Source organism: Dermacentor andersoni, chromosome 8 (genome assembly GCF_023375885.2).
Source record: "Dermacentor andersoni chromosome 8, qqDerAnde1_hic_scaffold, whole genome shotgun sequence".
Lineage (NCBI taxonomy): Eukaryota > Metazoa > Arthropoda > Arachnida > Ixodida > Ixodidae > Dermacentor > Dermacentor andersoni.
Genome location: NC_092821.1, coordinates 141,427,286 through 141,491,958, shown reverse-complemented (window position 1 = coordinate 141,491,958; position 64,673 = coordinate 141,427,286). Strand labels below are relative to the sequence as shown.

Below are 64,673 nucleotides of genomic sequence, written 5' to 3'. Positions count from 1 at the left end.
GGCCTGTTATGCTCCCTACCACGTGACCAGGACGCGCTACGTCTGGACACACTGTCCACCCTTCCCTCCACTGTTCGCCGCCGTCCAGACGTCAGCAGACGGATTAAGACGGTCGCATTACGGTCGGCAGGAATTTCCTTTCGTTCGATTTCTTTAAGTTCCAATAAACAACCGATTACTACTATTCTTGCATTCAGTTCACTCGCGACATCTTCTTTTATACGGTTTAAAACTCGCATCAACTATTGAGCCCCCGCAATTATAGCTCAAACACACGAATCTCGACGATTGCGCCTCAACTTGCGCGTTCGATCATCACCTGTCTCCAAGGGCCGAGCAGAGGAAGCAGCCGACCAGCATGCCGGTCATAATACTGCTCTGCACCAGGGAGCGCATCCATGCACGTTCGCACACCAGGTCCCACTGCGTTAGGGAAGCGGCGGATGCGAGTCTCTGAGGCAAAGCTTGGCCGGAACCAACATGAGTAGATAATTTCAAACACCCTGTACTCCAGTGTCTATACTCCGTTTACGGAGTGTACGGAGTATGTACGGAGTATATACTCCATTTACGGATTTTACGGAGTATATACTCCGTTTACGGATTGTACGGAGTACATACTCCGTTTACGGATTGTACGGAGTATACACTCTGTTTACGTAATGTAGGAAGTATATACTCCATTTACGGAATGTACGGAGTATATACTCCGTACCGTGCTCAACAGGCAACGCTACAAAGGCGTGACTGCACGCAATCCTGATCGAAAAAAACAAACACTACGTCTCATACAATATAAAGGTATAGGCATGCATCATATATAACCGCTGGACCGATTTGAACGATATTTGTAGCATTTGAGAGAGAAAGTTAAATTCTGATGGCTCTAGGAAGAATGCTTTTCTTTTAATTATGCATCTGGAATAATTTGCGAAAAATCCCGAAAGTTCGTGCTTGGAAAAAAAATGAAGCACTAATTTTATACATCCGTAACACTGCACGAAAAACAGTTATCGCAGTTGTGTAAATTGCAACTATCAGAGAATCTAAAGCGGACAAATTTGATACACGAGCTCAAAGCTTACGTCAAATTTTACAGCGTCTACAAGAGTTTAGCAAAAGTACCACTGACATATTAGTCGTATATTAGAGAGCTGTGTACAATAAATCAGTTTTCTTTGCATTACATGTAATTGCGATGTATTTTATTCCTGAGTTGTAGAGTTGTAAACATGATAACTTACATTGTGCAATTTCGCAATTTTTAACAGTTCTTCTAAAAAGATTAATGACCTAAACAAATATCTTCTTCGTGCAGTCACTCAAATTTAAGTTTATATTCTTGAAGTGCAACAGACCTCATCAAAATTGGGGCCCTGTTTATCGATAAATATAATTTTTCTTTGCCACGTATCTATAGGTACGAGCTCACTAGGTAAAAGTTCCTCTTAAGGAATATATTGTTATAATAAATCTGATGAGGTTGGGAAAACCAAATACAGTCGACTCCCGTTAATTCAGCCTCGGTTATTTCGAGTTTTTGTTTAATTCGAACACATCGGAAAGTCCCGGCAAGTAACCGCATATTACTATGCAAGGAAAACTCGTTTAGTTTGAACGCGATAACGTACCGCTTCGGTTAATTCGGCCTCCATCGGGTCCCCATCATGCACGTACCGGTCACTAAAAACTTGGAAACGCTAAAAATTCCGCAGACGGTCCTACTGCTTCTCCAGACGCCGAGAGTGACGCTAGCAACGTCTCCTGTAGTGATGATGACGTGTTTCGCTGTGTCCTGGGCGATGTCTCTTTTGAACATCTCGTCAGCGCCGACGACAGTGTGGAGGTCTGTGAGCCACTGGTCAACGTTGACATGTATAGTTGCTGTTACACTGCATCGAAGTTGTCTGTCGACAATGACGGACTACTTGAAGCAATAAAAGCAATTTAAATTCGTTCATTTTGTAATCCTTTGTTTATTCGACCTTACGGATAATTCGGCCATATGTGTCTGTCCCACAAAGGTCGAATTAACGAGAGTCGACTGTACCTTCCCGTGGTGAGGATGGCTGGGAATAAGAAAAAGCGTCCTTAACAGCTGTAACGCTAGCGGCGCAATGAACGTTCGAAATAATGAAACGGGATGCGCACCATAGAGTTTTCTATAAAATTACTAGTGGAAACTTTCGTGCTAGTGTCTACGGGAAAGATGCAGGTATGGCTCTTCAGCGCATGATGGCCTTGTACATGTATTTGCCTAAACTTCGCCCTGGTTGCTTCAAACGACTTTGTGACTTCGCAAGCTGACCACTTTCAACAACGTGTGGCGCTATCAATGCAACAATTCGTAATGATTGCAAATGTGCGCAGAAACTGTCTTGTTTTTTTTTTTTTTTTCTAGAAGACTACTAGTGCTTGTAAACTTAGAAAGATAAAGCATAATCGATGAAGTCACAACTACGTTTGAAGCCACAGGTACGAAGATGAGGCAAGTCCATGAAATAACTACCGTTCCCGTTGTACCTAAACAATCGCAGTGCCGGGATTCCTTCTAGCAATATTTGTAGAAAATTTTACGTGATGCACGGTTTCGGGCCGCCTCTAAGTCTGCTGTGCGATTGACGTACACTCATGGTTGCAGGAAAAAGCAGTTCGCCTACCTCTTGAACCAGCGTGTGGCCCGAGAAGCTGTTCCCGTAGTTCCACGTTTCGCACGAGACAAAGGCGCCTTCGGTGGCGACCAGCCGGCCACCAGTGACCGTCGTCGGCCGCCTCAAGCAGGCGCTGCCTCCCAAGCCATCACCTTCCTCCGGATACCGAGAGTCACGTGACTGGTTCGAGGAGCTCCAGGAGTCCATCGTCGTCGCATTGCCGGTCGAGGCCACGTGGTCGGGATCAGCGCACCAGTGGTCGATGTCTGGCGCAATGAAGCTGGACACGACGAGGTGAAAACCCATGAAGGTGCCTCGAATAAGGCCGAACCAGAAGATGTTCTTCTGGAACTTGCCGTAGTCCCCGATGACGCCGCAGATGTCCATCTTGTGCAAAACCTGTAGCGCACCTCCCTGAGGTTGTCGCGGGTGTAAAACAGTTATACCAAACCCGTGTCCGCCAATGTGCACACTTTACTACAAGATCGCTTCGGCTTTCCCGAGTTCTCGTTCCTCGACTCTCTCGCGCTGTCATTAACTGAGATTCTCCCCTTGTATTCTGCTGGCCACTTGCGCCGTGTCACTCCAGTCGGTTTGCACATCGATTCGTTCACGCTCATGTTAGTCACGTCAGGTTAGACTCCGCATGTAAAGCCGGTAAACACACATACCTCAGCTTGAAGTTCTCGGGTAGCTATAGCTTCAGCGTGTCACGCTGTCTGCCCGCTTCTAGGCCTGAAAACTGGTTGCATACACTTGCCTCTTGTGTTGCAGCCCATACTAAGCCTAGCTAACAGCATCGTTGAGCTATTCTTTAATGATTCACCTTACACAAAAGCAAGATGTGCACATGATGGTAATGCTGGGAATCTGTCAGTACGGTGTTCACCTTAACCGGTTTCGCCAAAAAAAAAAAAAATGGGAATACCCGAATCCATTACCTGGTTTCATAAACAGTCTTGAACTCGAGTCACGGAATGCTTCGTGTCGTTGGGCTTTAGAACCGCCGCCGCTGAACCAGGCTTTTGGAAGAGTCTTTCGGGTCTCTTGTGAGAATGAGAAGAACAGAGAGTTGTGCGTATACACGCAAGGTTACGTCTTTTGTCGCGCTCCAACCTGTCACGAATAAGTTATCGCTCACGCTGGTGTAAACGCATTGTTTTTTCTAGTTGCCCTGACTCCCGCCCCCATTGGTTTAACGTTTGCGGGCCATTGTTCAATAGCTCCCCGGTGCCAAAAACGCGTCGCGACAACCCGAAAGAGACCTTCCCTGTGCATCAGGAAGGAGTGTGTCTCTTTCATTTTATACATTCAACGTCGGCGTCGCTTCTGAATTTTGCCACGGGCATACGTAGGCGTCATCCAGAATGTTCTATAGCGAGATCTGTGAAGCTATCACTCATGTTAGATCGCGGTGGTTTTGTACGGATACAGCTAAGTATAAGGCACACGCCAAAGTTTTGATGATCGCCATTTCTTCTCCGGGAATTGTTCGCGGTCCCGTTCCCGCTTTGAGCTATAAAGTGACGGTTACACCTGTGGCGGCAGATCTACTCCCACTTTTCGACAGCCACTCCCCGTCCGCCGCTGACAAACTCTCTTGACGAGCGAAGTCGGCGAAGCAATGAGCGTCTACATATCCTAGTCTGTTAGCGTATGCGTTAATTCGCGCCGGTGGTTTCAACAGCCGACGGTTGCGAAATGTGTTACGCGTTGGTTAGGGGCTATATAAATGCGCCGTGCACGCCGACGGACGCGCCACTGGTGGCGGCCTTGCGCAGAACACGCGGGAGAGAAGCCTGGCGCGCGCCGTAGTTTGTTGTGTCGTTGATCGTGCTTCTCTGTCTTATTCACGTTTTCAGAGCAAGATAGGCAACACTATTCGCACGTGTGGGGTGGCCAAAGCTTCAGGGAATGTCGAAGAAGAATTGTTGCAGGATTGGGGGCTCAAATACCGGTGAAAACGTGCGGCGATACGGTTCTAATCATTCCCGGCAAAGCCTCATCAGCGAGAGCAACGGTAGCAAAAATGGATCGTCGCTTCGAAGGGAAATTTCTTGTTCTCATCCTTTCCTTTGTCTGGTCGGTGTCTTTTTGCACTCGATCATAGTTAGACGCGTGAGCAACGAAGTTCGTCTGCAGTGCAGCATGAGGTTTAAAGGCATTTCGCTAAAGTTCGGAAAGCTGTTTGCCGCTTATACTGTTTTCCGCTTCTTTACCGCGTTGCGCTAGCTAGGCAGCACGACTGCACGAGCGCATTGCGTTGTATGTTAAAGCTACTGAAGTTTGCAAGAACTGAAATTGTTGGTTTCATGTGGCGCGGTAAATCCTCGCGGCAGCTGTCGCGCGCTTCATGTTTTTACATCTATCTTATGCGTGGCTTCACACATGTTTAACTGTTGCTAGTTGCTCCATGCATAACTCTTGTCGATTCTTTTGAGCTGCGAAGTTTTCACCCTGCCTTGTTTGTAAAGGGTATAAATCACGCTGTGTCTTATCGGAATGATACCAAGGAAGTGCTTCTTTAACAGCTTTATTCTTTTCGCCCGAGGGCATCTTAGATATTGTTTGCGTTTTTGGAAATGTGTTTAGAAAATAGGTAGTTCAGGGCGAGAATTGCTAATAGCTGCTGCATATAGTATTTTTGTTCCATTTCTCGCTGAAAAGTTCGCGTTCCGTTTGGGAAGTCATCACACCTCCATGCCGCCTGGGCAAACTTAACACGCCGAGTTTGTTTGTTTCACAACGTAGTCCCTTCTTGCATGTGAGTTTTGTACTCAACTGAATTCTTTCTTATACTTACGCTGCAGACAACTATACCGGGCCTTGCCGCCAGCGCTCATCTACTTAGACTGGCGCTGCTCTGCCTTTAAATATATCATGTGGCACCTCTCTAGTAATATAAAAAAGTACTGAAAAGTTAGTCAGTCTTTAGCTTTGTACGTTTCCAAGCAGCTCCCTTGGGGAATTTAACATTGCACAAACTGCAGCGGGAACGGTAGTTCATCGGCGTATGCAGCAGAATTACATCGGCGGTACAGCACTAACACGCGCTTTTATTAGCCCGTGTGTTTGGTGACTTCGTTGGCTAGTGTACGCGTTTCCATCAATAAATTGGCAATTACTCTTCTTGAGGCGACTTCGACTGCACTTATTCGGCGATGTCACATGTATTCATCGGCAGAAAAATCACAACGGCATATGCAGATTGCACCGTGCAGATTTGTTTGCTATAAGTCTGCACTAACGACGGGTGCTTATTATTCAGGTACAGAAGCAGCACTGCGGCAAGGGTAGAATAAAAAAAAACCATCGAGAGATCGCATCACTCAACAAAATTTATCGGCTAGTGAACATGAGCTCCACGTCATGTAAATGGGGTTCATGGCGTTTGTCTGCGGGACACACCTTGCACGTATGTGGACCATGTTGTCCCAAACACCGGTAACATCGTGTTCATACCCGCTCGCACAGAGGTCAGCATCTTCCCTACAGCTGTCACCGCAGAAGAAGCAGCCTGGTGCCCGAACAAAGGAGAAATCGCAGCCGCGAACTTCAGCCACCCTTGCTGCAAAGGGTTGTCGTCTGCTACTGCTCCCGCGTGTACTGTTGGAAGCGTCCACTAGGTGGCTTTCAGTGGCGCCTCTATAGGCGGTGCACGAGGCGTATAGTTAATTCTGCCCTCGAAAACAGCGCCAAAGGCACTAACGTCGTCTCGAAGATGGACTGATGCTTTGGCTTGTGTGGCATTCTTAGCAGTATATATAGAGCAACAAGACGGTAGAATTAAAGACCTGAATGCGCCGCAGCTACAACTTAAAACTGTCTCGTGATCGATGCCTCCGTTCTATAACAGGAAGGAAGAGGCGCGAAGAATACAAACAAGCAGACCGTGTGTCACAGGCCACTACTGAAAAAGAAACATTTTTTTTTTATGCAAGGTTTTCTTTGGAGACTTTAGATCAATTTGGGGTTTGTGGGATCTGGGTATCTGGCCAGTTTCGTTTCGTCAAATGAGACGTTTGAAGCCTTCTAGCGCACGCACGGCCACGACAATAGACGCGCTGAGTTAGCATAGAGCACTGAGCTATTATGTACGCAGCAATAACAATCCGTAATTGGAGCAAGAAAGGACAAAATTATATCGGGATGCTCTAGTTCTCATTGCACGCGCCTTGAACTGGAACCGGAAGTGTGGCTTCACTCAACGAAAAAAATATGGGCCGATCCCGCAGCTAGCGCAGTCTAAATATGTGGGATGATCCCGACGGTAGTTCAGTCTAAATAACAAATCACATGACGCACGAGTGCGTCAAAGAAGACCTTGTCTTTCTTCAATGTTAACCGCGGTTGACTCACGTTTTGTTTTTGTTTTTTTTTAATTTCAAACAAGGGAACAGACGGACAGAAGGCGCAAATCTCATTTCTGCTATTCTGCTTCAGCGGCTTGTCCAGCTTCTCTAATCGACGCGAACGCGCAAGCAGACGACAGAGCGTCTTCTGGGCCGCTTTCAACTTGTATATGCAACGGGTGCGTTGCCGCGCGGTGTTGCACAATTTTAGCGGTATGGCCAGTCCAGACTGGCGTGCGTGTGATGCCATGAGTAGAGATATATACGCTAGGGCCGCTTGTCACTGCCAACCTAGTTTAGGCACAACCCGAAATGTCAAAGAAAAACGGGGGTCAACCCACCCCTTTCGACAGCGCGAACCCATCGAGGTCTCCGAAGGATAAACCTCCACGCACGAATGCCCCGCCCCCCCACCCCAAACACACGAGCGGGAACAGAAGAATCCAAAGATGACATTGAGACGTCGTCGCTTCACGCTCGTGTTTTTCCGGCAATCAGACGTGGAAAAGGAAAAAAAAAAGAAAAAAGAGGGACCTTGCTTCGCAGCTTAGATGAACAGGAAAGAACGTCTACACCTGCCGATTGCCTTCCTTCGAGACACTCTGTTGATCAACGTTTAGTGAAACGTGCGTGGCATCAACGTATGTGAGATGCTCGGGCGAAACAGTTGCCGGCCTACTTGGAGGAAGGAACTAACGTATATGGGAGCGAGCGTTAATTGCACCGCGCAGCCAACCTTGCAAGCCAACCCTTCGCGAAGCCACCCCCCCCCCCCCCCCTTCGCTTTTTCTCTCTCAAAAAGGGGTGGACTTGACCTCGTGCTATACCCGGTAGATTTTAATCGACGCGCACTTGTTCGGGTGCTAGCCTTGCTTGTGTCCAGCGGTGCGCAGAGTTGAGGTCACGGTCACGAAGTAAAAATATACGGGAGCGCCGAGCCGCCTATCTTGCAGTGTATTCGGCGCGGCCAACTAATATGTCCCAGCGATAACAGGCGCCCGGCATTCCACCGTGCGCTCTGCCTCGGCTCCCCCCCCCCCCCTTTCTTCTTCGTGGCTTTCCAAGGTTCCCCCCTCCCTTTCCTCCTTCCTTCCCGTGACGTTGACATAAAATATTCGCGCTATACGGCAGTCAAGTTGAGAATCGAATGTATTGAGATATACCTCAATAAGATGAAATAATGAGTGGCTGGATGACGCGCTTTCAATGTGATCGCCGCTTGAAACGGTATATCACTGAAATTTTGTGAATGTGTTCTGCGATCGGCGCTTCATTTCAAAAGCTGCGTTCTTGACGCTACCGGATATTGTTATAGAATCCTTTTTTTCCCTATATATATCTTTGCTTTCAAAGTGTGGATCATTTTTTTTATTGTGACTATAATGTCTTCCTGTATTTTATATCGTACACATTGCAGTAAAGCTTGACCTTTTCTATCCCCCTCCCTCCCTCCCTATATGATGCCCTAAAGTGTCCTTTGGGTATTCAAATAAATTATTTCGAACTAGAAATTGCATTTTGCGGCCGCGCATGTTGTCGTCGATCCCGCCGCTACAAGGCCGCGAGCGTCGACCACAGTGCGGTCGACGCTCGCGCGATATTCAAATAATAGGCGACGGTGTGCATCCCTTCGGTCACTTGTTGCAATGTATGCATTTACTGGCCTTTTTATCTCCCTCCCTCCCTATATGGTGCCCTAACGTGTCCTTTGGGTACTCAAATAAATAATTTCGCACTAGAAATCGCATTGCGCGGCCGCGCATGTTGTCCTCGATCCCGCCGCTATACAAGGCCGCGAGCGTCGACCGCAGTGCGGTCGACGCTCACTCGATATTAAGATAACATGCAAGGATGTGCATCCCTTCGGTCATTCGTTGCAATGTATGCATTTATCCCCTTCGTTGTAACGTGCGAGCGCGCCAGCCGTCTGTTGCCGTCTGTCGCACCCATTGTCTTTCGGGAAAAGTGTTACCTGCGTGCGGCTATATGCAGTGGAAGGCAGTAAAACTTGCACCGCGACTTGATCGCGTGTTGGGCCGACTTTTCCTGGCCTTCAATTGACTTTCACGTAATTCCCCCTACTATATAGCTCGTTCCTTGCTCCAGGCCGGCCAAGCACGCCAAGATAACCTCGCCTGTCACTCCGCCACAACGATATAGACCGTTTTTCTTTTTCCCCGTTTCCGACAATTAAACACCTGTCGTTGGTGTGTCATGGCGCCAGTACAGATTTACAAGCAGGCATGGTAACGCTACTTAACGTTAGCATTGTGCTCAATGGGGCTGGTTGGTTCATCTTCAGAGTAAAAACAGGAACAGCGCAACGCAGGACAGACCGCTGTCCTGTGCTCTTTGCTCGCGTGTCCTGTGTTGCGCTGTTCTTGTTTTTATTCTTCCTAACGTATTTCATCCTCGTATTTCATCTACATATTCTTTGCGGGCCTCTATAGCTAGACCTCTTGCATAATGCCGACAACTCTGCGAGCGCATTGGGTTTCCGCCACCATTATGCTTGCTCTCCACGATGGATGGCATCTATAGAAGTGCGGGCGAGCGCAGGGAGTAGGGAGTGTGCAGGAAGTCTAGGGAAGCGCGTAGGGAGTATTTGGGCCACACGGGCTCTGCTATAGGCTGTGCCGGCCGTTCGCTCGTTTACTTCCCGCCAATTGTAGCAGTTAAGTACAGCTAAAAGTAATGTGTATACAGTGCACACATGGCTATCTAGTTATCCGCTTTTCATAGTTGTGAGCTACAACGGCGTCGCGGGCTGCTACAAAGTCGTGTATATATATATATATATATATATATATACATATATATATATATATAGGCGACGGCAGTCGCGTTTCCTGAGCCAACAATGACATGACCGGCAGCGGTGGCTGCAACAATACAAGCTGAACATGTGCACGATCGTGTGGGCGAATACTTGGCGCCTGCAAGGCCACTTCGGCCGTGCTGTATAGATGATGGCGCTGGGTTGCTACGCAACAGTATACTACGTAAGATATTGCCGCACGTCGGGCTTCCTGTTTCGTGTAAGTTGCTCTGATGGAATCAGGAATCACTTAATCAGAAACGACTTAAGACTGGGCAAAAGTTGAAGGGCGGATGTGCGGTTAGCCCGCACGTCCTTATTAAACACTTATTATTAGGGGCTTTCGAACAGTAAAATTTTGTCGAATTGCCTACTCGTGACCTGACACCAACTCCATGATCAAGGCACTCATGCAGGACCTTACAATGGCTTACAAAGCCCACTATGACAACATTCACAGACGTCTACATATGATTGACCCAGACGGTAAATTCTGTTTGCCCCCGAAGCTTACACGGAGCAAAACATCATATACACAGGATTCGGCTCGGCGTTGCTTTCACCCGTCGCTACGCACACCTCATCGGCCAATCGAACAGCCCTGATTGTGAACACTGCCAGATGCCCGAAACACTGCAACACGTACTGTGCGACTGCCCAGCATATATGATGGAGCGAAGGACGTTAGACAGTTTCCTAGCCAGCGTTGGCAGACAACTACTGTCGGAGAAAGCTATCCTCGGCCCATGGCCTGACACTGCAATTTCAATGCGTGCAACAAAAGTATTGTTGAAGTTTCTGCAGGACACCAAGCTCGACGAGCGGCTCTAGCGAGACAACTGTCTCATGTACATAAGCACTCACCACTTCTCTTAGCATCATCATCCACCCCAAGTACTTTCACTCCCTTTCCCTCTTCCCCAGTGCAGAGTAGCAGACTAGAGCGCACTAGCTCAGGTCGACCTTTCTGTCTTTCCTATCAATAAATTCTATTCATTCAATTGTCGAATCGAATGCAATGCAAATGCAGTTTTCTTTTTTAGCGCTCACAGTCATCAGACGCTAGCCTAATCAAACCTATCATCATGCTGTTGAATGTCTGAGACTTACCGCGAGGAATACCGCCGGTGTAGCGCGGAGGTTGTCCTTCCCAGGGAGCTCGAAAGCAGCGCACGCATCGGTCGGAGCCACACGGAAGCTATGCCCACTTTGCCCCCCCGTAAACAGAGCCGGAGACTTGGCGGGGCCTAAGACCGCGCCGGCTGGTATAAGGGCGCCCTTCGGCCGAACGCCGCAAGTGGAAACCGCACCGGAAGCAGCCCGGAAGTTCCTCTCAGTGGCTGCCGTGGGAGCACAAAAGGACGCATGCGGCGATCGACTCTTCACGCAGCGTTCTGCTGCATTGGCGACGGCCAACCGACGCGATCCTCATCAAACCTACATTATACGTGTTGTGTTGCATCAATTCGCGCTCTTTCTTTCTCTGCGCTTTTCGTTGTTGCTGCTGCTACTACCACACTGCTGCTGTCATCTTATTCAGTTCATTTCGTGTGTGTATGTGTGTCTGTGTGCTTTGTTGGCTTGGTGTTCGGGCTCGTGTAGCAGAGCGGGAGGGCCGTGAACGCGCAAGACTCGATAAGACGGCCTGGCGCGGCGACGGTGGCTTGGCTGCGGATATGACGCAATCAGCGCAAGCGACGCGTATAAAAAATAGTAAGCGCGCGCAGTTAATTGCTCGTCCCGCGAGCGGTGCCTGCGGGTAGGCGCAGACTCGGGAGAGCGAAGCTGCTCCCTGCGCTTTACTTTTTTGTTGTTGTTGTTGTTGTTTGTTTTTGAGTAATCGGAGAGCGGTCGACGCGCGGCCGTCGACCGAGCGGCTTGCCCCCGATACGAGACGCTGTGGAAGTGGAACTGTTTACGTTCCTGGGCCGGAGAGGGCGAGACCGCGGAAGAGTCCACGCGAGCAAGGGGTGGCCGGCGCTGGCGTTCCTTACACACAGAGGGTGTTCCAGCGAACACTTTAATTTTTTTTTTTAAATTGCCTCTGCCAAATAGCACAATTATTCTAGTCCATGAGCGGGTCTACTAGAAGGGGCGGGCATTGCTTGAGCAAAAAAAAAAGAGAAAACGTTGAAATGCATAATCGACTATAATTCACGAAAATTCTCTAATTAAGTTTCTAACCAATTGCGTTATGGCACATATTTCAATTTACAAATTCCAGCGGGTCAGACTACGAGGTATGTCCATTGAAAATAATTGTGTGGATGACACCATCTACGAGATACGCGCCGTCAAACTTGCGGTAAGAATGCACAGTCGTTCCACTTACTTTCTTATCAAAACGCCGTTTTATGCAATGAAGCTCAAAATTAACTGGAACGCCAATGCATTTCTCCGCAAAGTTCGGGAATTACTATCTCGAAACTGGTGTCATCCTCATAATTTGTTCCAAGTAGATCCACCTTGCGAACTCGCCCGCTAGAATTTGTATGTCGCAATGTGTGCCATAAGGTGATAAGTTAAAAACTTACTGAGTGAATTTTTGTTAATCAGTCGGTTATGCATTTCAGTTTGTTGTGTAACTTATGTCCGCATGTTCGAGTAGATCGGCTGCTCATGGACTAGAATTGTGCTCTCTGCCACAGGCAATATTTAAGTATTTTTGAACTGTTCGCTGAAACACTCAGTATAGTATACGTGTATATGAAAGAGAAGAAGGGAAACTGGGGGTTTTTCTGTTAACCACAACCGTATGAAGATAAGGAAAGCACAGAAGATATTATCTCTAGTTTTTAATTGAAAAGTAGAAAAGGAAACAGCTGCGGATGAAAGACAACTTGCGGCCGGTGGTGTGTATATATATATATATATATATATATATATATATATATATATCGTGCAGCGTTGTTCAGCGTCAGCCCGGCTGCTGTGGCATGTGGTCTCCGAAGCCAGTTTCCCCCCAACTGGGAGGGAAAGAAATCCCACAGATTTCCGAAAAAAAAAAAAAAAAGCGGTTGTTTAGTTCGCAAGCATGATTTTGCTAAAAATATGTTTTCTTTGTTTGCTAAGGAAAAATAGACTGCAATAATTTTATAGCTTCAGCTTGTTATTTCTGCGCCAGTTTTGAAACATCCAGAACACGAAGGCACTAAACTCAAGCTAAGAGCACAGCAAGTTGTTCTGTCAAGCAGTGTACTACTACACAAAAGAGAAGAAGGCATCAGAAGGCAAACTAAGGGAGGTGTTAATTAAAGAAGGCAAGTGCTCGTGCTTATAGCAGGCCTCTCCGAAAGGTTCAGGTATAAGATACTTGACTGTTTTCGAACTTCGTAGTGTTGGCCATTTCACAAGCTGCTAGCAAGCGCCCCCTACCTTGTACACCACGATCTGCGGCCGAGACGCGTCAAGTGGCGGTGGGATCATATGGCGGGACTCGTTCCTGTGCGACGTACTTGAGCCCCTGCGTTGCTCCCGGTGAGCGTTCTTCATTTTGTTGTTGTTGTTGTTGTTGTTCGCTTAATAAATCAAGTTGCATTCAATCAAACCACTGTGACCTGTGGATTGCTACTATCTTCAACAATAGGGCAGCCAACCTGGCACGTCCTTAATTGGTTAACCTCCCGACCTTTCCCTCTTCGTTTCTCTCTCTCTCTCTCTCTCATATGCATGCAACTCCACGCTGAGACTCGTTTTGCAGTATATCACAAATAGCACACCACTATATGTGGGCATTAACGTTCTTTATTTTTCTCCTTTCAGAAGCTAAATACGCATATTGCGGTCACTGACAGAGGCCGAAAATTGTAAAGTTACCTGGTCAGTGGCTGTTACGAGAAAAGCAAATGAGAGCTACACTTTTATTTTATTTTTACTTATCTTTTGTGAGTATGGGTGTGCACCTCTCTCTCTCTCTCTCTCTCTTTCGTTCGCCGATCCGCGTGACAAGGCCATCTTTAGAAAATGAAGCAGGTCACTGACCTTAGTTAGTGACCTGATTCGTTTTCTAGCAATGCTTTTACCTCCACACCAGACTGCATTCCGCCAAACTCTGAACTATACATAAGGTCATCTGCGTCCGGGGGGATGACTGGTGCTTGTTCGTTTTTGTTGCATGCGTCGTGCTCGAAGCAGAGCACGGGCTATAGGAAAACAGCAATGCAGGCGCCCGCCGCACCGTGAAGGGTCTCGAACCTCCGTGAAACGCGAGAACCCGAAAAAGTGAATGACAACCAAATCGGACCAAATTGCGATTCTTTCGACAGTGAACTAGGGTGGTTGCTTGGGCTAGTTGGTAATTCATGATAAAAAAAATGGCTGTGGCTTAGCTAAGGTTAAGCCCAGGATGCGAAGCATACTAGCCTTTATTTTAGTTGTTGAACCACTGTTTAGCCTGGTGAACTGCTGTTGCTTGGCTATATTTGGTTCGACTAGACGAAGAAACAACTCATGCGTTACTCTGCTTATTCCTTTATTTTCAAACCAATAAATACGCTGTGGTGATCAGTAAAGGCCGTTTCCGTGGCTCTTTGTAACTTGCGCTTTGCGGTCTGACGAGCGGCCCTTTCCTTTCCCGCCATCGCGCTATACAACTGGCCTCGACGAGAGCGCGCCGCTCTTTTATACAGCTGTTATATAACCCCAGTGCCCTAGGGAGGAACGGGAGTTAGGCCGCAGCACCGGCTGTGCGACCGCAGGCGAGCGCAAGAGTTGAGCCCGGCTTGCAGCTGTTGTGACGTCAGTGCCCTAGCGGGAGGAGCGGGAGTTAGGCCGCAGTACCATCTGTGCGACCGCAGGCGAGCGCACGAGTTGAGCCTCCGCTTTTGCAGCTGTTATGATATCATATGGTAGCGCTACGCGGCCGCGCGCGGCGCAGCAAGGAAGAGCGTGGCTGTGCGGCTAGTATGCTTCGCATAAAAAGAAAAAAAGAATGACGTACAGCGCGAAGGACAAAGACTGCGACAGACGACATACACTGCGCTGAATGTCGTCGCAGTAAATGTCGTCTGTCGCAGTCCTTGTCCTTCGCGCTGTACGTCATTTTTTTTTTTTTATCTTACGACAGGTTTCCGAAATTTACCGGTGGTTTATTTCGAGCAAAGTAATTTTGGTATTAGCGTATAACGAGGTGTCTGACTTTTGAAGCAAACTGAACCAGTTGTAACGCTATTTATAGCTGCGCGGCGCACCTATTGGGAAAGCAAGCCAGCGGACCGGTGCGCAGGTCGAATATGCCAAGCTGGAACGAGCGCCGAGCCTTGCTGTTGCTCCTCAATTTCTTGCGAGCACATCAACGGACAACTCACCGCGTTGAATGAGAAAATCAGCCTTTTTCTGTTTACGCCGCAGAACTATTTAAAGCGCGTCATGAAATTTACATATCGCCTTGCGGCGTAACGTATGTCATGATCTATACTTCAGACTTTCCGAGCTGTACCCATCGTCCCTGCCCTACCAAGCCTGCAGGCAACAGTGCGTTAGCGAGGACATCCCTGCTGCTTAATTAAAGCATCGTAGTAACACTATAAGGCAGGCACGTACCCAGGATTTTTTTCCGGGGGGGGGGGGGGGGGGGGGCCCAACCCAAGGTAACTTTTCTGTGCAAATGAGGGGGGGGGGTGTACCTTTACTAGTACAATATGAATAGCGTCCAGCATTTGCCATAAAAACGCGTAAACCCACAAAAGAGAAATGAAATAGGGTGTACTTTACAGGTACGCCTGTGCTATACGCCTCTCCCTTGCTTGGCAAACAAAGAACCACGTCAAATGGACTCGCGCAGGAAAGAAGCGCAGGAATAACACTGCGAAGAACAAGTACAGAAGCGAACGTGTAACATAAATACTCCTTTAGTAGAACAAAACTTTAAGAAACAGTAGTTGACAACAAAGGCACACGGACTACGCGGAGTTGTGTTACTCCGCCAGCCAATCACAGAAGCAAACAACATTGTCGTCATGCGGCCTTTTCAAAATGGCGTCGTACTTGATACCTCCGGAGCGTCTGCTATTCTTCAAGAGTCTTTTCATCGGCGGAAGCAATGAGGTGTGCAACAAACATGGACAAAATGGATGCCGTTTACAGAACTGCGATATCTGTTCTTGATGCAGAGCTATGGATTTGTGGACTTCTTGCTTCTATTTTTTTCAAACTGTCGAATATTTGAAAATCTTTTTAACAAAATTCAGGCCCTAAATGGAAATTCCGCTTCTGACAGTCACTATAGTTTAGCTCTCTCTCTCAAATCCAACAAACTTTATTAAAATCGGTCCAGGGGCTATCTCAGAAAGACGTTTGAATATCTCAGAAAGACGTGTATTTGAATAAGCCACGTCGGAGTTGGGCTCGAGCTAAAGCTTCCTCTTAAGTTGTATCCGACTATAGTAGCGCTTTTTGAATTAGCTCTGGAAGAAATATACAAAAATATACATTTGCGGAACAATCACAGTTGTTTTGGATCCCTTGTTCACTGCTGTAACAAGTGCCACAACCGACTCGTATTGTTATTTGGGAAGCTACGTAACGATGCGTGCCAGCGAGCCGCGTACAACCGTGCATGGCGCAGGAAGCTGCGATTCTACACGTACTGCGCCCACCGCGGAAGGTTAGAAAAACATCTACATAAGCACAGGAGAGAAATGGCAATGTTAAGCGGCTCTAATGATAACTGTAGAAGCGTCATTCAGAACACACGGAATTGTCCTCCATTTCCGGCGGTGTTTTCTCTACTTCCTTCTTAAATAAAAAGATGTTGATCCATAAATGTTTTCATAAACAACGGTTACAATTGTTAATTTTCGCTTTTCCTTCCTGTTTGGCTGTTGCCTTGGCTATCTTTCTCTCTTAGGAGATCGCCTAATTTCTCAAATCCTTGCGACTATTGTTTTAACGGGTGACTGTCATATTGCCTAAGAGTTTAAGGGTTATTGCAGGGATTGATGATGGATGCTGTCTCGCATCATTTTATTTTCCACCTTATCTAACCCATATCACGGGTATCGTTCCGAGGATCTGTCAGCGTCGCGGCGAGCCGTCACTCGAGGAAATAATGGAACAAAAAGAAAAGTTAAAGGCAATTGGTATTTTCTTTGGCCGCAACTCGCTCCACGTGCACACAGACCAGCTGACCACGAACTGAATCCCTTTCCTGGCCTCTGGATCAGTCTAAACGAGGAAGGTTGAATATACGAAGCAACAACAATGGGCTTGACCTTTGAATAGACGGTGACAACTAAATACATCTCGAGTTATTCGCGCGGGCACCGAATTGATGAGGAAACTGGCCATAACATCCCAGGAGACGCCGATAACTGCCGCCATCCAAAAGGAGTGTGAAAGGCAGCAAAATGTGGACCGCTGAATAGCTGTCAAGCCTCAACACTGATTTGGCGGCGCTTTAAGAATGTGTATGAGCAATGGTGGCGTGGGGGGGGAGGGGGGGGTATGCGTCTTAATTTCGGGGGGGGGGGCCCGGGCCCCCCCGGGCCCCCCCTTGGGTACGTGCCTGCTATAAGGCTCGGACAGCAGAGTAAACTAATACGGGTGTCACACAGCGCACTTTTGATCGCGATCAAGCCCAATCCGGATCGAACTTCTCGGTCGTGATTGGCTCCTTTGCACAAAATGCGCGAGAGAGCCAATCGCAGTCGCGAATTTCGATCCGGATCGGTCCCTATCGCGATCAGAAGTGTACGTGTGACACCGGCATCACAAAACAAAGCTTAAGCGCTCATCCCTCTAATTTATTATTATTATTATTTATTAAAGCGCCTGCTTAAACGAAAGTATACTCTCCGCGATTTGAATCGCATGCATAAAAGGAAAACAATGGTCTACTCACCGGGAAAGAAAGAAAGAACTCGTCGCGATCGAAGTGTTTCTAACAAACCGCCATACAGTATCGGTCAACTTTTTTCCCAATGCGCAGGTCTCTTATCCATGTCGCCCTCCGATGCGCGTCGTCTGCTGCACTCGGCAGACGATGGAACGATACGTTGCCAGCTTTCCACCGCGATTGCAGGCGTAATGCTACACAGCAAAAGCGTTTCGACATCTGTTTTCGGGCTTGGGCGCGGCGGCATCGCCGCTATTTCAAAACCACGAGGCAACTTTGCAGCGCGCGCCGTAATGCGAGAACCTCTTTCGCTTCAAGGCTGAACGCGGATTGGCTGTTGCTGGACGCCGCCGCTAGGCGGCGAGCGATAACGCGGAATCGTGGTGAGGATGGAGAGGGCGCTAGAAGGAAGTAACATCGTGTTTACTCTCTCATACAAACAGGCGGGTACAGTAGTAGAGCAGTAGCTTCCAGGTTTATTTTAGGCAGACGACATTGTGTTGCTAGCTAACAAGCAAACTGATTTGCAACGTCTGGCTAATATCTGTAGACATGAAGGCGAGAATTTAGGTTTGAAATTTAGCGTTAGAAAATCAGGTGTTATGGTATTCAATGAAAACAGTGAACAGACAGTGGCAATACAGGGCCAGGAAATACCTCGGGGAAGAGAACATAAATACCTTGTTATATGGATAAACGAACGCGATAGGTATATTAAAACACAGGAAAGAAGAATAACAGTAAAGGGGACGAGAAATGCAGCCATAATGAAGCGCAGAGCGCTATGGGGATACAATAGGTACGAGCTGCTTCGATGTATGTTGAAAGGTGTAATGGTTCCAGGACTTACTTTTGGAAATGCAGTTGGTTGCTTTCAATCGGGGATGCAATCAGGACTCGAAGGGAACCAAAGGTCAGCGGGAGGCCTCGCATTGGGCGCTCATGGGAAGACTACAAATGCAGCTGTGTAGGGTGATATGGGCTGCACTAGTTTCGAAGTGAGGGAAGCTCACAGTAAAATTGATTATGAAGAACGACTGAGGAATATGGAAGAAAGTAAACGACGTTGGAGAGTGTTCAGGTATCTGTACAGGAAAAACATTGATTCACGGTGTAGGAAAAGAACTAGGAAGCTTGCAAGCAAGTATGCGGCCTGTAGGGTTGGCAACACAACAACAAAGAACGTCAAGCGGGAAGTCAGAGAGGCTGAAATAATCTCATGGGTGGCGGCAATGGAAACGAAATCTGCCATGAATAACTGCTTAAGAGGAAAGAACGAAATCAGGAAGGATACAACTTATGATAGCTCAAAGGAAAGCAGATTTAGGTGCACGTTAAAGAACCCCAGGTGGTCGAAATTCCCGGAGTCCTCCACTACGGCGTGCCTCATAATCAGAAAGTGGTTTTGGCACGTAAAACCCCATAATCTATCAAAGGAAAGCTCATTACTTTTCGAAGCGAGATCGGGATGCCTTAGAACATGCACCTATAAAGCGAGATGTAAGAAGGAAGAAGAAGCATGTGCTTGCTGCGGTAAAGCTTGGGAAACGATGGAGCATGTTTTATCAGAATGTGAAGACATCTGCCCAGCGGTCGATTTAGGCACCACTGGCCTCCTTGAAGCCCTTGGTTTCAGCGAGGGCAGGGGAAAAGTAAACATGTCCGCAATAGAGATTAGCAAGAGGCGATTGGAAGATTGGTGGAAGAAAAGTAGGGAAACGACAAAAGACTGAGACGTACAAAAGCAAAGTTCGCAATAGGGGGTCAGAAAATTTTAGTTGTGGGAGTTCATATAGGTTTCTTTTTCTTTCTTTTTCTTTTTTAACCTAGGTAGGACATTAAGCAGTATAATAGCAAGAGCTTGGTGGCGCAACCCACCACCGCGTTCCAAAAGGGACGCTCATGACATCCATCCATCCATCGTACGGAATCGCGATTCTGCTAGCTGTCAGCAGATGCATGGGGCGTTTGTAGAGCACACATCAAATTTTAAAGAAAAAATGCGACGTCGTTCATTGAGGGTACGTTAACAGGCTAGCCTATTAAAGCAAATAGTTTGTGCCGGCCGCAGAGGCCGAAATAATTGACAGCATAAAGGTGGCCGGGTAGCTTAGGCAAGCTCAACCATCCGTGTTGAATAGCATACATACAGAGATTGGATTGGATTGGAGACAACTTTATTTATGCCTGCAGTTGACGAGGGCCTACGTCATCCTCGAAGTCGCCGTTACTCGGCGCGGGTCTCCGCTCGCCGTTGCCGGCTCGCTGGGTCCGTGCCTTTCGAGCGCCTCGAGGACTTGCTGGACGGCCCAGAGCTGATCGTCTCGGTCGTAGCTCTTCGCGGCTGCCTCGAGCCGCGGTGGGAGTGTTCTTGATTTTGAATCTTCTGGATATTTGACGCAGTTCGACAAGATGAGCGTGTAGTCTGCAGTCTCCCTCCGGCAGACTCTGCACATATATGTCGGATATGTCTCGGGGTACATACGATTCATCAGTCTCGGGCTCGGTAGCGATCCGGTCTGGAGTACTATCTGGATCCGGTCTGGATCCGGTCTCAGTACTACCGCCTCCGCTCGACTCAGTCTCGGGTGCGGGGGTGAGAGAGTCCTGCGAGCCAGGCGGTAGGCCTTCGTGATTTCACTGTAAAAATCCGTCATGCGGTATTTGGTTCCGAACCACGTCGGACGGTCTGTCGCCGGGGCGCGGCTGGTTAGCGCTCGTGCCGTCTCATTATGGTTCTCATTGCGTCCCGACGCGTCGCCCGCGTGCGCCGGGAACCACTTGAGTCGTACTTTTCGTTCTTTTAGTTTGACCGCTCGCAGTACGCGCTCAGCCTCCCTGCAGATTTGGCCTTTGGCAAAGTTTCGCACCGCCTGTCTTGAGTCGCTCAGCACCGTGTGGCAGTCTGCGTTGGCGATGGCCAGGGCGATGGCTACCTCCTCCGCTTGTTCCGCTCCGGCGCTTCTCACGCTCGCTGCCGTCCTCGTGGCGCCGGTTGACGCCTCTATGACGACCGCTGCGAAGGCGTTCCGTTGGTATTCGGCCGCGTCCACGTACCGCGCGTGTTCGTCGTTGGCATGCTGGTCAATGAGAGCCTTGGCCCTCGCCGCTCTTCTTCCCTTGTTGAACTCGGGATTCATGTTCTTCGGTATGGGGTCGATTCTGGTCTGGCGTCGGACCTCTTCGGGGACGGGGAGCTTCATCTCCACCTCGTTCGAGCGTCTAATTCCCAGATCGTTCAGTATCTTCCTCCCAGCTTTGGTCATGGACAGCCGCTCCAGTTGAGAAGTCCGTTGCGCTTCGGCTATTTCTTCGAGCGTATTGTGTAATCCGAGTTGTAACAAGCGGGTTGTGCTCGTGGACTCGAACAGGCTCAGCGCCGTCTTGTACGCTCTTCTAATGAGCACGTTATTTTGTTTCGTTCGTGTTGCAGCCATCTGTGGTAGGCGGCAACGTACGCGACGTGGCTGATGACGAAGGATTGGACGAGCCTAAGTAGGCTCTCCTCTCTCATGCCAGCCTTTCGGTAAGTGACTCGTTTTAGGAGTCGAATCGCGTTGGCTGCTTTTGCCCTGAGACGGGTGATAGTTTCGCCGTTTCTTCCGTGCTTTTCGATGACCATGCCTAGGATCCTAATTTTGCCGACCTCGGGGATCACGTTGCCGGATTTGGTGACGATTCTGATTTTTTCGTTTTCGCGTTGTCTGGTCTTGCTTCTGCTGTATTTGGTAGGTGGGAGTATGAGAAGCTCCGATTTGCTCGGCGAACATCTAAGTCCGGTGCCTTTTAGCTGGTCTTCTATTGCGTCGACGGCGGCTTGCAGCGCACCCTCGATGTGGGCGTCGCTGCCACCGGTCACCCACAGCGTGATATCGTCCGCGTAGGTGGTGTGCCTGACGTCTTCGATGTGCCCGAGCTTCTCGGCCACTCCGATCATTACCAGGTTGAACAGCATCGGCGAAATGACCGATCCCTGCGGTGTGCCGGTGCTCCCGAGCTTCTCTTGAGTCTGTAGGTCGCCTGCTCGTAGCTCGACGGTCCTGTCCGTGAGGAAGTCCTTGATATAGTTGTAGGATCTTTCGCCCATGTTGAGCTTGGAGACTTGGGACAGAATCGCCGAGTGTTTCACTTTATCGAAGGCGCTCTGCAGGTCGAGCCCTAGGATTGTTGTGTTGTCGCGGGTGCTGCCGCCATCATCGATGATTCGGTATTTGAGCTGCAGCATCGCGTCCTGCGTGCTGAGGTGCTGTCTGAAGCCGATCAAAGTGGCCGGGTACAGCCCTTCTCGTTCCAGGTAGTCTTGCCACCTGTTGAGCAGGACGTGCTCCAGCACCTTGCCCACGCAGGACGTGAGCGAGATGGGCCGGAGGTTATCCGTGTCCGGCAGCTTCCCCGGCTTGGGGATCAAGATGGTCTTGGCTGTCTTCCACAGCTTTGGCAGCGCGCCCGCTCTCCAGCACTTGTTGTAGTATTTTGCGAGCTTTTCAATCGAGCCGTCATCGAGGTTCTTGAGCGCCTTGTTCGTGACGAGGTCCGGGCCGGCTGCCGACCGGCTGTTGAGGTCGTGCAGGGCCGCGCGAACCTCCTCGACGTCGATGTCACGATCGAGCTTCGCGTTAGGCAGGCCGCTGTTCGGCGCGCGCTGTTCGGTAGGTGTAGTCGGCAGGTATTTGTCGTTAATGCGCCTGGTGACTTCGTCGACGCCGTGTGCTGAGACCCCCTGATGTATGAGCCTGGCGAGTCTGTCCCTTTGGTGCGACTTGGTCTTGGTTTCGTCGAGCAGGTGCCGCAGCAGGTTCCACGTCTTCCCGCTGTGCATCTGCCCGTCTGCCGCGTTGCAGATCTCGTTCCACAGTTGCGTGCAGAGAGCGCGGCAGTGATCCTCGATCGCTCGGTTTAGCTCCGCCACCTTCTTTCTCAGTCTGCGGTTAAGACGTTGTTTCTTCCAGCGATTGAGTATCGACTGTTTGGCTTCGATGAGATGCGCAAGCCGGCTGTCTACTTTGTCGGTCTCCGCGCCCGTTTCAATCTCTTTAGTCGCGTCGCGTACGCTCTTGGTGATTTCGGCCGTCCACGAGTCGATGTCTTTGATCTCGTCGTCACTGTCGCTCTTCTGGCTTCTGGCGTCTCGAAAAGCATCCCAGTCTATCCATCTGTGTTTTGATGCTGGTGTCGTTGTGTTCCGGTATGCCGATTTCGACGATGGTGTGGTCGCTACCTAGGTCGGTCCCCGTGTTTCTCCAGGTGATCGCGCCCCGGATGTCGTTCTTGACGAACGTGAGGTCCGGAGTGGTGTCCCGAGGCACAGAGTTACCAATTCTCGTCGGATGTGTCGGGTCCGTGATGAGGGTGAAGTCGAGTTCCGTGGCGTCTTGGTACAGGTCGCGGCCCTTTGCTGTGTACTTGTTGTAGCCCCAGGCAGGGTTCATCGCGTTCAAGTCTCCGCACGCGATCAACGTGTTGCGGCCCGCTGCGGTGCTGGCTCTGTGCAGTAATGTGTTGAATCTCTGTTTTCTCTGCGATGGGTTGCTGTAGACGTTGAGCAGAAATATGCTTCCTTTTCTCTTCTTGCCCGGGATGATTTCGGTGAGTGTGTGCTCGATCTTGATATTGCTGTGCAGCTCGTGTTCGACGAACGCGAGTCCCTTCCTGACCAGGGTGCACAGGCCTCTGCCGTCGGGCGGTCCCTTGTGCACTCTGTAGCCGGGGAGGGACGGTGCGTCGGTTAGTGTTTCTTTTAGTAGTATAACGTCTGGCTTGCGCGCGGCATGTACGATGTGCTGTTGGATGACTGCCTTCTTCGTTGCGAAGCCGCGACAGTTCCACTGCCACGCGGTTACACCTGCTGCTGCTGGTGTTGCGTTGGCGGCCATGATTGCGTTGGCGTGTACGGGGCTCCCTGGTTGGGTGGATGTTGCGCGAAGAGGGGCGCGAACGTCGGGTGGCTTACCATCAGCTGTAGGGTCCTTTCGATGTAGGCGAATCTGTTCGTGTTCTCGGCTTGGTAGGTCTCCATTGTTTGTTTCAGTGCTGTCACTGCTGCGATGTTTGTCGCGATTAGCTGTTCGAGTTTGCTGAATGTCGCTTCGAATTTCGCTTCGAGGCTGTCGATGCGATCGTTTTCTGTTTGCGTGCGCGTGGCCTCGATGTCTCGCTTCTTCGGTGCCGGTTCCTCTATGGCTTTCTCCTGGATGTTCGTTGTCGTTTCCTCGGTCTTGCTTGTGCTTGGCGTGGGTCTCTGTAGAGGCTCGTTGTTGCATAGCAGCAACTGACGGATCTCGGCGATCTCTTTCGTGAGGTTGTTGATGGTCGCTCGCAACGCCGCGTTTTCTTGTCTTAGGAGCTCATTTGCCTCCCGCACCTTATTCATATCTTCTTTCTTCGTGGTTTCGGTGATTTTCTGCGCGTTCCTTATGTTGTTTCCTTTCGCTGCGTCGACACAGCTCACTCGCTCACGTGATGGTGACGTTTTACTGCTGAGGCTTCTCTTGCAGCAACTGCTGTCTCTGGATTTGGGCGCGCGGTTTTCAGATGGGGTCCTTGACTTTCGCGCAGCTGGCGGCTTGTCGAGTGGCGGGAAATCGCTCTCCGACAGCAGCTGGCGTTCGGCCTGTCGGCGCTCCCATTGTCGCTTGCGCACTACGTAGGGGATCTTGTATTTCGCCTTGCACGTTCGGTGTCCCGTCGGGTGTTCGTCTCCGCACAACTTACATTTTGGAGTACAGCGATGGTCTTCTGTAGGGTTCTCGAGTCCGCAGGCCAGGCACGTCTTGATTGTGGGGGTCGGGCACACGTCCTTGCGGTGTCCCACTCGGCCGCACTGCTGGCAGACGTCGATCTGTTTCTTGTAGAGGCGGCACGGTATCAGGGTGACTCCGTATCGGACGAAGTTATTGATTTCGGTACATGTATCGCTGCGTATTGGGGAAATGACATCTATAAGCACAACATGCAGATTTACGCAATGGGCATAGCTCTCGTGTCGTTTTTCGGGATTCTTGCTAGCATGTCTACTCAGTTGCGTTCGTGAAACCCCCCATCATAATTACATCTAGAAAAGGAAAGAAAAATATATGCACATGCCATGCACTGCAGGAATAGATGTAAGCGAACCTTTTTGTGCTGTTTGCGCTCGTTCACGGTATTTGGCGATGATCTTACGGCATACGACAGTCGTTATGCGATGTTAAGTGTTACCTTGCCTGCTCCACTTGTGTTTGTCCACGCAGTACACAGAACACAGAGAGGCGTGTCATTCCTTCACTTATTCCGTTAATGAAGAGAGCCCAAGTGAGCAATGCTTTCTGACAATGCATTTTCTTTCTCCCGTTCCACGTTAGTTGAACTGCCACGAGTGCAGAGGGGTAAGGTTGAAGGATGGAAACACCTTTATTGAAAATCCGGCAAAGTTTCGCAACGACCCGGGCTCAGGTCTCCCACGAGGGGACTTCGAGGCCTTGCCTCGTCCCCAAGCTCGCGGGCCCACTGGACTGCCGACTCTTGTGCCTCGAGGTTGGAACTGCGCAGAGCGGCGGCCCACTTCGACGCAAGAGCCTCCGGAGCTACCGCCATTTTAGCTGCTGTAACAGATCACTCCGTTTTCTGACTACGTCGGCGCGGTACGGGATCCACTTGTATCCATTCCCTGCCTCCTCTCTCTCTCTCTCTGCTACCTCTCTAACATTTTCTCTACCTCCTCGCTGGATTATCGTTGCTGTTGCGCGTGAGCGCGGAGGCAAGCGCGGCAGCTCCTGCAGCTAAAGCCCCTTAAACTTCGTAAAGTAGTGCCATGCTTTGAAGAATGCCGCCTGCTCCACGCACGCCCTCTGACCGAGGCCGACGCCGCGTCGCTATTGGCCTAATAGCATCACGTGGGCCCTCGCGCCGTGCATCCGCGCCATTTTTGCTCGAGAAGCGTCTACGGTATAGCGAACGGTATAGGAGCGCATGTGGGCGCCGTTGCTACGCTCGAGCAGTGTAGGCGGCGCCGCGGTCGACAAGGGAGCGTGAAAGAGAGAAGAAACGAGGAGGAGTGAAGGCGGAGTAGGAGAGTGTCACTACTTTACGAAGTTTAAGGGGTTTTACCTGCAGCTTCTGCGTACGGTGCGGCCGCGCGGGTTCCATCTTGAACGCGATCTGTGATGGGGACAAAGTCTAGGCGTCTGTAGGCGCGCTGAGGGCCGATAGCTTCGTGCGCTCTGTGTTCTCGCCGCTTATAGTTGTTGTTGAGGCGAGAGGCAACACAAAGGTCAATTCGCTCGCTCCTGCTGCCGCGCTTCCTCACTGCAGCCTTTTGACAGCGAGTTTCCGCGGTCATTGAATGAGATGTCCATGTTGGCTTGTGTGCGCGTGACACCATTCTTGTTAATTTAGTTAGTAAGCTAATGTTTACAAGTTTATGCGGCCGATAAAGCTACTATCCATAATTCGTATAGCTGTCTACTAATTTGCTATCGCAATCGATGCTTCGCCTTTCGGGCGAAACTGCCACTTTTGGCAGCTTTTACGTATATCCGCTCTAGTTAAGTTCAAATAAAAACTATACCTAACAGCAGACAAAGCTCAACAGTGTAGGTTCGAAGATTAATGGGCAGAAGATTACAACAGTATTTACTAGCTTGCCAAGGTAACGAGAATGTGATTGGCAGCCTGCCTCTAGGATAGGCGCAAGAATACGTTTGTCTAATCCAATTAGTCACAGCCAGAGGACTCGGATCATGAGAAGATAACGTGCAGAAGAATCAAAACTGGTTGGAACGCATACGGCGGGCATATCCAAGTAGTGACAACCGGCAGACTACCGTTATCCTTGAAAAAGTCTGCAATCATTCTACTGCTACTCCCAGATGTTGTAGGAACTTTGAGATCAACAAAGAAGCTTGAAAATAAGTGCCGCATGATGATGGCAGGATATACAACTAGGAGGTGAGATGAAACTGAGAAATTTACGGGCGTAAGATTCCAACGGCGAGCGCAATACGGGGGTAATTGCAAATCGAGGGGAGAAGCATTGGTCCTGCAGTGGACATAAATATAGGCGCAAGTTGATGACACTGCATACTAAACAACATAACGTTAGTATAGTTACTATAGTTCTCCCAGAACTAATTATGGAAAATTCGCCGCTAATTTCGCCTCAACTTCACTATACGGAACATCTTACCCACTAACCTTAAGTGAAATTCTACTATTAGTTTATATAAATTCGAGATACGCGCGTTGTTGGAACATACGTAAAATTAATTTAGTATATATATATATATATATATATATATATATATATATATATATATATCATCATATATATATATATATATATATATATATATATATATATATATATATATATATATATATATATATATATATATATATATATATATATATATATATATATATATATATATATATATATATATATATAGTGCACGTGCGTTTATTTCGGCCTCTAGCGACGCAAGCTACGCAGCTCGCGTCGCTGCGACGCGACCGGCGTCGCTGCGAGGCAAGCGGCGTCGCTTGACGCTTTTCGATCATGGACGCGAAGCGTATAAATACGTGACCACCGCCTGCGCTGGCTCAGTCCGACGAACGCCCCAGACGCGCTTGCTGCTTTCGCCGTCACCGCGTTGTTCGCTTGATTTCGGGCACAAGTTCGCCCATTAAACTCTCTTTAAGTCTACCGCCGACGCAGTGTCCCTTTCTGTCTGCCTGCGTGCCAGGTAGCTCACTGTCACCTACGTGACAATATATATATTGTCATGGAACATGCACATTAATGCTATTTGTTCTGCTTTCCACAAACTCTGTTTCCTAAGACACAAACGGAAAGATGCCCCTCCTAATGTGAAATTACTGTGTTATGTTACATTTATTAGACCAAAGTTAGAGTAAGCATGTGAACGGTATAGGAGCACATGTGGGCGCCGTTGCTACGCTCGAGCAGTGTAGGCGGCGCCACGGTCGAGAAGGGAGCATGAAAGAGAGAAGAAAGGAGGAGGAGTGAAGGCGGAGTAGGAGAGTGTCGCTACTTTACGAATGGGATCCTTACACTAAATCAAATATCGTGCGTCTTGAAAAAATACAAAGAAAGGCAGGTTTATATTTAATAAATTCGCAAGACTGAACTCTCCCTCTAAATTTATGACAGAAAATTTCATACCCATTCTTGAATAACGCCGAAAGCTGCTAAGGCTTGAATTCCTTTCCCTTCTTCACAACAAGCTTGAAACTAAACCATCGACTTACATAACGCCTGCAATAACACGGCACACAAGACAGCATCATCCGACTCACTAACATCCTATTATGCTCTAAGTGACACGTTTAAATTTTATTTTTTTCCCCAGAACAATATCAGACTGGAACGACAGTTTACAGACACAGTGCAACTAAATATTGTATAAATTTGTATTTGCTTGTTCCTAATTTGTTCTCTTTTGTTTGTATGCATTCTATTGCCCCTCTGCTTGGACCGAAAGTTCTGCAGTATGCACTAAGTAAATAAATTTTATATATATATATATATATATATAAGCGAGAAGAAAGGGGGTTAACCGAGGGACCCGATATTTATTAGTCATATAATGAGAAGCCAACAAACACTGACACCAAGGACAACATAGGGGAAATTGCATGTGCTTACTAAATGAAGTAAAGTGACGATAGATTAATGGAAATTAAAGTGGATGAAGAAACAACTTGCCGCAGGTGGGAACCAGGCTCAGATAATTCAATTACCCTGACAAATCCTTTGAGATCTTTACAAAACAACGCAACTCGTCTTGTTCTTTAATGAAAATTAATTTAAATTCTGGGGTTTCATTTGCGTGCCAGAACCGCGATCTGATTATGAGGCACGCCCAAGTGCGGGGCTCCGGATTAATTTTGGCAACCTGGGTCTCTTTGATGTGCACCCAGTGCACACTACACTGGTACTTTGGTACTGCGGCCATACTCGCTGCGGCCAAGATCACGAGCGAGGAAAGCGCCGCGGACACCATCTGCCCCAACAAACCACAGAACATCATGGTCGTAAGTACACCGAACGAAGACAACGCGGCAAGGTACGCTGAAATCCAGGAAATATCAATTCAAGGCAAACCCTGCGAGGTCAGCGCATATCGCACGGCACCTCACGACACCATAAAGGGCGTCATCAGAGGCATCCCCATCAACGCGAGCGCCGAAGAGCTAGATAGAAACATCGTCAACGAGAGGAACCCGCTAGCAGTGGCCGCAAAAAGGATTGGAGGCACGACCACTGCGATTGTGGTGTTCCAGGGACCCAAGGTACCGAACTTCGTCCGATACGGAGTCACCCTGATACCGTGCCGCCTCTACAAGAAACAGATCGACGTCTGCCAGCAGTGCATGCGGCCGAGTGGGACACCGCAAGGACGTGTGCCCGACCCCCACAATCAAGACGTGCCTGGCCTGCGGACTCGAGAACCCTACAGAAGACCATCGCTGTACCCCAAAATGTAAGTTGTGCGGAGACGAACACCCGACGGGACACCGAACGTGCAAGGCGAAATACAAGATCCCCTACGTAGTGCGCAAGCGACAATGGGAGCGCCGACAGGCCGAACGCCAGCTGCTGTCGGAGAGCGATTTCCCGCCACTCGACAAGCCGCCAGCTGCGCGAAAGTCAAGGACCCCAACGGAAAACCGCGCGCCCAAATCCAGAGACAGCAGTTGCTGCAAGAGAAGCCTCAGCAGGAAAACGTCACCATCACGTGAGCGAGTGAGCTGGGTCGACGCAGCGAAAGGAAACAACATAAGGAACGCGCAGAAAATCACCGAAACCACGAAGAAAGAAGATATGAATAAGGTGCGGGAGGCAAATGAGCTCGTAAGACAAGAAAACGCGGCGTTGCGAGCGACCATCAACAACCTCACGAAAGAGATCGCCGAGATCCGTCAGTTGCTGCTATGCAACAACGAGCCTCTACAGAGACCCACGCCAAGCACAAGCAAGACCGAGGAAACGACAACGAACATCCAGGAGAAAGCCATAGAGGAACCGGCACCGAAGAAGCGAGACATCGAGGCCACGCGCACGCAAACAGAAAACGATCGCATCGACAGCCTCGAAGCGAAATTCGAAGCGACATTCAGCAAACTCGAACAGCTAATCACGACAAACATCGCAGCAGTGACAGCACTGAAACAAACAATGGAGACCTACCAAGCCGAGAGCACGAACAGATTCGCCTACATCGAAAGGACCCTACAGCCGATGGTAAGCCACCCGACGTTCGCGCCCCTCTTCGCGCAACATCCACCCAAACAGGGAGCCCCGTACACGCCAACGCAATCATGGCCGCCAACGCAACACCAGGAGCAGCAGGTGTAACCGCGTGACAGTGGAACTGTCGCGGCTTCGCAACGAAGAAGGCAGTCATCCAACAGCACATCGTACATGCCGCGCGCAAGCCAGACGTTATACTACTAAAAGAAACACTAACCGACGCACCGTCCCTCCCCGGCTACAGAGTGCACAAGGGACCGCCCGACGGCAGAGGCCTGTGCACCCTGGTCAGGAAGGGACTCGCGTTCGTCGAACACGAGCTGCACAGCACTATCAAGATCGAGCACACACTCACCGAAATCATCCCGGGCAAGAAGAGAAAAGGAAGCATATTTCTGCTCAACGTCTACAGCAACCCATCGCAGAGAAAACAGAGATTCAACACATTACTGCACAGAGCCAGCACCGCAGCGGGCCGCAACACGTTGATCGCGTGCGGAGACTTGAACGCGATGAACCCTGCCTGGGGCTACAACAAGTACACAGCAAAGGGCCGCGACCTGTACCAAGACGCCACGGAACTCGACTTCACTCTCATCACGGACCCGACACATCCGACGAGAATTGGTAACTCCGTGCCTCGGGACACCACTCCGGATCTCACGTTCGTCAAGAACGACATCCGGGGCGCGATCACCTGGAGAAACACGGGGACCGACCTAGGTAGCGACCACACCATCGCCGAAATCGGCATACCGGAACACAACGACACCAGCATCAAAACACACAGATGGATAGACTGGGATGCTTTTCGAGACGCCAGAAGCCAGAAGAGCGACGGTGGCGACGAGATCAGACATCGACTCGTGGACGGCCGAAATCACCAAGAGCGTACGCGACGCGACTAAAGAGATTGAAACGGGCGCGGAGATCGACAAAGTAGACAGCCGGCTTGCGCATCTCATCGAAGCCAAACAGTCGATACTCAATCGCTGGAAGAAACAACGTCTTAACCGCAGACTGAGAAAGAAGGGGGCGGAGCTGAACCGAGCGATCGAGGATCACTGCCGCGCTCTCTGCACGCAACAGTGGAACGAGATCTGCAACGCGACAGACGGGCAGATGCACAGCGGGAAGACGTGGAACCTGCTGCGGCACCTGCTCGACGAAACCAAGACCAAGTCGCACCAAAGGGACAGACTCCCCAGGCTCATACATCAGGCGGTCTTAGCACACGGTGTCGACGAACTCAGCAGGCGCATTAACGACAAATACCTGCCGACTACACCTACCGAACAGCACGCGCCGTACAGCGGCCTGCCTAACGCGAAGCTCGATCGTGACATCGACGTCGAGGAGGTACACGCGGCCCTGCACGACCTCAACAGCCGGTCGGCAGCCGGCCCGGACCTCGTCACGAACAAGGCGCTCAAGAACCTCGATGACGGCTCGATTGAAAAGCTCGCAAAATACTACAAGTGCTGGAGAGCGGGCGCGCTACCAAAGCTGTGGAAGACAGCCAAGACTATCCTGATCCCCAAGCCGGGGAAGCCGCCGGACACGGATAACCTCCGGCCCATCTCGCTCACGTCCTGCGTGGGCAAGGTGCTGGAGCACGTCCTGCTCAACAGGTGGCAAGACTACCTGGAACGAGAAGGGCTGTACCCGGCCACCTTGATCGGCTTCAGACAGCACCTAAGCACGCAGGACGCGATGCTGCAGCTCAAATACCAAATCATTGATGATGGCGGCAGCACCCGCGACAACAAAGCAATCCTAGGGCTCGACCTGTAGAGCGCCTTCGATAAAGTGAAACACTCGGCGATTGTGTCCCAAGTCTCCAAGCTCAACATGGGCGAAAGATCCTACAACTATATCAAGGACTTCCTCACGGACAGGACCGTCGAGCTACGAGCAGGCGACCTACAGACTCAAGAGAAGAAGCTCGGGAGTACCTGCACACCGCAGGGATCGGTCATTTCGCCGATGCTGTTCAACCTGGTAATGATCGGAGTGGCCAAGAAGCTCGGGCACATCGAAAACGTCAGGCACACCATCTACGCGGGCGATATCACGCTATGGGTGACCGGTGGCAGCGACGCCCACATCGAGGGTGCGCTGCAAACCACCGTCGACGCAATAGAAGACCAGCTGGAAGGCACCGGACTGAGATGCTCGCCGAGCAAATCGGAGCTTCTCATACTCCCACCTACCAAAAACAGCAGAAGCAAGACCAGACAACGCGAAAACGAAAAAATCAGAATCGTCACATATCCGGCAACGTGATACCCGAGGTCGGCAAAATTAGGATCCTAGGCATGGTCATCGAAAAGCACGGAAGAAATGGCGAAACTATCACCCATCTCAGGGCAAAAGCAGCCGACGCGATTCGACTCCTAAAACGAGTCACTTCCCGAAAGACTGGCATGAGAGAGGAGAGCCTACTTAGGCTCGTCCAATCCTTCGTCATCAGCCACGTCGCGTACGTTGCAGCCTACCACAGATGGCTGCAACACGAACGTAACAAAATCAACGTGCTCATCAGAAGAGCATACAAGACGGCGCTGGGCCTGTTCGTGTCCACGAGCACGACCCGCTTGTTGCAACTCGGATTACACAATACGCTCGATCGAAGAAATAGCCGAAACGCAACGGACTTCTCAACTGGAGCGACTGTCCATGACCAAAGCCGGGAGGAAGATACTGGACGATCTGGTAATTAGACGCTCGAACGAGGTGGAGATGAAGCTCCCCGTCCCCGAAGAGGTCCGACGCCAGACCAGAGTCGACCCCATACCGAAGAACATGAATCCCGAGTTCAACAAGGGAAGAAGAGCGGCGAGGGCCAAGGCTCTCATTGACCAGCATGCCAACGACGAACACGCGCGGTACGTGGACGCGGCCGAATACCAACGGAACGCCTTCGCAGCGGTCGTCATAGAGGCGTCAACCGGCGCCACGAGGACGGCAGCGAGCGTGAGAAGCACCGGAGTGGAGCAAGCGGAGGAGGTAGCCATCGCCCTGGCCATCGCCGACGCAGACTGCCACACGGTGCTGAGCGACTCAAGACAGGCGGTGCGAAACTTCGCCAAAGGCCAAATCTGCACGGAGGCTGAGCGCGTACTGCGAGCGGTCAAACTAAAAGAACGAAAAGTACGACTCAAGTGGTTCCCGGCGCACGCGGGCGACGCGTCGGGACGCAATGAGAACCATAATGAGACGGCACGAGCGCTAACCAACCGCGCCCCGGCGACAGACCATCCGACGTGGTTCGGAACCAAGGACTGCATGAAGGATTTTTACAGTGAAATCACGAAGGCCTACCGCCTGGCTCGCAGGACTCTCCCACCCCCGCACCCGAGACTGAGTCGAGCGGAGGCGGTAGTACTGAGACAGCTCCAGACCGGATCGCTAGCGAGCCCGAGACTGATGAATTGTATGTACCCCGAGACATATCCGACAGATATGTGCAGAGTCTGCCGGAGGGAGACTGCAGACTACACGCACATCTTGTGGGACTGCGTCAAATATCCAGAAGATTCAAAATCAAGAACACTCCCACCGCGGCTCGAGGCAGCCGCGAAGAGCTACGACCGAGACGATCAGCTCTGGGCCGTCCAGCAGGTCCTCGAGGCGCTCGAAAGGCACGGACCCAGCGAGCCGGCAACGGCGAGCGGAGACCCGCGCCGAGTAAAAGGCGACTTCGAGGATGACGTAGGCCCTCGTCGGGGCGCGCGAGCGCCCAACTGCAGGCATAAATAAGGTTGTCTCCAATCCAATCCAATCTTGGCTAATGGTGATGTTTGTGTCAGCAGACCTGACCGCCGGAGTGTCCACCGAAGCGTCATCACGCCATATGAAGACAGATTAAAGCATGAAAAATGATTGATAGTGACAGTTAGTGAATAATAAAGTTATAATAGAGGTTGGTAGAGGTTGATGATGCATGTAATGACTATAGTGACTACTAATGACTTGTAATGACTACTAATGACTACGAAATGACCAATATGTCTAACGACAACTTGTAACGACTACAATTGAATAGACATGACTAAAAATGCTTAGTAATGACCAGCAATGACTAATAATGACTGAAATGACTTGCAACGACTACTGATGACTATGATATGACCAATATGTCTAACGACGGCTCGTAATGACCACAACTGATTACAAATGAATAAAGATGCTTAGTAGTGAGCAGTAATGACTAATAATGACTGAAATGACTTGTAATGACTAGGAAATTACCAATATGTCTAACGACAACTTGTAACAATTACAATTCATTAGAAATGAGTAAAAATGCTTAGTAATGACCAGCAATGACTAATAATGACTGAAATGACTTGCAACGACTACTGATGACTATGACATGACCAATATGTCTAACGACGTCTCGTAATGACCACAACTGATTACAAATGAATAAAGATGCTTAGTAGTGATCAGCAATGACTAATAATGACTGAAATGATTTGGAAATTACCAATATGTCTAACGACAACTTGTAACAATTACAATTCATTAGAAATAAGTAAAAATGCTTAGTAATGACCAGCAATGACTAATAATGACTGTAATGACTTGTAATGACTACTAATGACTATGATATGACCAACATGCCTAACGACGGCTTGTAATGGCCACAATTGATTACAAATGACTAAAAATGCTTAGTAGTGAGCAGTAATGACTAAAAGAAAGAAGAGAAAAAGGAGAAGCAAAGAGAAAGAGGCGAATGATACGAGAAGGAATAGTAGGCTTTCACCGTTCACCTCTTAAGAGAGATCTTAAGACACTCTGTAATTTTTTCTTTCCTCTTACATTGGGCAAGGCAGTGTATTCTAAAGAAGGCTCTCTACAAAGTTTTGCTGATAGGTACTGTCTTCATTCTTTCATGGTATTACACAATCTCCTCTAATAAAGTTACTGCTGCTTACCGCCAACCATGTCTGCCAGAAGGGACAACTCTTGAAAAAATGTTTTTCTTTTCTGCTGTGTGTTTGACGTAGTACGAGCATCCATGTCTTTTGACATTTGTGCATCTGCAGAACTAGCGTACTTACTACGCCTTATCATGCTTATTTGTGCAAGGTTGTTGAACGCTGAATATTGACGCAACGAATGTCTTCCCTACTCGAAGTATCGGAAAGGTGTCTGTTTTACGATTGTGGCCCTTTTCTTTCACTTGGTGTTAGTATTGCTTGTTATATTTTTCATACGCATGCCCCCCTTATGCCTTTGGAAGTTCAATGAATGATGATGAACTAAATCTAAGTGCAAAGGCTTTTTTTTTTACACCTGTGAACCCCATCGAAATGGGACTGTCACGCCTGGCAATTCAGCCCGTCACCTAGTGTTAGCAGCACAGTGTCACAGCCACAATGGCAAGTGAACAAATTGAACAGTTTCGTTGTCGACATATCTGTGTTTCTTCCTTGCCTGTATGTAGTAAAAAAAATGCAATAAATTCGAATTTGCATTTTTTTTAATTTGAATTTATTCACCTTGAAGAAAAATACAAGGAAGGAGTCGCCACAAAACGCTACTGAGATCAGTAGCTTGGCGGGGTGGCTGCCCTTTTATAAAGCAGCAGCAGTTTACGAACACTTTTCGTGCAAATGACTGCTTTTACACACATGTACACAGACTGATTTCACAGGGGACCATGATCATTTTGAAAAATGCAAAGAAAAGCTTCTTACAATAAATACAAGAAAACAAGTGAATAAATACAACATAACTCACAGAAACTGATCTCGCATTGTTTGTTCTGGACAACTGTGGCACATCTACAGATTTGATGGCAAGATTATTTAGCAAAGCTGGAAGGGTAAAAGTCATTGACTGTTTCGCTTAGTTGCTTTGAGGAGTAGGTGTATGCCAAATATTGTAGCGAGGTCAATGTATACGACAATATTTTCTCTTAATTCTGAAATCTCGCTGTAAAAAGGATTGTTTTTTTTTTTTTTGTCGCCAAGCAGTATGACTGGAGTAAACGATAATTATAATAATTATTCACATTTATAACCTTAAATTGTTCAAAGAGTTGCTGCGCGTGAAAATCATATGGGACAGTTGGCAATTATTCTCATAAACTCCTTCTGAATTGGGAACACTCGGCTTAGATTTGTTTTCGTTCTTGTGATCCTCATACTACGTGTGCGTAGGTTAACTGAGAAAGGGCTAACGAGTTATATAGTAGTTTTATACATTGAGGCATGATATCTGTACATTTGTTTAGCATACCCGCAGTATTGCACAATTTTTTTTACGAGTTTCGCGAACATGGTCATCCCAAGATAAAGTACTTGAAGAATATACGCCCAGCAGTTTCAGGCATTCTACAATTCTATTTCGATCACATTATCACCGAGTGTAATCATCGGCAAGTTTACAGCCTTATTTTTTGGTCTGACGAGTATTGCTTTTTTGTGTGTGTGGTATAAATAAGTAAGGAATTGCACTTTGTCCATTCTAATAACACCGGCATTGTTTCATCAGATATCCTTTGTATATCGTCAGGTGTTTTACCTGCGATTAATAACGTAGTGTCATCAGCATAGGAAATTGGTGTTACATGTGAATTTAAGGTAAAAGAGTGTAGGTCATTAACGTAAACAGAAAATATAAGTGGCCCCAATATGCTGCCCTGAGGTACTGACACCTTTATGGATTTAATATCTAAAGGAAATAACACCTACTTACATGTATATGCCTTACGATACGTCAAGTAAGAAGCTATGCGCAACGTCGTGTATACCGCACGACTGCTATTTATCAAATAGTATTTCATGCTGTAAAGAATCAAAAAGCTTTGTATAAATCTGCGTATACTTCTAGTGGTAAATTATGATTTGCGATTTTTTGAAAGATTGTTTCCTTTTGTTTTAGCAGCGTAGTTGCCGTCAAACAATGCTGACCAAATGCATGCGGAGAATTAGGCAGCAATGACTGCTTAGACAATCTCATACACAAGCGCTTTTCTATCGCTTTGGAAAAGATGGGCAAAATCAATATCGGTCTATAGTTCTTCAATGCCCTTTCTCCACCACCCTTAAAAGTTAAAGTTACTTTCGCAGTCTGCATGTTTTTGTTTCTTTGTTTTTTGGAAGTACACCAGTGGCGACGATAAATGAGTGTGTCATTTAAAAAGTATATAGCCGTTTGTGGCCATTGAATAAACCGCGTATTGTGTATGCTTGAGATGCAGAGAGAGACGAAGCAAGGAGAGGAACGGCAGGGAAGTCAAGCAGACGCAGGAATTTCTTTGAAAATCCCAGGGTGAAATGATATTACAAGTATAGCATGGCACTCCATTACTTATAAAGGTATAGCTAATGACAGAGAGTATACTCTTATACCGGTTTACGCTCTAATAATTGTGATCACGAACTTATTAGAAACATGTTAGGCATGGATATTTCTGCACATGCACTTTATTAGCTATGGACGTGCAAGAAACGTTCACACTTGAATGATGCAATCATTCACAGGAAGGGATGCAACTGGCTGACTTCACTGCACAGTTTTGATTTGCTTTTCTTTAATGTGTCGTCTTTTACTGTTTCATCGACATAAGGATTGACTGTTTGCCTATTTTTAGCATTGTTTCGTGAGTTTTACATGGCGGGTGCAGGAGGGTGCGTTCTCACTTTATGCCACTATAGCAAGCAAATACTGTTATTTAACTGTATAGTTAATTACCGTTCAAACCAAAGGTTAACACATATACTGTAAGGTTACAAAGTCCGCAACATATTCTACATTTATTGGTTTCTGTGCAGGAAAAACAAACAAGAAGAAAGATTGCCCATCAGGCAAGTGATACAACTTAACGTGCCTGAAATATTTGAAAACAAATTGACGGCGCTATTTAGTCAAGCCACGGAGTTAAATATGTTATCGTAGAAAATTCATTGCAATAGCCTGCACGGTTGGCATGTCAAATTTATTAAGCAGGTGAGCTAAGATAACCTTTCAAGAGGCGTCGGGAAATTTAAGTGTGACAAGAAAACCGATCGGAAAAGAGTGCAACTAAACGGTCGCGCGTTCATCGCAACTTTGAAACTTTCGGATACTTTGCGGTCTTCTCATTTGCCCTTGCCGAGGTTACAATTACTTAAGCTGCTCCGTACGCGCGATTTTTTGCATGCTGCTCAACAATTAAAAGAAAATGGTGACGACCCCAAAAAGGCAATTTCGTCTCGTGGGGATCGACCAACCGCGGCATTTGGTCGCAGCCGAAAAGGGGAGGGGTCGGCACTGCGACTGCGATTCCGCACTTCCGGTGCGGTGAAACACCTACACTTTACAAAGCCTCCAACCAGAACGTGTCGCTCGTTTGGCGACATTCAACGGCGTGGCATTGTCTGCGATCACGAACGCGATCGGGCCATCTCGCTTAGCGGAAATGATCTGTTTGAAGCGGTTGTCATTATTCAATGCTTGGTGTGGCACGCCAGCGCCATTTAAAAATATTCCCCGCTATAGAACTGGTTTCCCTTCGTTCTCGCGCCCAGTAGCACGTTTGCTGTTTTATACGGCAACGAGTTCTGTTCAACTCGTATTGCACTTGTCGCACGTGACACATGGTTTTTATTGTTTCCATTTGCGTGTGGTGACAGCGACTCTGCGAGCTGCACACAATATTCGGTCAAGCTACAGTCATTGACGCTTCGAATCGACTGATCGCTATGGTCGTGGCACTGCTGAAGTTTTACGATCTTCCTGGTTGCTTACCCACGGTTGCGGTTTCGAGAGCACGTACGCACAATTTTCTTTGGCGCCGCCCGTTCGACCCGCCTATTGCGGGTGGCTTACGCCTATTCGCATCGCCATTCGTACGCGTAGCTAAATCTAGCGGGCTGAGAGAGAGAAAGCGAAGGAGAAGAATGGCGGGGAGGTCAACCAGACGAGCGTCCGGTTTGCTACCCTACCCCGGGGGAAGGGAAAGGGCGAACAGAAAGAGGAAAGCGGGAGGGAGTGAACGCTGTTTGCGCACGCAGCGAAGCGCCTTGAAATCAGTCGAGCGGGCTGATAATACCGAAACATTAGGCGACCTCGTAGCATGCGGTCGGTTGCAGGCCTGCTGTTCTGTGTGGCGGCTCCTTTTGGAGCCTTGAACATTGCTAACGCCAATCCTGCGCGCTGCACTATGCATGCTAGCTTTCGCGCCTATAATTTACGGCGTGTATTTTTTTTTAATTGTTACCAGATTTAAAAAAAAATGTGAAGTACGTAGCACAATCGTACTTATTTAGCGGGGGAATTCAAAATGATTGTTGGACTAATTATTGAAGATTCACTAATTAAGTTTTAAACGAATGACATTATGGCACATATTGCAATTCACGAGTTGTAGGCGGTGATCTTGAATGGCATATTCACTTTGAATCTGTGGTGGATGGCGTATACCAGTTTCTAGATATGCGTTCCCAATGTTTGCGACGAAATGTATAGGCGTTCAAGTAACTTTTGAGCTTGAATGCATAAAAATGCGTTTTAAGGTATAAGCGGTACAACAGAGGATTATTACCGCAAGTTCTCGAAACTAGTGCCATTTCAAAATTTTGTTCCAAGTTCGTGTGCCTTGAGAAATCACTCGCTTCTGTTCGTGTGTTGTAGTGTGTGCGCTAAAGTGACGAGTTCTATGAAGTTGATTAATGAGCTTTTGTTAATTCTTCAATTCTTTATTTTAATTTTCAGTGAAAGTAACTTCCGCATCTTTGGATAATCCAGCGGAATTGACCTCTTGCGTAATGCCGACTACTTTGAGCCCACGTTGACTTCCCAGCTCTATCGTGAAGGGTTGGCGTACGTAGTACACTGTCGAGAGCGTGGCGCGCTAAGAAGGTTGCGAGCTCTAAACCTCTACAAATGCGCAGAATGCATTTGAATTTCACACCTATATCGCGGATAGATCGACTGCGACGGCAGGGGTGGGAAACCTACCATCGGACAATTTCAAGGTGAGAAATAAGGGCACTCCGCAAGGCTCGGCCACATGTCATCCACGCTTTTACTCTTGCCGCGAGCTCCTCACCTATTAAACGCGGATGACCTGACCATCCGGACAACAAAAGAATCGGCACAGCAGCAAGAGGTGATGACTGCAACAAACCCTCGATACAACGGAATAATCGCTGCGAAGTTGCCACGAACGTCTCAATAATTTTTCATAATACCTTCGTCCAAATGAACTATCGAAAACCGCGCCTACGTATGTAGTACGTCAGTAGTTCCGCTTGGGATTTCCCCCGTCCCGTTCTCGAGCACCCAGAAAGTAATGTGCTGCCATCTAGGAACGTTTGAAAAAAGCTCACACTGCCGCTGCTCCATCCTTTGGTCATGTGCCCAAACAATTTTCGCGTACCCAGACTCTGGCTCCCAATTATTTCTCTTGTGCACAGCCTCTGAGCCACTGCAATATTCGTATTATTGGTTTTCAGGCCGCTAGACTTACCCTGGCATCTCGGTAACGCAAACCGACGAAACACGTCAGGTGATCGCGCTTGGCTGCGAAATGGCTGCGAACGGCCGTCGGCCGTTTCCTGTGTGGGCTAGCGGGTTTTTGCTGCTAGCCAACGCGCAAGCTGCCAGCGCAGGTGTGTGGGACGTCGTTTTGTGTCGGTAGCTGGGACATAACGACGGATTCCCGTCGGAGAAGACAATTCACTGGCAGATACTACGTCTGTGACCGTGCGTTGAACGTCCAAGACGAAGTCCGCAAGAGTTTTGGACGTCGCCCGCCGTGGCCACGTAAGTCGCGAATCGAGTTCCGGGGTAGCAGCTGGTCAGTGACGTTGACTAGCCCCCCCATTCATTCGCCGGCGGCTGTCTCATTCAATCTCCGGAGGCAGCCCGATGAACATGGGTTCTCGTGAACTACTTTCGTCGTCGATACAGGGGCCGCGGAACTCATGACGCGCGCGCCGTCCGCCAAATGGGTGCGGACAATGGAGCTTCGAGTGCCTCTGCTCGATAACCGCGAATCGGCGGCCAACCCATCCTCGATAATGAAGGTGCAAGATTGGGTAATGAGCTCCGGCCGCTTGCCGACGGCCTACCGCATCGGCAACTCGACGCTCCGCTGCCAGGTCAACTTCGTCGTGGCCGTGGCGCTGATGGGCATAACATGCCTGCTGCTCATGTACGCGCTGCTCCCATGGGGCAAGTACCACATCCTCGAGGACCACATCGACGGTCCGGGCCACGAGCACGGCCACCAGCACATCCTGAAGGAGTACTTGCCGTACAACTCCACGTACCCGCTGACCAAGCCCATCGTGTACGGTCGCAAAGTGCGATACAAGATCGCCTGCATCACCGACTTGGACACCGAGTCCAAGCTGAAGGGAACCGAGAACACCTGGGTCAGCTACCTGAAGGTCGGCTACCTCGTGGTGGACAAGACGATGAGCGAGGTCAGCATCGAGTGGGAAGAAGGCATGACCATGCTCAAGGGACAGTTTGCCATGGGCGGCCGCGGCATGGAGCTCTCAGAGCTGGTGGTGTTCAACGGCAAGCTCTACACCATGGACGACAGGACCGGAGTGGTGTATGAGATTAGGGACAACAAGGTGATACCGTGGGTGATGCTCACCGACGGCAATGGAGAGGCCACGAAAGGTGGGTCGGCTCGTGTTGATATCTTGCGCAGCTCGTAGATAAGACCGTGTCCTACATGTGATGTAAAAAAGGGGGGGGTGTCTCTGTAGCCATATTTCAAGGGTAGCATGAAAGCCTACATGGGACGAAAGACACTGATTAACCAAACAAAGTGTTTTGTCCGGTCGTTCTGTGTCTTTCCTTCATCCTGTGCCGGTTTTCATGCTACCCGTCAAACATAAATCAGTACCAACTTGACTACTCTACCATTTTGTAGCAATGCAGTGTTCGCACAGCTCAGGCATAACTATTAATAAATAGTTTCAGATTAGGGTACGCAAGTGGCTTGCATACGGAAGAGCCCAAGCACTTGCCGAGACCCAAACGGCTTCTATACGTAAGCATAAGTGCTTACATATAGATTATGCAAGCAGTTTGAGCCCCTCATCTAGAGCTCTCGAATAGCTCGATGCTCGACACTCGACATTCAGGTTGGCATGAAGTCTGTCAGCTTCTTGTTCTTTTGTGCCACTTGCTGTGTACAAGCTAGCCCAATCTTAAACTCGTGTCACACTCGGTGTGTTGCAAGAGCAGCGCTGACATGGCAACAGGTCATTTGGTAGAAGTATAGGTGTACTTGAAAGTCTGAAAAAGTGGTTTGCATCCAAGGAAAGTACCTGCACTTTCCCTAGGCCTTTTGTGCCTCCAGAGAATAGAGCGCAGACAATGGGGTTAAAATGCACACAAGGGCAGCTGATCTTTGTGGGTTCCATTGTTGTGCCAAAGGTTTAACACGTTGCAGCTTTGAAACATGACTCATTCCAGTTTTTCCATTTACCACATTGTTTCCCTCTCCCATAATTGATTCCTGTTTTCTTAGCGCTATTCTGTTGCCTTCTGCGTTGAATGTTTTTTAATGAAATGACCAGCATCTTAGTCAAACCAGTGAGAGTACCAAAAAATAGTTATACTTAACACCCACTTAATTGAAACAGTGCTGCTATGACTTCAAAACATAGCCATACACCTTTTCAGACATTCACAATGAAGAAAAATTTGTCTGAGCCTGGAGCTCGAACTCAAGTCACCTGTTAACTACACTACATAGTCACATTATATGTTAAGCAAATTAGGCCACTTAGTGATAGTGCTGTGGGACTGAATTAATAATTGAAGCTGGGCCAAAACTGGACAAACTGGACCAAGTCGCACCAAAATGGCTTGTGGCCATTTGAAGTTTTGCAGGCAAGTGTTCTGGCTATTTAAGTGATTGGCTGAAGAAGTGCAACTTAAGCCTTTAAGATATGCTACGCTGTATGATAAGGCACTGAAGAAAAACTACATGCTATAAATGTGTGTTGTGAATGCAATTTAACCTATTTAACCTAGAGAAGACAGTTGGACTAGTTCGTGTTTGTTCCCAACATGAGACCTTAATAACTTATGCAGCTTACCAGCTATGCCTTTACTGTATGCTAAGGTAGTTTCAGATGCTAACTACTGTATAACAAAGTGCAAGAAAACTTGTTGTGAATGCAATTTTAATACTGCTCTGGGTTTGCAGTTGTCATGTTGATGCTTCTGATTTTGAGGTTGTGGGTTCGATTCCCAGCTGTCGCAGCCACAGTACAGTGGAGCCGGAACTCAAAAGTATGCATGTACTGTACGTTGCCCACATGTTGAGTAAACCCAGATGTTAAAATGTAATCTTGGCTCCACCACTACAGTGTCTCTCGTAGCCCATGTTGCTTTTGAGACGTAAAATGCCATGCCATTAATCATCAGTTGTGGTGTTCACTGCGTGTCGCCTCAATATAGCATGCAAGTGCATTGCAGCATCAAATGGGAAGGAAAGTCGCAGCTACGTTGCTTTAATAACATATATTGAATTCATGTAAATATTGCCTTTTCAGCCGAGTCAGTAGTTGGGCGAGTTGGTATGGGAAAATATTTGTTGCAACGTGAAAAGATGCAGATGAAGACGAGAAACACAGGACGAGCGTACATCCTGCACTTCTTGTCTGCGTCTTTTTGCACTTTGCCCGTGCACAGGAACAAAATTAAGACAGATGTACTTAAATTTAGGGTTTTAACCCCAACTGGTTAAAATTAGCCGGAGTACCACACTACAATGCACCTTATAATCAGATTGTGGTCTTTGCACACGAAACCCCAAATTAAAAAAAACAAAATCTGCAATCACGAGTGCAGTCACTAGTCAGTCTGTGAGACGTTGTTTGAAGCTATGTATGTACACAGTGTAAGTGCTCAAACTTTGTAGTTGTGAACAGTCTGCAAAGCAGTACAGGAAGTGATGAATTGAAACTACCTAGATTTATAATTGCATTCAGTATGTGAGGCAGTGCACTGAATTGGCAAAGACATCAGATGCAATTAAAAGAATGGCATACCTCCAAGAAGTGTTATTTTCGGGTTGCATAGATCTCAGTTGGGCTTGATAGAGTTCTTGAACCTTCAGTGAGGAGTCAGGTTCGATGCTATGTCATGCAGAAGTGAAGGCATCTCTGAAGGCAATAGAGAATATAATCCCTGCTGAATATTTATTTGTTAATTTATTGAAAAACCCGCGGCGTCCGAAGGCATTATTGCAGACGAGGGGAAGAATACGTAGTGTTTGCATGACGCTGGCGTGGAGCAAACAAATTACCACACACACCGCTATACACCAGCAAAAAAATAGCCGTATATGCCATTATACACCTGCAAAAATAACCGTGCATGCCATTATACACCCCATGAAAGAGCTCGAGACGACACTTCAGTTCGGCATTCAATAAGTTGTTGTGGCAGTTCATTCCATCGGCTAATGGTGCGTGGCAAAAAATTAGCCGTGAAAGGCATTCGTTCTACAATTAATTTCCCTTGTTTCCCATTGATAATCACATCTTTGAGATGTAAAATGAGGGGGCAAAAGGTATTTTTACCTGTCTACTTTAACCATGCCGCCATAAATTTTGAAAAGCATCTCGAATCGCACGTTTTTTTCTGCACCTGCTTAATAATTCCCAGCCCATCCTTAAGTGCAGTAACACTAGAAGGCAAATTATAATTATTAGAAACAAATCCAGCTGTGTGGTTTTAGCATACTAGAAAGGATTTTAGTTTGCAGGTCCTTGACTGCGCAGGCATATTCTAATATGGATCTTACATTAGTATAACAGTTCTCCTGTTTTCTGAAGTGCTGTCCTGAAGTTACATTTGATGGAATTAAACATTTTACAAGCTTTCGCTATTGCATATGCAGCCTGCATAGTCCAAATTAGCTCAGATGTAATATAAACCGCAAGATATTTATACTCACTCGTGATATCTGTACAGTGTCTGATGTATGATCAAGCACATATGGATTCCGTTTACCTGTGAAGGAGATGGACTGACAAACTGGGGTTCAGAGACATTCGCCACCCAGTACGCCAGTGCTGTACACAGCCGAAAAATTTTGTGTTACAGATACTTGTGATCAGCAAACCCCCAATGCAGTGATAACTCATGCAATCATCCGCATACAGGCGTATCTTGCGTGACACGTCCTGAGCAATATCATTGATGTACGCCAGAAAGAGCAAAGATCCAACTTGCTTTGGTTACTTCGGTTACTTCGAGAGTTCCGCGGGGACTCTCGAAGTTGCATGTGATCTTGTAGATAACTCTGAATCCAATGAATTTATAAATTATTTGATTGGATTCAACGTTATGTTTTTTTGTATTTTTTTAACATTTTTCACGCCGGGCCCCACCAAAACTCTGTCCAGTGTATGTACGTCATGCAATCATCATCATACAAACAAGCGATGTGGTGATACTTTGCCTACCTAATAGCAGGCATAGAAAGGTCATAAAAGTTTGGTTTATTAAAGGAATCGTGCTCTTCAAGATGGTATTCATTGCAATGATAAATTTAGCTATCATTTATTTGATCACTGAGCAATTTTACTGAGACAATATGCTCGGAAGCCCAGACACCTAGGGCGGTAGTAAGTATGGCAGCGCCTAAATGTGTCCTTGCTGTCATATTTTGCCATTTTGTGCCTACCTAATGGTTAGGAGAGTAGGTATAGAAAGGTTAGAAAAGTTTTCTTCATTAAAGGAATTGTTCTCGTGATGAAGTTTATTTGTTCCATGATGATGTTTAGGTATAATTTATTTTATCACTGACTAATATTGTGGACAATATGCCCGTTGTCGTGGACACATACCTAGAAGAGTGGTAAAGGTGGCAGTGCTTCGAAGTGTCTTGCTGTCAAACTCAGTCAGCGTTGTACAGGCGATGGCCTCCGGTCGGTGACAACCATCACCGCTCAGTGACGCCGTGGCACTTCTGCTTTGAACCTGTGTATGGGTGAGCACGCAATGCCATTGGAACTCTAACAACGTATTCTCACCACGCAAAGACTGATCGTCGCATAAGATATATCTATTATGCCGGTAGCCTCTGGGAAGCTGTTTACACTGAGACCGATCACAGGCCCCCCGCTCTTGCTATCACCATCATTGCTTCGCCCTTTTAGCAAAATTGTAATTAATAAAAGACTGCACACTTATGGAACTTGTATTTGTGAATGTGCCACAAAGCTGCCTGTGGTTCTTAAATGCACATTTCATTATCATGTTGTGACCAATTCCTTTGAAAGAGGGATGAACCCATTTTTGATTAGCTTTATGCTCTTAAAACATTCTAGATCTGTCTTAATTTTTTCTTTCATTCTTGTCTTGTACACCTGCAACATCTGCACAAGTAGTTATCAAAGCTGATGAGCTAATTTTAAGTACTGAGCTAAATTGTGATTTGCCACTCAATTTCTGATGCCCATTGGGAAAAGTGATGTGCAATCAATAACATACTTTATCTTTCTCCACTTTGGTGTTTTTATTTCTAGAATTATTTTTAGTTATTTAGTATTCAAAGATCTGGTACAAAATGCTAATATACCAGGTAACCTATTTTAATGGAAACTGGTTTTTAAAAGAAAAATTCAACTACTGCAAGGGTTACTTTCTTCAGTACTGATATGTTCAACACGGCAAACACTAGATGGGCCAAGTAGCCATCACAGTTTGTTTATAAACTAGCTCAGATGTAATAGCTAACATTCTAATTACCAGTTTCAAGGCCCATGTTGCAATTGCAGTAATGCATCCAGGTGCCACAAAAGGCCAGAACAATTTATTTATCATATCATAAGATGCCAACAAACAAAGACACCAAGGACAACACAGGGGAAATTACTTGTACTTACTAGTCCGCTTTCAATTCCATTAATTTATAATTTCTTTATTTTGATTAGTAAATACAAGTAATTTTCCCTGTGTTGTCCTTGGTGTCTTTGTTTGTTGGCTTCTTATGATATGATTAATAAAAACTGGGCCCCTCGGTTAACCCCCTTTTTTCTCATTCAGATCAATCTATGGTATTTTAAAATATCCATCTTTTGATGAGATATTAATTCGCAAAAATGTACTTTTTTTTTATTGCTCCGATTCAGAAACAGGGCGCACAGATGGTGCCAGAAGCACTGCCTAGGTTATTCTTAAGCTGTCGTGGCACAGAGCAACCTTCTGTGACTATCTGCTGAGGCATCCAGTCCATCGTCGCATGCTTAAACAGCAGGCAGCAGTCACAAGTACAGGTGGTGAACCTATTGACACACAGAAAAACTATACAAGAAGCATCACATGGTCAATGCTTCGGGAACACTTTGTACACCCAATGTAGAAACAAAGTTGGAAAGGCAAATTTTTGTTGGTGAATCTTTTAACATCGAATGGTGCTTTTCAAATAGCAGAAATTGTTTTTGCCTCTCACAGCCCCCTCCTGCAATACTGTCATTGCTGCGTGGGTGTAAAAACCAGTACTTAAAAAGTTATCAATTTCAGTTAATTAGCTAATGGACTGCAACAGTAAATAAGCCAACTAGTGCACAGTGCATGAAAGGGATAAATAATAAAGCATGCTCTCAATTTTTAAACATTATTTTCTAACGATCCGCTTCTGTTAAAATAGACCACACGGCATTTCTGGCTCCTATCAGCTGTGTCAGTGCAGAATTTCTGCCATGGTGAGAAACATCGGAGAGTTCATGTTGCGGTGCACATGGTCATTCAATCTGCATTATAAAATCTATGCTTCACTGAGCCAAGAGAGGCTGAATATAACCAATAACTTGGACATTTAAACATTTTGTTTACCAGCATCTTATGTGGCAGCCGTGGTGAATTGAAACTTGCCATAAAATTGCAATCATACAAATTCAGCTAAGTGAAGCCATAAAAAGCATAGGGCAAGTTACTGGTTGTGTTTAACTGAAATGTAGAAATAATGAGGATCGAGGGAAATGAAAGTGGACAAAAGGATAACTTGCCAAAGGTGGGGAGTGAGCCTACATCTTCCATCTTGCGTGTGCCGTGATTTGCAGCGCCATTCCCACCGGCCACTTTCTTAGGTATTTGTGCAAGCATCCAAGATTAGCCGTGCGAGTGTTAGCCAGTGCCGCATCTGGCCAAGTCGGCAGGCTACAAAGTCGGTATACTGAATCACTCTCATGTGGCGACGCAGGGTTCAAGAGCGAGTGGGCAACAGTGCGAGAAGGCGTCCTGTACATAGGTGGCCTGGGCAAGGAGTGGACGAACAGTAAGGGTCAGGTGATCAACCACGACCCCCAGTGGATCAAGGTAGTGACCCCGGGAGGCCGCGTGGAGCATCGCGACTGGCGGGACAACTACCGGAGGCTCTGTGAGTGGGCCAAGTATGGAGCCCCAGGTAGGTTCGTCTTCTCCCTTGTCTTGTCTTCCCTTTCGAGGTAATATTCTCGGCTGTTCGCTTCGGAGGTGCGATCTCTTTTGTGCGATTTTGCATGACTGTGCTACATTTCATACTTAGTAGGTGGCGCCATATAAGTTATGCAAGTAGTGCAGCCATAGCAGCCGTACTTCACAGGTTTGGTGAAGCAGTTTTAGATCTGCACAGCTTTTTCTTGTTGACTACCTCATATAATACAGCTACAGCTCGTGTATGTGAGGTTACATCAAATCACTAATTACTTGTGCACCTTCGTGCATCCAGTGTGCAACATACTGTGTATAGACGGGGAATGCGGGAGATGGAAATTCAAGACGATGAGCAAAACGTGAACATGCAGGAGCCAAGAAGACAAGTCCACTTGTCGAAACGTTGGCTCCTGCATTCACCTTGTTCACGTTTTGCTCATACTGTGTATAGGTAGCGAGTGCAAGTGGCATACTGTAGCCAATAGTTGCAGAAACAGATCACTTCATTCGTTTGGTGGTAAATATGTTCAGATCTGTGGTGCCCTTGATGTAATAATTGTGTCATCTTTTGTGACACAAAAGCAAGAGACTTAAGTTTGGATACCAATATCTTTCTTTAATGTGTGACAACTCCTTTCTCTCCACAAATGCAAGCTTGGAGATATGTCTCTCTAGCCTTTGCAGCATTGCTTGCCATGTATGAAATGGAGTGTAGCGACTGATGAGGCAACAGCTTCCTCCCAGCTCAGCCAGTGCCAAGCGTGCTCTCTTAGCACAGTTCTAAGTGCTGCTGCCCATAGGTGCCGAAGCATCTGGTGCTGGATAACACCAAAAACTTGCAAGAGGGATTGTATAATAATGTTGCCTTGCTGGCCTGCTGTTCACTGGCTTCATGGTTACCTGTGTCCCACCATTTGTTCATGACATTATCAGTCCTCATATTAAATTGCAAGTATTGCCAGTGTCGTGCTTCATTTCAGCCCCATATGCGCAATGTAGGTGCCTATTCCATGTTTCAGTTCAAAGTCAGCAACTGGCAAAGGCTTTCACGTTGAGTTATAGTCTGAGGGGAGAGTGAAAAATGTTGCTAAATTGATTTCGTTTACCAAAGCAAACACACATGAATATGAGTCTTCTCTAACATAAAAGTAATATAGTATAGCAGTGTAAATTGTTAAACACTGTTTTTAGCAAAAACATATAAGGTATATTCCATATTTGCATATCCCGTACATGTTCTGTATTTGCATGAGCAAATACGGAATAAGGCCTTGTTCTAAACATACAAGGCCTTGCTCTGCAAGGCCCGCACATTGTTTTCAGTTTTATTTTTGCAGGGTGCGGGCCTTATGGCTACTCATTGAAGCCGCGAACTCAACTCGGATTGCTATGCAAAAAATCACAACCATTAGCAGCCAACTGTGAACATACACCTAACCTGTTGTCCTCGTTGCTTGCACTGCTCTCATCCTTTGCACTGCTCTCATCCTTTGATGAGCTCGCCTCATTGGTGTCCTCCCACAGCTGGTTGTGCTCCATGCTGTTTAATATGCTCATCGTCTTGGAGTTCTTGACAATAGGCTTGAGTGAAACTGCACGCCACGTATTCAAAATCAAAGTGCGCTTGTCCTGCAGCAGCGTGTGCCTGAAAGCACAATCCAGCTAAACCTGCTAAACATGCAAACTCGGTACAGCCGACACCGTTGAAGCATGCTGGATCTGACCTCAGTTACTGTGACGCACCTATGGCGGACATAATACATGCGTGGTATGATCTGGTTGGATGTGGTGACAATGGCAATGTTTATATTTTCAGAATTGTAAACCCCCCTCACCAATTTCTCTCTATTCTCATGGCTCTTTTCATCTTGCGACAAAGTTTTGAAGGAACTAGGAGAGATTATAGTGGTGGCCCATGACAACACCTTTCAAGGCAAGACCTTGCTCACAACGCAGTCGATTTCCATTAATGTTACCCAGGTGGGGTGTGGGAATTGGTTCAGGTTACCCTTGGTCTCAATAAGCTAGTTACAGAGCACAAATGCTTTTTGTATTAGTGCCCTTGGTTGAGTTATAAAACGTTGGTCAAATAATGCAGTGTCGCATTAGTGGAAGTCATCCATACTGTTGCCCAGCTGGTCCCATTGTAGCACAGATAAAATGCAGTCGCTCGACTATCATTTGCGTTCCAGGATACATGATTCACGAAGCCGTCGCATGGAGCCATCGCTTCGGCGAGTGGTTCTTCCTTCCCCGTCGTGCAAGCACCACAGCCTACAATGAAGTGGAGGATGAGGAGAAGGGCACCAATCTCATGCTGCGCACAGACCCTCAGTTCGCTCGTGTCCAGGTGACGAAGGTTGGACCGCTGTTGCCGACCCATGGTTTTTCGTCGGTCAAGTTTGTGCCGAGCCTGACGCGCTCGGACCAGGACAGCATTATCCTCGCTCTCAAGTCAGAGGAGTACAAAGGAAAGACTGCGTCGTACATCACTGTGATTCGCGTCGAGGATGGAAAGGTTCTCTACCCCGAGACCAAGATTGGCGACTACAAGTTTGAGGGGGTTGAGTTCATCTGATGTGACAGACGGCTTGTTCTTGTTAAAATGTTAGTTTGTGTGTGCTGTGGCCTCGTGAAGCCGATAAAGGTAAAATTTGTATGCTGTTAAATATTGTAAATGGATTTCGTGCTCTATCAACCTTCTTGCTTCTTGCTTTCTTTTCGCTTGATATAGCAGTAGAATATTCTCTTACCGCCGCATGATTGCTTTTCACCATGGTACCAATGATCCAAAAGAATTGAAATGAATTGTGAGAGAAATAAAATACTCTTCACTGGCCTAAGTGGTGTTTGACATGGGAGAATTGCATTACTGATTCTGTACATGGATTTTATCTGGTCACTAGCCTGTGGCTCTCACTTCATGAAAAAGGACTTTCACCTGCTTTTTTGTCAGTAACTAACGCTTCATATTCTAAAGCATGTTCTTTAATAGCATTTGTGTAAAGCCATGTCTTTATCAGCTTCACGTAGCTGTGTCCAGAGAAGCGTTTGTAGGATCCTTGCTTCCAACCCACCAAGAGGTAGTTTGCCTTGCTGACATATAATTGTAATGACACCGAAACTCGTGATAATGCCTATGGCTGCTTCAAGGACGCAATTCACCAAGTTCTCTTGCTACAAGTTTAATTAATAATCATTGAGAGAAAACATGCTGCTGTGGCAAATCATTGTTTGTTATGCCATGTAGCTTTTCTTCAAGGAGTGGTACTTGTGTGAAGTTCAAAATGCGAGGAAACTGCCACCAATATAGGTATAAAGTGAAAACTACCTTCGCTTTTTGAGTGGAAAGGGACGAAGTTTTGTCCTTTGTCCGTTCAAGTTGGTTAAGCGTTTTCTAGTCATTGTTTCCTAGCTTCCTGCATGCTTTTCCCATTGCTTAGCATTGAGCATGAAGCCTTGACCTTTTATTTGAACTTGGCTGCTGTCGTCTCCAGTTCAGTGCAACGAGAGAATTGAAATCAATACACTGCTTTGGAAGTTTCTTGCTTTCCACTGGTGGCAGCTATGCTAGCACAAGGGCGAAGCCTGTCAGTATTGTTCTTGAGATCTGTTATGTGGTGCCCTCTCCGGTACCAGCTTTACGCTACCGGTTTTGCACGTAAAACAGCTGAGTAGCATCAAGGTTACTTTTAGTGACTGAGGTTTGGTACTTTATAACCTACAGTGTACCCACTTATAAGAAAGTCTTCAGATCAGTTATGGGACATTCTGTCACTAGAAGCCTTACTATCACGGTAACAATTTTATGCTTATAACGGCTAAGTAGTTTCTCAAGGTTTCCTTTACCAACTAAGGTTCAGTACTTCATATTTACCCATTTGTGACAAACTCTTAAATACATGTGGTCTTTTGTGTAGATGGTAATACAAAGATTATTGCCGCTTCATTAGGACAAGTTGGGCTCAGTCCTCAAACTAGCCTTGCTCTTACTGTAGTGCACATATAGCAGCTTGTTCGAGGCAACAGTCTGATGCTGGAACTTCATTTGTTTATGTACAGTTGGCCTCAAAGGTTTTTACAATTTGGCTATCACAAGAAAGCCAAATTTCAGTAGCTTAGTTTTTTTGCTTGCTGCCTGTAAATTTAGTACGACGTGTACACTATTGTAAGTCAAATTCCAGGAGGCATGCCCAGGGTCTAAAAGGTATTCAACTTTTTTGCAGATTCTACGCCCCGTAAACTTCTGATGCCAACAGTACAGATGTCTTGAGATGGATTGTCATTTATATGCTGATGCTAACTTGCCCATCGAGTACTGTGTGCCTTTGACTGTCCAGCACAGGAAACACTGCTAATGTCATGCAAGGCAGGCATGATATGCTTTGCTGCCTGTTGCTGACCCAAGTGAAGAGAGATCTGTGAAAGTTTGTTTTGAATGTGACATGCAGTTAGGTTTGTACAGAAGACGTCATTCAAAAGGTACTTGTAGCATGTTTTGTTTTCAGGCAGTCTACTTGCAAGAAATGGGACATAAGATGTGTCGTTCCTTGCCCCCATCCTTCTTTTTTCTTTTTTCTTTCATTCTACTCAACATATCGAGACATGCAAATGTCCACGAAGTTATCTATATACAGAAGCCACTGAAAAGCTTGCATGTCGACTTATACCCCTGTCACACGGCAAATCTAATGTCATTTCCAACAAATGACATTTGTTGCGATTAATGTCATTATCACAGCGCGCTGTCACACGGCGAAAACTAATGTCATTTGAAAATGATGACAATGACGATAGTAAAAAAAAGACGCCTCAAACCCACTTTTGTCCAATAATTATTTTCCAATATGCTAAATTCCACTAGAATATGTGATTGTTGCTTTCAAACCGTAGCGTTCGATTACTAACTTGTCGACATTGCCAACGAAGTCGAGTCAAGCCAAGCCAAAGCTAAGGCAAGCAACAGGGCGAAGAGAACGATAGGCGCGTCCACTACATCTGCTAAAGTGGTACGAGAAGGGCACTTGCATGTCATCGCCGTTCGGATGTGCATGCAGGCTTCTAATATCCTCATTCTTGGCACGTGCCACAGGAAAACATGCGCACGCTTTTACGCCAAGTTAATTGAAGCGGCCGCGGCCGATGCTCCGGTGCGAACCAACACAACTGCTGCAGCGAAAGCTAAAGATGGCTGTCTGGTCACTGGACTGAGAGTAGTTTTCTGTATTTACGCACGTGATGAACTTCAATGTTGGTAAAGCAATAATTAGGTAATAAAATGGATAGAATAATATGGATTTTTTTTAAAACAAAAAAGAAGCATGTACTGTTTGCGAAACACTGGTAAACTCGTGGTGTCGAGGATACACATTCAGTTCCAAACGAATGCGAATGAGTTTGGCGAACTCATTCGTTTGTAAATGTCATTTTCGAAAATGTCCTTACGTTTTACCGTGTGACACCAAACAAATGGCATTATCAGCGAATGTCATTCGCTGTAAATGACATTAGATTTGCTGTGTGACAGGGGTATTACTGTATCCTCAAGTATCCTCGCAGCTGTGAGGATATTGAGCGGATATAAGCTGGACCCTGAATGGCATACGTAAGCGTACATTGAACACCCACATATTGCAAAGATAGCTTCTTCATTCATTCATGTTGTGCTTCCTTCCATAACAACATGCCACAATCACTATGTTGTCAGCCAACTATGGCATAATGACAACAGATGGTAATGGTAGTTGATAATTATAGCGATAGAAATAATTAATGAAAAGGGATAGATACATGGGAAAATAGTTGTCCTAAAATGTGGCCCCAGGAATTCAAGAGTACAAATCTTTCGTCTTGAGACATGCACAGTGCATCTGTAAATGTGAAGCTGTACTTTCTGGCGATGAGATTTTTGTTGTTGTTCTCATCATGGCTTCCACATTCAACATAACTACCACAGGCAGCTGCACACATTTTGAGAGCTGGATAGCACTATGGAACCACGTAATGTGCTATTTGTATTGAATTTTTTTTTCTTGAAGTGGCATGGTACGAAATGTAGTATTTTTTATAGGTGCTTGTGTATAATAGTTGCAGCAATAATGGCATTTTGTGACGTTTCTTGCCCCCTCCCCCCTCTTGCTTTTCTTCTTTGTTGAAGTGGGAATGCCGTTCCTAGAACTCGCTTTTTTGATACCAATTGCACAGTGCTCTTCAGATTTTACGTTGATTTTAAGTACGTAGTGTAAAATCGCCCTTTTCGAGCAGGCGACGTTGGCATGCGTTCTACCGTGAATATTGGCAGATCTGATGCCTTTGGGAGCTGCATTTCGTGATAATTAACACTGATGCATTATTTGCTTTCCAAAGAGTCTGAAAACATAGTCTTCAAGACTTTTATTTTTCTTGTAATCTTCAGCCACAAATGTCCCTGTATTTCCTCCACTGCTTCCTTTAACCAAGTATGAAACTTAAAGTAGGCGCGCTACATGCAAACTTCAATTCGAGAGCACTTGTTTCTTTTCATGTTGCACAGAAATTGGTGCATAATATGTGTTCATAATCACTGCAGCACATACCCAATTACCACTGTCTAATTTCATCAGCACAGTGTTATTTGAGGAGAACTTGTGACTGAAAGCGTAGACTGGGCAAAGTGGACAACCAGTGAGACCAAAGGCATAGTGCTCACTTTTCCACTTCAGTGTGGAGACCGATCCCTCTACGCCTGCTCCTACCACCTGCCTCTGTATACTACAACCTTATGATCTAATCGCCTTACCTCCACACGTCCATTAGTTCTGAGTTTGGAGCTGCTTGACCTAAACAAACCCAGTTCACTATGAAACGTACTGAGCAGCAAATTTTTGTGTGCAGCACTTTTTGCATCACAGGTGCAGCTTCTATGTGCCACGTGCCACATTCGCGAGTGAAAATGATCATGTATTGGAAGCAAAATTGTGCAGAAACTACCGGCGATGACTGTCATTGTAAGCGAATAGCGGAACGCTTCTAGAAAGCTGTTCACTTTATTTAAGGAATGATGCGCTTGATGGCATATATTTGTTGTGAAAATATTTATATAAAATTTCTTGTTTCATTGTGTAATTCCGTAGGGAGCAAAGCCATAACTAGCACATCTGTGGTAATACAGGTAGATGGCATGTGTGTCTGAAAGAGCTTTAATAGTTTGCATTCGGCAACAAACGTGCATCACAACTCGGTCGTGTAGAAGCATGCACCCTTTGCGTCAGCAGTGACAGTCCAACCACCGATCACGAAAATGGCCAAAAGAGCAAAAGAAAGCGATTTGCTTAAAAGGGGCCCTGAATCGCTTTTTATTGAAGTTGAGAAAGGCATTTGAAGTGAAAATAGGCTATTTCAGTAATGGAGTTATTGGCAATCAAACACAGCCTCCACTGTGCTCCCATTCCTTCTTCAACGCCTTGCACTGCGATAGCTATGGTGCAGTGAGGCATGCCCACAACGCTCCACCTTCTAAATGTCACCATGGCGCACAATTCAAATTTCATTTTGTATGTTAACGTAGACGCCCTGCCTTTGGCGCCTATGATGCGCTAAACATAAGCCAACCATGGTTGTCCTCAGCGAGCCGCGGTGCGCTTATTCAGTGGACTCGTGGCAGCACCCCATGGTGGCCGCAGTGTCTGCCATATAGCCGACCACAGTTTTATGTCAGCTATGGGCCAATAGCAGCTGTCTAAGGGAATGGCAAAATAAAGCCTCCAGTAGAGAGTGAGGACAGGGACTTCTGTTGAGAGCATTTGAGAGAAAGGTGACTTTGTGATCCGCTTGGCTTGGCAAAACTTGGCTGAGATGTTCACAGCTACGTATGCTACCTATGGACTATATTATTTCACAAATCCCGAGGAGTGGTTCAGAGTCCCTTAAAAGAAATGAGAGGAAATAAAACATATTTTCATTAATTATCAGTAAGTCTACCAGGAACTACTGCTACCTACATCCTGTGCGACATCGACGGTTCAGTTGGACTTCTCCTTGAGATCAGTTTATCGTACACTGTGACTGAAACCAGTGCTACAGTATCATTCTTCCTAGAAAACACCATCTCCCTTTGGTGCTGTCCGCACCTCCAGAAAAGCGCAATCGACTTGCCCAAACATGTACAGTAGTTTAATGTAACTTACTCAAAGTATCATCTGGACACTTTCAAGAGAGCCTAAGAAACGTGCCCAAGCTCACAATCTGGTTGCGACTCTCGAAAACAACTTTTGGAGCTCTTAAAGCAGGGGCATGCTGAAATTGCCTTTGCAACGTTCTAGTCACCACATTGCAGCAGGTGCTTCACCATTTGCATTTATTGTAGGGTTTGCAAACAGACTGCCACACAGCCTTTTGTTAAGCCTGACATTGACTGGGATAATGTAAGGGTTTTATTCCAATGGTTATTTCTTTTTGCACTTTGTCAGTGTTCTGAGTGGTGTTATCCTGTGTTATCACAGGGAACAGACAGCCATGAAAAGTCAATGATAAGTAATAAATGGAATCTTTACACTATACTGGCCCTTGTTTGTTTTGTTTCAGTTGCAGCTGTTTGTTGTTTCAATTGCAGTGTTTTAATTACAGCTGATGTTAACACTCGCTGGTGTGCATTGCGGTCAGCGTGTGCTTCTAACATGTGCAAGCATCGGGCTGGTGTTATGAACCACCTCAACCGATACGTCCCGAATTGTTAAAACGAATTGTTTGTTGGATTGTGTAACTTACCTGAATTTTTTTTTATGAAGCATCGGACACTATCTTTTTGTATAATCAAACGTAAGACATATTTTAAAGCTGTTCCTCTGTTTTGCATTCAGGCATGGGCTTACTGTTTTGTAGCTGCTTTAATGGTTTGATTAGCAGTAGTTATAAATAGTATTTATGCATCTTGCCTTTAGCCTATGTGGCATAGCTTGGATGTGAATGTTTTTCTTGCAATGGTAGTTATGCCATGCACTTATACCAGCTCAGCGCAGATGAATGGGATTGCTAAGGCAGTCTCTGAGTACAGCCCTTGGGGCTGTGTTGCCATCGTCATGCCATACCTGAATGATTACAACATTGAGACAGAAATCCACATGCATAAACTGCTCTTCGAGACTGCAAATGCAGCTCATGTTTTTTGTTTGTACGTGCTTACTTGCTGGCCTCCACTTGCCAAGGTAGGCCTTGTAGATTTTGTTGAAATTTAAGGCTTGTACTTTGTTTAGTGCTTATTAGCAGGCAATGCTCTGAAAGTTGGGGTAACTTTTCAGTGTCTTCACCTGTGGCTAAAAGATAGCACATTCCACAATAGAAACGAAAGATGGGGAAAATAATATGTTCCACATAACTTTGACTCCATACATTGCAGTTGTAGCAGGTGAAAAGTCACATAGATCCAAGGCCACTTCTTAATGAGACATACAGAGGAAACATCCCTTTATGAACACTTTACATGCATATTACATAACTTCCATTTAATGAAATGTTGACTCTATACATTATAACTGTAATAGGCTAAGTTATCATGTAGATGGCAGTGTGGATCTTAACGGCTTCACAAGGAAATTTGCAAGAAGGTGCTTTTTTATGACTGGGTTAGCCACACATCACCCTCAGCATTGCCTGCTAAGAAAAAGAATGTAGCGCAGATCAATGCCTGGTTTTTGTCTAATCGAGTGCTGTGCTTCATCAGTCGTTGACATGTTTCAACGCAAACATTGCAATTCATAGTGCTTTCTGAAGGCTGCTGCACAATTTGGTCATGGTATAGCCCCTGCTCTGACATGAATAAACATTTTGTACATTACAAGCCCACTATGCTTCGTTTCTCTGGGACTATTGCTTCATAGTTCGCCGACAACACCAGTAGTCGCATGGAGTGCTGAAGCAACCTGACTTGAATCTCCTTTGTTTACCTAAAGTAGCGAACAAAGTACTCGCAGAGAACTTTCTGTGGCAACAAAGGAAAAGCTACGGAGCCACAATGTGTCTGCTTTTCTCTTCAACGTTTGGGCAAATGCAAAACCGCCTCGCGTGGAAGCTACCTGAAGCATGTTTTGAGAAGCCAAGAATGCTGTCAAATGCTGCCAGACTTCTTGATGCACTAGGACATCTGCAGAGGCGACACCCCTATACCAATTCCCTTCGCTGCCACAGATAGTTGTCTGCAAATATATTCTGGACATTGTCCAATTCTGTAATGGAGGCATTTTGAGCCAATCTGAGGCTGTGGTTAGCTCTCTGGACCAATAAGAGCAGACAGGATGGTGAATTCTACAAGATAGCAGAATTTGACAATGTCGACAATAGGATTCCTGCACTGACATAGGCCCACTTACATATTTGTTAATTTCAAGGTGCTCACTCTTGCCTATATTTTCGAGTTTGTGCGCATATGCATTTGGCACTTGAAGTAGCATGCCAAGTCTGCCGCTGAGGTATCCTCTTCAGCTGTTCAACATTAGCTCCCTCACCCATGTTTTGCGACATACTGTTTGATATGTGCGGTTTCATTGCAATTTACTCTCGGAATATGCAAGTTTTATAGACTATGGGCATGCTGTGTGTGGCAAAGGAGTATTCAAGAGGCATTCATCCGAAGCTAGTGGCCTAGCATGACCCAGTGTGAGCTTTCTGAGCAGTTTAGCTCAGAAATGTGTAAATAATGTCTTTTTTTATAGCATTGCTTTGTAGAAGATTGCTGACATAATAGTTGTGAGCCTTTCTTTGTTTTGTTTTAGATGGGCTTCGACATCTAAACCGTAGATAAAAAAAGATACTGGAAAGCCTTTGAGCATCGTAAATATGTAAATACAATTTTTTTTTTCAGCCAGTATTGGTTTACTTTCCCAGCTGGTAACTGTGTCATGACGTTGCAATGCAGAATGTGGTGACGTGAGAGCAATACGTTGCGATGTTTCGACACTCGCTCCGGCTTGCTCGGCTGTCTATGCTGCCACACCAGGCCTGCCACCGAGTAGCAGCTTAGGAGGCGTCCAATCAAGTTCCGAAAATGTCACGATATCCTGCTCCCACGTGGACACCTTCATCCTGACGTCATGACAGAGTAATCTGCAAAACGAAACCGAAACTGCCTGTAAAAAAAAAAAAAAAGCTATTGTATCGATATATTTATTGCGCTATGAGGCGTGCTAGTCTTTTTCTATGGTTTTGCAGTCCATCACCTTCAGTTAACGCAAAAATTAATGGAAAATATGTAATGAATCGGCATCTTGTTTCTCCTGCTTTTCTTTGTAAGCGAAGGCTTCCAGGGGAGCTATTTGCTCACAGTAATCGAGCCGTTCTGTGTTTGCATGTCGTGGCCTCAGACCCAGAGGAAGGGCAGCATGCGAAAACCGAGTGCTCGGGACCTCATTCTGGGTTATCAGACTCTCGTACGTCGTTTGGCCCCCGTCCAAAAACAAAAGGGCTCGTTACTGATAAGCGGAAACTCCCAGAGGCTCGACACTTGCGCGTTCTATCTCCCGCTTCACTTAATCATTGACCTCTGCAGACTTCTACTGACCTAATCGTTCTCTCACTTCCACACACACGTGCGCCACGATTGGAGTAATGAATGTGATGAGCTTCTGGCCGAAACCTTTTTTCGATATCCTTGGGCGTCCTTCGCATTAGCGTTGTTCCTATGTTAGGGAAGTTTAGGATAGGAGTTCACAGCTTAGGGTGCCCCAAGAAGCGACTGCTTTAATGTACTTTAAAGGGATCCGAAAACAATTTTGATGATTTTGTACAAACATACTTTGTTGTTAGGTCCTTCTGAACATTAAGTGACACATTTATGTGCTGCACATAAAGCATGTCATTTATTATACGGTTTTAAAAATTGCATCACTACCGATTACAGCGGTGGCGCCCCCTGAGTTAGTCCAATTGACGTCACTTGGGCGAGCTATCCAATTTACTACTCGGGACCGTCGTCGATAATTTTCCAACTTTATGATGAACAAATGTCGTTTGTAATAGTTCGAACTTTGGTTAATTTGTTCCTATAAAAGAATGTAACAGGAAGAGAATACACAACGACAATTTATCACTACGCTCAAGCACTGCCAGTATGCAGCAATTCATCTCCTCGACGCGAGCTGTGCGGTCAGTATTTGTCTCGAGCTTTCTCTTCGTGAACATCATGGATCGCCCTGGTTACATTGTGGGCTGCAAATCTAGCAATCAAGCTGCTACATCGTATCCCTCTGCAAGGCAACTTACAAGTGGATTGGCTGCAGCACATCTATCTGGCTGTACCGGTATCCGATCGGCGCCAGCTTCTACGCATTTGTGGACCTCACTTGACGCCGGCGGAATACTACCTCAATGGAGAGTTTAGTGTGCCTGTTATTCGGCTAAACGCAAGCACAAGTGGACTGGGCGTTTTACTTAATGAGCGGAGGCGCATACGTGAAGGCCTGCACGGTGCATTCACCTGGTGGCACAAAGCTCAACCAGACAAACACAGAGCTAATATGGCAGTAACTAAGCGTATTATACTTTGCTGCTGGTGTAAATTTTCAGTAGGTGTGTAATCGTGAACATATTGTCTTTTTAAATGTTTAAAATGTTTTACTCTTGGTTACACCAATAGTAGCTCTGTGTTTGGCTGGTTTACCTCGATGCCACCGGGTAACTGCACCGTGCAGGTCACTCAGGCCGCTCACCTTTAAGCTAAGGCCCCTTCATCACAGCGGCAGTAGTATAGAGGGGCTTTAGTTTACACCTACGCCCATCCGTCAAAACGCCCAGCTCGCCTGCGGTTACCAGGATACCGGACACTCCCACTGCTGTGACAGAACGCTCGCAATGCATGCTGCTTGGATAGCTCTCGCAGGGAATCGACAGCCAGGCAGTTACTGGACAGGTTGTAGAGACTTCGTGCGCTGGCTCCAAGACAACCGGAAGTACAACGTCGCGCGATTGCATTGCCCTTCCTGCAAGCGGAAGGAAAATGAAATAACGCCAGAGAAAGAAAACATGAAATAATGTAATTCGTAATATTTTACAGGATGAAAACTATACCTGAGAGTTTATTATTTTCAACGAGGACGCGGTGACGCGTTTTATTGCGATATCAATTATATGGGCACTCCAGGCGCATTTCTGCCGTCGGCGTCGCCGTGAGGTTCCGCATAAAGTCCGAGAGCGATAAAATCGTCGCCCCGCGCCGTATGCCTTATGTGCGAGTAAAGGCGGGCGAGGGTGAGCAGGCGATCGTGGCTCAGTCTCGCGCACGCAACGGCTGAAAGCGGGGAGGAAGCGTGCCGCCTTCCGTCGCACGCAAGGCTTACGGGGGAGGGGAAGGGGGAGAGGCGTTCTACTCCGAGCGGCCGCGCAAGCCCAGCCGGGCCGCTGTCCATCTGCGACGGGTACAGAGACCGCACTGCGCTGTGTTTTCGCGGCGTAGTTCGCGTTGATGCGAGCGGCTGCACTAAGGTCAATTCGCTCGCTGCTGCTGCCGCGCGGCCTCACTCCAGCGTTCTGGCAGAGTTTCTGCGTTCATCGAGAGAGATGTGTTCATGTTGGCTTGTGCGCGCGTGACACCGTGCTTGTTAATTTAGTCAGTATGCCTATGTTTACAATATTATATGGCCGATAGAACTACCATCCTTACTTCATATAGCTGTCCGCTAATTAGCTATCGCAAACGATGCTTCGTCTGTCGGGTGAGACTGCGACTTTTCTGGGAGGTTCACGGCGGCGTTGAGACTGCGCAAAGCAGGTTTGGGGCGTTTGGAGCACCCATGCTATTTTTCAAGTTTGTCGTTAAGGGGCGTGCGAAGACCCAAACCCAGATATGCCGTTCGGGTTCGGCCCATACCCAAAGTTAGGGACCCAGTAACTTTGGGGCAAACGTTGTGAATCGCTCCGGGAGGTGTTTAACAAAGCGGCAGGCGGAGCCATGGAGCGAAGAAATAACTCACCTTCCTTTCCTTTCTCCATGGGATGCATCACGTGGTTTGACGTCACCGACCTGTGGCAGCCCACTGGCGTTTGTGTTCGGCATATGGACTTAGGTAAAACTGCATATGTTATAGCTGGGATATCAGTACTGTTGTTGAACACAGATAGAGAAGGCATTCGCACGTGTTTGCAGTGATTTTTTTTTTTTTTTAGTGTAGCAGTTTGATCGTAGTAGCGTAGCTGCCGGGGCCGGCGTATGTTCAGGACCTGCCATGCAGAGTTCGTCTACTTTTTCCATTCATCTTCTGACTGGCAGACCGTTATGAACATTGGCCGAAGGGCAGATTCTTTATCTTGTGACGTCACAGATTTCGTCCGTGTCCTCGTCTGTTCTGTGAATCCACACAAATCGGGGACCCACGTACGCTTTTCAGTGCGCAGTTCCGTCGATCATGGCGTATTAATCCTGCTATCGCGTGTTGGAAAGAGCAAAGATTCAGGCGCTACACTTTTTTTCTTTCAATAAGCTTTATTAGAGTACAGCTATGTATGTTCCGTTCGGAGCAACTATAACCGACACAAATCGGGACAATTTGAAATTTTCGGAACTATGGAGTCATGACGTCGTCGCTGCCAAGTTGAGAGAGCACGTTTATTTCGAAAACACTGCATTCGGCACGACGTCATGTGCGACGCATGAGCAAAGGGGCGTGGAACAATCATCATTCAAGGCGGCCGAGTCAACTTTAGTTCACTGCGGTTCAGTGGCGTAGACAAGGGGTGGGGTTGCAGAGAGGGCACGTGCCCCTTCCCCACAAATTTCTGAGTTTATGTGGGTCCTGTATGCCCAGTCCCCGTGCTCCCCGCTCCCCCTCTCCGTCCCCGGTCAAATTGATACCTCCTCCCCCGAAGAAGTTTCTGGCTGCGACAACGCTGCGCGGTTTCTGTTCAATGGTGACAGCATCGCGTTACTTGCACACGAGGTTCGATTTAAGGCCTAAGGAGTGAGGCTGGACGAAGTGCCTATTTAGGGCGCACAGACGTGAAATGTCGCTTTTTTTGTATCGCAATTGAGGTGGCCGTTACATCAGCACCAGCGCGCGCCAGCTACACGGAGCGCGTATTTCCGGCGTGTTTTAAGCGTAAGCGGGTTCGCATCACGTTGCCCGCTATCCACGCCGTTTATCGTCGCTGAAATGCGCACCACGAGCTATCTGCAAACTTTGATCACTGTGGCGCAGCTCTTGTCCCGGGAACACAGCACTATCATTCTCCGCCGAAAAAAATAGACGCGTCAGTGCCGGGCGACGTTATACGCTGAATACACGCCGGAAATGCGCGTCGTGTGGTTGCTGCTTTGAAGTTTTCTGTGGTTACAGTGCCAACCGCCCGGTGAAAGTGATGTAACCGGGTTCTTAGATAATTAAGCGTCGCTCTACAGCATGCATATGCACCCCAGATTGCCATTCAAAAGTTTCGAAGTTTGTGCATATATATCATATGATGCCCTGAATGTCGAAGCCAAGTTACCGCAAAGTCCGAAAAAAATTTCCATTGTGGGGTATAGTTTACGGAGCACGTCTGCAAGACCGGCTGCGAAATTTTTGCGCATGCGCGGTATATATCTCTGGGCTCACTGGGTATACCCAGCATACACGGAAACGGTTCGCGGCGACCTCCTATAGTTACGGTTAGCCCGCAACAGTAAAGAAGCTGTTCGTACAGTCTATAGCACCGATGGTCCCTATCTGCATCTATAACTGCGTGAATGCTGTCTCACGTCGTCTGCGTCCTGCAATGCATGATGCGCCGGTAATTATGGTATCGTTACAACAATATCCATCGGTATAACACATTAAGCCGAGCTCTTCAAGGACTAACGATAAAACATCAAACTCGTGCTTTCGCACACTTAAAATGTGTGCGAAGAAAGAAGTACGCGATAAATGCTTCGCCCCTGCACCGAGGCACGCCGCCCAAGAGCTAGGCCTAAAAAACCACTGCTTCCAGAAGTGCCGGTGCTGTGTTATTCTCAGTCGTCTAACGCGCTTTCTTGGTTATACAACGAACAGGCAATGCAGTGTCGTTAGACTAAACTCAAGCATGCGCAGTGCTTGTGTTAAACCTGTTAATTTGTTCAATTTATCTAATTTCGCTCGCAAAAGATGCACGCTCTCTCGCTAAAGCTTTCTATGGCACATATAAGTTCTAAAGTACGTGTTTGTGTGTGTGTTTTTTCCTATATAGAGAGCGTGTTCGCTACCAAAGGGTTCCATAATCTCTAATTGGCCATTCGCTTCGTAAACGCGTCTGCGCATGCCCCGACGGTGCGTATGTTATTTTGTATGTGCTCACTGTTTAAGTCGGAATCGTATAGTCGGACGCTCAGTGCAGCAGACGTCACCATGACGGCAACGCGTTGCCACAGTGAAGTGCTGACGATTGA

At 47.1% G+C, this 64,673-nt stretch overlaps 2 protein-coding genes across 5 annotated transcripts in view; one reads left to right on the top strand and one right to left on the bottom strand.

Annotated features, from left to right (window-relative positions):
- LOC126525867 (solute carrier family 22 member 3-like) overlaps window positions 1-17,928 on the bottom strand; it is a 39,373-nt gene extending 21,445 nt beyond the window's left edge. Inside the window, exons 1-4 of one of the 4 annotated variants that reach the window (XM_055067900.2) lie at window positions 17,662-17,928; window positions 3,593-3,697; window positions 2,661-3,065; window positions 320-423 (exon numbers count right to left, since the gene is read on the bottom strand). In XM_055067900.2, the coding sequence (XP_054923875.2) occupies window positions 320-423; window positions 2,661-3,038 (482 nt within the window). In that variant the 5' untranslated portion in view covers window positions 3,039-3,065; window positions 3,593-3,697; window positions 17,662-17,928. Of the gene's footprint in view, window positions 1-319; window positions 424-2,660; window positions 3,698-17,661 lie in introns of all 4 variants that reach the window. The other 3 variants (XM_072289986.1, XM_055067901.2, XM_055067902.2) reach the window with 3 other exon arrangements.
- Window positions 17,929-40,322: 22,394 nt separating this feature from the next.
- LOC126525854 (soluble calcium-activated nucleotidase 1) lies at window positions 40,323-58,124 on the top strand. The gene is made up of 3 exons (XM_050173819.3): window positions 40,323-41,545; window positions 48,099-48,302; window positions 50,503-58,124. The coding sequence occupies exons 1-3, from the start codon at window positions 40,837-40,839 to the stop codon at window positions 50,886-50,888; spliced, it is 1,299 nt and encodes a 432-aa protein (XP_050029776.2). The 5' UTR covers window positions 40,323-40,836; the 3' UTR covers window positions 50,889-58,124.
- Window positions 58,125-64,673: the final 6,549 nt, after the last annotated feature.

Coding starts and splice junctions, on each gene's coding strand:
- LOC126525854 (XM_050173819.3), top strand. CDS start 40,837: ATGACGCGCGCGCCGTCCGCCAAATGGGTGCGGACAATGGAGCTTCGA. Junction 41,546..48,098: donor CAATGGAGAGGCCACGAAAG/GTGGGTCGGCTC, acceptor GTGGCGACGCAG/GGTTCAAGAGCGAGTGGGCA. Junction 48,303..50,502: donor GGCCAAGTATGGAGCCCCAG/GTAGGTTCGTCT, acceptor TTTGCGTTCCAG/GATACATGATTCACGAAGCC.